A 71,777-nucleotide genomic window follows, 5' to 3' on the forward strand; every position below is an offset into this window, starting at 1 on the left:
AGATGTAGTACCAGAGCACATCCCTCTCCTGTACAGGTGTAGCGTCAGAGCACATCACTCTCCTGTACAGGTGTAGCGTCAGAGCACATCCCTCTCCTGTACAGATGTAGCGTCAGAGCACATCACTCTCCTGTACAGGTGTAGCGCCATAGCACATCCCTCTCCTGTACAGGTGTAGCGCCAGAGCACATCCCTCCCCTGTACAGGTGTAGCGCCATAGCACATCCCTCTCCTGTACAGGTGCAGCACCAGAGCACATCCCTATCCTGTACAGGTGTAGCACCAGAGCACATCCCTCTCCTGTACAGGTGTAGCACTATAGCACATCCCTCTCCTGTACAGGTGCAGCACCAGAGCACATCCCTATCCTGTACAGGTGTAGCACCAGAGCACATCCCTCTCCTGTACAGGTGTAGCACCATGGCACATTCCTCTCATGCACAGGTGTAGCGCCATAGCACACCCCTCTCCTGTACAGGTGTAGCACCAGAGCACATCCCTCTCCTGTACAGGTGTAGCACTATAGCACATCCCTCTCCTGTACAGGTGCAGCACCAGAGCACATCCCTATCCTGTACAGGTGTAGTACCAGAGCACATCCCTCTCCTGTACAGGTGTAGCATCAGAGCATATCCCTCTCCTGTACAGGTGTAGCGCCAGAGCACATCCCTCTCCTGTACAGGTGTAGCGCCATATAACATCCCTCTCCTGTACAGGTGCAGAGCCAGAGCCCATCCCTCTCCTGTACAGGTGTAGAGCCAGAGCCCATCCCTCTCCTGTACAGGTGTAAAACCAGAACCCATCCCTCTCCAGTACAGGTGTAGCGCCAGAGCCCATCCCTCTCCTGTACAGGTGCAGCGCCAGAGCACATCCCTCTCCTGTACAGGTGTAGCATCAGAGCACATCCCTCTCCTGTACAGGTGTAGCATCAGAGCACATCCCTCTCCTGTACAGGTGTAGCGCCATATAACATCCCTCTCCGGTACAGGTGTAGAGCCAGAGCCCATCCCTCTCCTGTACAGGTGTAGAGCCAGAGCCCATCCCTCTCCTGTACAGGTGTAGAACCAGAGCCCATCCCTCTCCAGTACAGGTGTAGCGCCAGAACCCATCCCTCTCCTGTACAGGTGCAGCGCCAGAGCACATCCCTCTCCTGTACAGGTGTAGAGCCAGAGAACATCCCTCTCCTGTACAGGTGTAGAGCCAGAGAACATCCCTCTCCTGTACAGGTGTAGATCCAGAGCACATCCCTCTCCTGCAGAGGTGTAGCGCCATAGCACATCCCTCTCCTGCAGAGGTGTAGCGCCATAGCACACCCCACTCATGTACAGGTGTAGCGTCAGAGCACACCCCTCTCCTGTACAGGTGTAGCGTCAGAGCACACCCCTCTCCTGTACAGGTGTAGCACCATGGCACATTCCTCTCATGCACAGGTGTAGCGCCATAGCACATCCCTCTCCTGTACAGGTGTAGCACCAGAGCACATCCCTCTCCAGTACAGGTGTAGCACTATAGCACATCCCTCTCCTGTACAGGTGCAGCGCCAGAGCACATCCCTCTCCTGTACAGGTGTAGCACCATGGCACATTCCTCTCATGCACAGGTGTAGAGCCATAGCACATCCCTCTCCTGTACATGTGTAGCACCAGAGCACATCCCTCTCTGTACAGGTGTAGCACCAGAGCACATCCCTCTCCTGTACAGGTGTAGCAGCATGGCACATTCCTTTCCTGTACAGATGTAGTACCAGAGCACATCCCTCTCCTGTACAGGTGTAGCATCAGAGCACATCCCTCTCCTGTACAGGTGTAGCGCCAGAGCACATCCCTCTCCTGTACAGGTGTAGCGCCATATAACATCCCTCTCCTGTACAGGTGCAGAGCCAGAGCCCATCCCTCTCCTGTACAGGTGCAGAGCCAGAGCCCATCCCTCTCCTGTACAGGTGCAGAGCCAGAGCCCATCCCTCTCCTGTACAGGTGTAGAGCCAGAGCCCATCCCTCTCCTGTACAGGTGTAAAACCAGAGCCCATCCCTCTCCAGTACAGGTGTAGCGCCAGAGCCCATCCCTCTCCTGTACAGGTGCAGCGCCAGAGCACATCCCTCTCCTGTACAGGTGTAGAGCCAGAGAACATCCCTCTCCTGTACAGGTGTAGAGCCAGAGAACATCCCTCTCCTGTACAGGTGTAGATCCTGAGCACATCCCTCTCCTGCAGAGGTGTAGCGCCATAGCACATCCCTCTCCTGCAGAGGTATAGCGCCATAGCACACCCCACTCATGTACAGGTGTAGCGTCAGAGCACACCCCTCTCCTGTACAGGTGTAGCGTCAGAGCACACCCCTCTCCTGTATAGGTGTAGCGTCAGAGCACACCCCTCTCATGTACAGGTGTAGAGCCATAGCACATCCCTCTCCTGTACAGGTGTAGCGCCATAGCACATCCCTCTCCTGTACAGGTGCAGCGCCAGAGCACATCCCTCTCCTGTACAGGTGTAGCACCATGGCACATTCCTCTCATGCACAGGTGTAGCGCCATAGCACATCCCTCTCCTGTACATGTGTAGCACCAGAGCACATCCCTCTCCTGTACAGGTGTAGCATCAGAGCACATCCCTCTCCTGTACAGGTGTAGAGCCATGGCACATCCCTCTCCTCTACAGGTGTAGCACCATAGCACATCCCTCTCCTCTACAAGTGTAGAGCCAGAGCCCATCCCTCTCCTGTACAGGTGCAGCGCCAGAGCACATCCCTCTCATGTACAGGTGCAGCGCCAGAGCACATCCCTTTCCTGTACAGGTGTAGAGCCATAGCACATTCCTCTCCTGTACAGGTGTAGCGCCATAGCACATCCCTCTCCTGTACAGGTGTAGCGCCATAGCACATCCCTCTCCTGTACAGGTGTAGCGCCATGGCACAGCCCTCTCTTGTACAGGTGTAGCGTCAGAGCACATCACTCTCCTGTACAGGTGTAGCGCCAGAGCACATCCCTCTCCTGTACAGGTGTAGAACTATAGAACATCCCTCTCCTGTACAGGTGCAGCGCCAGGGCACATTCCTCTCCTGTACAAGTGTAGCACCATGGCACATTCCTCTCATGCACAGGTGTAGCGCCATAGCACATCCCTCTCCTGTACAGGTGTAGCACCAGAGCACATCCCTCTCCTGTACAGGTGTGGCACCAGAGCACATCCCTCTCCTGTACAGGTGTGGCACCATGGCACATTCCTTTCCTGTACAGGTGTAGCGCCATGGCACAGCCCTCTCTTGTACAGGTGTAGCGTCAGAGCACATCACTCTCCTGTACAGGTGTAGCGCCAGAGCACATCCCTCTCCTGTACAGGTGTAGAACTATAGAACATCCCTCTCCTGTACAGGTGCAGCGCCAGGGCACATTCCTCTCCTGTACAAGTGTAGCACCATGGCACATTCCTCTCATGCACAGGTGTAGCGCCATAGCACATCCCTCTCCTGTACAGGTGTAGCACCAGAGCACATCCCTCTCCTGTACAGGTGTGGCACCAGAGCACATCCCTCTCCTGTACAGGTGTGGCACCATGGCACATTCCTTTCCTGTACAGATGTAGTACCAGAGCACATCCCTCTCCTGTACAGGTGTAGCGTCAGAGCACATCACTCTCCTGTACAGGTGTAGCGTCAGAGCACATCCCTCTCCTGTACAGGTGTAGCGTCAGAGCACATCACTCTCCTGTACAGGTGTAGCGCCATAGCACATCCCTCTCCTGTACAGGTGTAGCGCCAGAGCACATCCCTCTCCTGTACAGGTGTAGCGCCATAGCACATCCCTCTCCTGTACAGGTGCAGCACCAGAGCACATCCCTATCCTGTACAGGTGTAGCACCAGAGCACATCCCTCTCCTGTACAGGTGTAGCACTATAGCACATCCCTCTCCTGTACAGGTGCAGCACCAGAGCACATCCCTATCCTGTACAGGTGTAGCACCAGAGCACATCCCTCTCCTGTACAGGTGTAGCACCATGGCACATTCCTCTCATGCACAGGTGTAGCGCCATAGCACACCCCTCTCCTGTACAGGTGTAGCACCAGAGCACATCCCTCTCCTGTACAGGTGTAGCACTATAGCACATCCCTCTCCTGTACAGGTGCAGCACCAGAGCACATCCCTATCCTGTACAGGTGTAGTACCAGAGCACATCCCTCTCCTGTACAGGTGTAGCATCAGAGCATATCCCTCTCCTGTACAGGTGTAGCGCCAGAGCACATCCCTCTCCTGTACAGGTGTAGCGCCATATAACATCCCTCTCCTGTACAGGTGCAGAGCCAGAGCCCATCCCTCTCCTGTACAGGTGTAGAGCCAGAGCCCATCCCTCTCCTGTACAGGTGTAAAACCAGAACCCATCCCTCTCCAGTACAGGTGTAGCGCCAGAGCCCATCCCTCTCCTGTACAGGTGCAGCGCCAGAGCACATCCCTCTCCTGTACAGGTGTAGCATCAGAGCACATCCCTCTCCTGTACAGGTGTAGCGCCATATAACATCCCTCTCCGGTACAGGTGTAGAGCCAGAGCCCATCCCTCTCCTGTACAGGTGTAGAGCCAGAGCCCATCCCTCTCCTGTACAGGTGTAGAACCAGAGCCCATCCCTCTCCAGTACAGGTGTAGCGCCAGAGCCCATCCCTCTCCTGTACAGGTGCAGCGCCAGAGCACATCCCTCTCCTGTACAGGTGTAGAGCCAGAGAACATCCCTCTCCTGTACAGGTGTAGAGCCAGAGAACATCCCTCTCCTGTACAGGTGTAGATCCAGAGCACATCCCTCTCCTGCAGAGGTGTAGCGCCATAGCACATCCCTCTCCTGCAGAGGTGTAGCGCCATAGCACACCCCACTCATGTACAGGTGTAGCGTCAGAGCACACCCCTCTCCTGTACAGGTGTAGCGTCAGAGCACACCCCTCTCCTGTACAGGTGTAGAGCCATAGCACATCCCTCTCCTGTACAGGTGTAGCGCCATAGCACATCCCTCTCCTGTACAGGTGTAGCACCAGAGCACATCCCTCTCCAGTACAGGTGTAGCACTATAGCACATCCCTCTCCTGTACAGGTGCAGCGCCAGAGCACATCCCTCTCCTGTACAGGTGTAGCACCATGGCACATTCCTCTCATGCACAGGTGTAGCGCCATAGCACATCCCTCTCCTGTACATGTGTAGCACCAGAGCACATCCCTCTCTGTACAGGTGTAGCACCAGAGCACATCCCTCTCCTGTACAGGTGTAGCAGCATGGCACATTCCTTTCCTGTACAGATGTAGTACCAGAGCACATCCCTCTCCTGTACAGGTGTAGCATCAGAGCACATCCCTCTCCTGTACAGGTGTAGCGCCAGAGCACATCCCTCTCCTGTACAGGTGTAGCGCCATATAACATCCCTCTCCTGTACAGGTGCAGAGCCAGAGCCCATCCCTCTCCTGTACAGGTGTAGAGCCAGAGCCCATCCCTCTCCTGTACAGGTGTACAACCAGAGCCCATCCCTCTCCAGTACAGGTGTAGCGCCAGAGCCCATCCCTCTCCTGTACAGGTGCAGCGCCAGAGCACATCCCTCTCCTGTACAGGTGTAGCATCAGAGCACATCCCTCTCCTGTACAGGTGTAGCATCAGAGCACATCCCTCTCCTGTACAGGTGTAGCGCCATATAACATCCCTCTCCTGTACAGGTGTAGAGCCAGAGCCCATCCCTCTCCTGTACAGGTGTAGAGCCAGAGCCCATCCCTCTCCTGTACAGGTGTAGAACCAGAGCCCATCCCTCTCCAGTACAGGTGTAGCGCCAGAGCCCATCCCTCTCCTGTACAGGTGCAGCGCCAGAGCACATCCCTCTCCTGTACAGGTGTAGAGCCAGAGAACATCCCTCTCCTGTACAGGTGTAGAGCCAGAGAACATCCCTCTCCTGTACAGGTGTAGATCCAGAGCACATCCCTCTCCTGCAGAGGTGTAGCGCCATAGCACATCCCTCTCCTGCAGAGGTGTAGTGCCATAGCACACCCCACTCATGTACAGGTGTAGCGTCAGAGCACACCCCTCTCCTGTACAGGTGTAGCGTCAGAGCACACCCCTCTCCTGTACAGGTGTAGAGCCATAGCACATCCCTCTCCTGTACAGGTGTAGCGCCATAGCACATCCCTCTCCTGTACAGGTGCAGCGCCAGAGCACATCCCTCTCCTGTACAGGTGTAGCACCATGGCACATTCCTCTCATGCACAGGTGTAGCGCCATAGCACATCCCTCTCCTGTACATATGTAGCACCAGAGCACATCCCTCTCTGTACAGGTGTAGCACCAGAGCACATCCCTCTCCTGTACAGGTGTAGCAGCATGGCACATTCCTTTCCTGTACAGATGTAGTACCAGAGCACATCCCTCTCCTGTACAGGTGTAGCATCAGAGCACATCCCTCTCCTGTACAGGTGTAGAGCCATGGCACATCCCTCTCCTCTACAGGTGTAGCACCATAGCACATCCCTCTCCTCTACAGGTGTAGAGCCAGAGCCCATCCCTCTCCTGTACAGGTGCAGCGCCAGAGCACATCCCTCTCATGTACAGGTGCAGCGCCAGAGCACATCCCTCTCCTGTACAGGTGTAGAGCCATAGCACATTCCTCTCCTGTACAGGTGCAGCGCCATAGCACATCCCTCTCCTGTACAGGTGTAGCGCCATAGCACATCCCTCTCCTGTACAGGTGTAGCGCCATAGCACATCCCTCTCCTGTACAGGTGTAGCGCCATGGCACAGCCCTCTCTTGTACAGTTGTGGCGTCAGAGCACATCACTCTCCTGTACAGGTGTAGCGCCAGAGCACATCCCTCTCCTGTACAGGTATAGAACTATAGAACATCCCTCTCCTGTACAGGTGCAGCGCCAGGGCACATTCCTCTCCTGTACAAGTGTAGCACCATGGCACATTCCTCTCATGCACAGGTGTAGCGCCATAGCACATCCCTCTCCTGTACAGGTGTAGCACCAGAGCACATCCCTCTCCTGTACAGGTGTGGCACCAGAGCACATCCCTCTCCTGTACAGGTGTGGCACCATGGCACATTCCTTTCCTGTACAGATGTAGTACCAGAGCACATCCCTCTCCTGTACAGGTGTAGCGTCAGAGCACATCACTCTCCTGTACAGGTGTAGCGTCAGAGCACATCCCTCTCCTGTACAAGTGTAGCATCAGAGCACATCACTCTCCTGTACAGGTGTAGCGCCATAGCACATCCCTCTCCTGTACAGGTGTAGCGCCAGAGCACATCCCTCTCCTGTACAGGTGTAGCGCCATAGCACATCCCTCTCCTGTACAGGTGCAGCACCAGAGCACATCCCTATCCTGTACAGGTGTAGCACCAGAGCACATCCCTCCCCTGTACAGGTGTAGCACTATAGCACATCCCTCTCCTGTACAGGTGCAGCACCAGAGCACATCCCTATCCTGTACAGGTGTAGCACCAGAGCACATCCCTCTCCTGTACAGGTGTAGCACCATGGCACATTCCTCTCATGCACAGGTGTAGCGCCATAGCACACCCCTCTCCTGTACAGGTGTAGCACCAGAGCACATCCCTCTCCTGTACAGGTGTAGCACTATAGCACATCCCTCTCCTGTACAGGTGCAGCACCAGAGCACATCCCTATCCTGTACAGGTGTAGCACCAGAGCACATCCCTCTCCTGTACAGGTGTAGCACCATGGCACATTCCTCTCATGCACAGGTGTAGCGCCATAGCACATCCCTCTCCTGTGCAGGTGTAGAGCCAGAGCCCATCCCTCTCCTGTACATGTGTAGAGCCAGAGCCCATCCCTCTCCTGTACAGGTGTAGAACCAGAGCCCATCCCTCTCCTGTACAGGTGTAGAACCAGAGCCCATCCCACTCCAGTACAGGTGTAGCACCAGAGGACATCCCTCTCCTGAACAGGTGCAGCGCCATAGTACATCCCTCTCCTGCACAGGTGTAGAGCCATAGCACATCCCTCTCCTGTACAGGTGTAGCATCAGAGCACATCCCTCTCCTGTACAGGTGTAGTGCCATATAACATCCCTCTCCTGTACAGGTGTAGTGCCAGAGCCCATCCCTCTCCTGTACAGGTGTAGAGCCAGAGCCCATCCCTCTCCTGTACAGGTGTAGAACCAGAGCCCCTCCCTCTCCAGTACAGGTGCAGCGCCAGAGCCCATCCCTCTCCTGTACAGGTGCAGCGCAGGGCACATCCCTCTCCTGTACAGGTGTAGAGCCAGAGAACATCCCTCTCCTGTACAGGTGTAGAGCCATAGCACATCCCTCTCCTGTACAGGTGTAGCGCCATAGCACATCCCTCTCCTGCAGAGGTGTAGCGCCATAGCACACCCCACTCATGTACAGGTGTAGCGTCAGAGCACACCCCTCTCCTGTACAGGTGTAGCGCCATAGCACATCCCTCTCCTGTACAGGTGTAGCGCCATAGCACACCCCACTCCTGTACAGGTGTAGCGCCATAGCACACCCCACTCCTGTGCAGGTGTAGCGCCATGGCGTATCCCTCTCCTGTACAGGTGTAGCACCAGAGCAGATCCCTCTCCTGTACAGGTGTAGCACCAGAGCAGATCCTTCTCCTGTACAGGTGTAGATCCAGAGCACATCGCTCTCCTGTACAGGTGTAGCGCCATAGCACATCCCTCTCCTGTACAGGTGTAGCACCATAGCGCATCCCTCTCCTGTACAGGTGTAGCGCCATCCAGTGCACTCTCCTCTCACTTCATTACTAAAAATCAGGACATCCTAGCCTCACTCTCTGCTGCATCACTCCCTTCTCCCTCATCTGCTCTTAGGCCTCCATTGTTCCACCTCTCCCTTTCCCTCCTCTCCTCTTTTTCTCCCATATCGCCTGATGAGGTCTCTAGACAAGTCTCATCCAAACAGGTGCTCATCTGCTCCTCTAGAATATTCAAGGACAACGTTGTCTCCGTTGCTGCAGCCTTGGATGATTTCTGCAATCACTCCCTTGCCACTGGATCCTTCCCCTCACTTCCCAAGCACTCCCTTGTGCACCCTTTCCTCAAAAAGCCTTCTGCCGATCCTTCCTGTCTGGCAAACTACCACCCTTACTCCATTACCCCCTTCCTGGGCAATCACTTGGAGAAGTTGGACATCTCCCAGCTCATCCACAACACTGAATCTGTTGATTGTCTCCATGACCACCAGCCTGGGTTCATAGCTGCCAGAGGCATGGAAACCGCTCTCCTGGATACCTGTGAAGATTTGCTTTTCAATCTTTAGTCCAACTATCCTTCCGTTCTCATCCTTCTTGACCTCTCCTCTACCTTTGATACGGTTAATAAAGCCACCCTTATAAATCGGCTCTGTGATACCCTTGGCATCACGGGCCTGGCTCTGGACTGGTTGACCTCCATCCTCTCTGACCAACCCTCCCAGGTTCAACTGGGCCCTTTTCTCTCCTCCATTGCACCCTCCACCTGTGGTGTCCATCTGTGCTCTATCCTCTCACCATAGCTTTTCAACATCTACCTTGCCCCTCTAGCCCATTTGATCTCTGCCTTCTCTGCTAACTTCAGTGTTATGCGGGCAACCCACAGCTCTCCTTCAAGCTTCCCTCCACTGCCTCCTCTTACTCTCTCATTCCTGACTGCCTGTCTGCTATCCAGGCATGGTGCACTGCTAATGATCCCTGCTTTAATGCCAATAAGACTGAGATCCTTCTCATTGGGACCCCAGCTCCCTCCTTGCCTCCTACACTCTGGCCGCCCTCTTGGAAAAACAATTCTGTTGTATCAAGTGGCTTACAAATGTTCAATAAAATAAAATAAATGGGCCCACTCCCCTCATCCTCCTGTGAGGCAAAAAACCTTGGTGTCATCTTCCATTCCTCTCTCTCCTTCTCTCCTCAAATCACGGACCTTGCCAAGAAGGCCCAATTTCAGCTTCACCTCCTCAGAGGCATTCTCCCTTTCCCCACCTTCCCCCAGAAACCCAATGTCTCCAGAGCTCTGGTCCTTTCCAGGCTGCATTACTGCAACAGCCTTGTCCTTAATCTGCCGAACTCCTCCCTTTGCACCCTTCAACTGATCCAGAATAGGACTGCAAAACTTATCCTTGACCTCAAGCCCAGGAACTGCATCAATCCAGCTCTTAAATTGCTCCACTGGCTCCCGGTTGCTGGAAGATCAAGTTCAAGACCCTCTGCATCATCAACAAGGCTTTCTGGGGCCTGGGACCCTGCTACATCTAACTCTTTCTCCCTAAATACCTCCCTGCTAGAGCCCTTCGGCCTTCTACCTCCAAGTCTCTGCAGATCAGATGCTTTTCCAAGCAGAGAGTGGGGGTAGATCTCTGTCCTCCGCAGGCACCTTCCTGTGGAATGGCCTCCATGCCCCTCTCAGACTTGAGCCGGCTCTCCTTAAGTTACGGAAGCTTCTCAAGACCCTCCTTTTCTCTGTCTCCTTCCCTCTCCCCAACTAATGTCCCCCTCTGCCTCTTGATTGGCTGCCTGGTTCCTTCAGATTGTTACAGGGCACCAGGCCCTCCTCGACCAGTCTACCCCTGCATTTGGTCTCCCCCGATTCCCCCCACCCTGCACTTGCCGTTCTGGGCTCCCTCCCCTTGCACTAACCTGGCTCGGCCTGCACCCGTTGAACCCTTTCAGACCTGTCCCTCGCACTTAGCACGTGGACCTCATTCCCCTGCACGCTCTGCTTTCCCCGGGCACTTGTCCACCTGGCCTTCCCTTGGCACACGCATAACCCTGGGCCCTCCACCCTGACCAGCACTTCTCCCCTCCCCCGCACTTCTTGTTACTGAACTTGCACGGCCTGAATGTGTCAAGGCCTAGTTGTAATGGTTTATTGAGAGGCCACCCTCAACACAGGGCGTTCCTTCCCTCCCCAAGCTAAGTGTCACACAATAAACCATTAATGTCAGTTCTTTTATTCAGCCCTATCCCAGCCTCATATCATGCCCCTTGGATCCATCCCCCTGAGGAACCAATGAGCCAAGAACCAGCCCGGTGTACAGGAAATATATTTGTTTTTATTTGAATTACAGGCAATAGAAATCACACTAAACTACACACGCCACCTTCTTTGTGGCTCACAATTAACTTCTTGTTACACAAATAAATCATAGAAATTAATTGGGGGAAAAACACAAATCACAGTACTTTAAATTCAAGACCTAATTAGTGCTGGTCAGTGAACAACATCAATTACAAATGTAGTGCTGTGCAATTCCGATTTTCCTACACGCTTAAAAGGCTAGCAGTAAATAAACACACAGTGATTTAGCAGTGGGTTTTTCAGGCTCCCCCCTAATTCGGTCCGTGTTGGGGAAATCAGACAAACATTGGGATGACTTAAAAATGTGGGATTTCAGACTCCCCTCCACTTAAAGGCCTGTGTTGGGGAAGCTGGACCCATAGGATTGCCCAATTAAATTACAGTCTATAGTTTTCAGCGCACACCGGGAATGAGCTTTGTTAATTTTGTTAATTTGTTAATTTTGAATTTTAACGAAAATTACCCTGTCGTGGATCGCCAAGGGGAATTAATTGCATTTTTATTTTTTTTAGTTAAATAGGCTATGGATCTACAGTTTTGCCTCCCCCACTTGCTATAAAGGGGAAAGGATTTAAGTCCAGCAGATACCCCCCACCTTTTGATTGCAAAGAATTAAAGTTCAGGAAAACCAGCTGCATGTCAGGACACTCTTTGAGGACAGGGCAGGGGTCTGGTCACTCCACTCTCAAGGATGGTCACCCACTCTTCACCACAGGGCCTAGTCAGGTTTTATTTAGGCATCCCCAGCAATAGACCGCTCCACCCAGATGTAATTTCAGCAATCTCCTTTGGTGATTCCTTGTGGCTCTCAGATGGAATGTTTCAGCAGCCCTCTCCCTTCCTCATAGTTGGTTCACTTTATATAGCAGTGATCATCAAGTTTACAATCTTGGGAGTTCCCTGCAGGAGTTCTCACAAATTGGATTGGACAGTTACCCTTCTCTCTCCTCCCAAATCCAGCCTCTCTCTAAGGATTGGTTTAGGGGTCTGTAGCAGACATATGGCAATTCCCATTTGCAATACGCTTTGGTTTCATGTCAAATTTTGGCAAAAATCTAGTTATCTGTCAAAACTTTGTGATTTACTAGTAACTGGCATTATATACATATACATTCATTCTTCTTCAGCTCATCATGGAAAATGTAATAAAGCGGCCGGGTCCACACCATGTTGCACGCCGTTTGGCAATTTTCCACGGTTCATACAATAAGCATAATCATTCTGAACATGTAATTTCCTCTCTAAATACCTCATTTTACCCTGCACCAGTTCTTCATTACAATTCCCTAAGTCACAGGTGGAGGAATTTTTTATCAACCATCGCCTTGAAATTATCTAAAAAATTAAACCTACATTTCATCAGTGCAACTTGTGGTTTCTGGGAAAATACAACAATTGCGACATTCCATTTAAACAAAGGTAATCTTCATATGTGCAAATATGAGCTTCCCTTCCTCCAGGCCATTTGCCACTCTTGGCCAGCCTATGACCAGAGTTTTATTTTTAATTAGTCTCTTTGTTGTTTGAAGTGTAGGCTGCAGCTCGTAAATACCCAGGATGCTCTGCACAGAATGCGCTTTCAGAGACTCAGTCTGGGGGAAGTTTGTTTTCCACACCCTTAGCGGCCAAACTTTATTGCAGTTGTCTACAGCTGGGATGTAAGCCAGGCATTCAGTGGGGGAGGTCTTTGAGAAATTTGTCCCACAGTAAGGAAAGGGGTCTTCCTTGACCCTACAGGACATTTTTCATAGAAACAAAGTGGGCTTTTCTTTTGAAATGTTTGCCAGTATTTTGCTTGTGAAGCATAATATACATTACTTTTTGTCAAAATGCACCATGTCTTTTTCCAGAGATCTTTGTTAGCAGGGGTACATTTTTCTCATGTCTTGCTTTAAACTGCAAACACACATGCAGCGCCGTTTTGGTGTCAGTGTTTAAAAATCCTGTTTTACATGCGAAAGGGACCTTTGAATTTCTTCTACCTTTGTGAATTAATTAAAATGCTGCTTTTCCTTTTTGACAGGTAGGCCCTTCCATGGGATACTTGCCGAAACCCCACAGTATGCCTTACTAGGCCAATTTTCGGTGTGAACGTTTTGTTATAAATGCAGGCATGTCATTTCTTTAGTGGGCCCTCCAGTTACATTAGTTTGGGTCCTTTGATTACACCCCACATTGTAGGACCGTTTTCTTTTCTTCATCTCTGTTCACACCCGCCCCTCTTTGCCTTGTTGCACCTGGAAAAACCTTTTGCTGTATAGGCACATTATAAATGCCCAACAAAATAAATAATTAATAAATGGCACATCCCTCTCAGCATCACACACGCATAAAAATAAGAGGGGGCGGGTGGTTGCATTTCCATGAATTAATCCACCTAATAAGATTGTTGGGCATTAAATGAGAGTGTGCGTGCCTCCTCAGACCCCCCTGTTTGAAGTAAATGGCTCCAAGATTGGCCAGAAAGGTGTCTACGGATGGCAGAATTTTGGCCCATAAATTTCCCTATTACAGTGAGACAGTACATTCCGTTAGCAGAGTGACTGAGGGGGGAATAGCTCAGAATGGTGTATTAGTGCACAGCTAAGGTTCCCCTGCAGGGGTCATGTGTGGGTTGCTTTGTCTTGTCTGTGTGTAGCAGGAGGTCACACCCCAAATGGGCACAGGATAAAGTTTGGGCTTAAACACAGGACATGGAGAAGACCGTATCAGGCGTACCCAGAAGTCAATGAGTCAGTTAATCTTCATCTCAGTGCTGTAAAGAGAGTAAACCTTTCTTGCTGTTAACTGGGGCAATTATTAATGAGTCTCTCCTCGCCTGTTGATAATCTGTAAAGCATAAGCACTGCACATCGTTGTAACCTGCTATTTCTTTTCCCCTGAAAAGTGGAACTCCTGAGCCTCCAGACTGGGTCTTCCTTCTACATCCCAGCCATGGGTGTATCCCTTGCAGAGGTCTATTTGAATCCAACCTCCCGTCCCAGTTGCACAGGACAAAGCATCATAAACGTAATGCATGGAGTGGCCCGACTCTTCACATCCCAGTTCCAGGGCCGAGTTGATGAGCGCCTGTCCAATGGAAGCATTGTGATCCGCAGCCTACGTCCAACGGACGCAGGGTTTTACGTGGTGTGTAATGAGTCTTCCAACAAACCTGTACGAATCATCCTGCTAACTGTGACCGGTGAGTGACCCTTTCCTAATATTCTCCTATTAGGATGCGGACTGTCCGTCTTGCAGCTTTGTAGGGCTGCTTGTTACAGGTGTCCTCACTACCCAGTGGACCCTCTTTGAAGGACTTTCCTGTACTGTTCGTCTTGTGCACTTTCGCATTTTACCACTTACTGCCGTTCAGATTACCATACACTGTACAATGGCCATGCCACGTGATGTTTGAGTGTCCTTTGGCCATCTTGTAGTGCGACTTTCTTCCTGCCCTGGAGTTTCTGGATTTTTCAAATATGGTAAGCCCTTTCCCAGGGAAAGCTCCAGCTCTTGCACGATCTGAATGACACAAGGCCTAGTAAGATCGTTATTTTGCCCTCCCTTGTTCCCCCCTCCTGCCTAGAAACACTTGTGTACTACAGGCGCGTTATAAATGCCACATCATATCATAACTGGAGAGTCACTCACCGCATGAATGGGATTGAGACGCGATGCTCATGTCTCCAGGGTCCGTCCACCAAGCAGTTAGTGCTGCATGGAGCACTGATCCTCCGCACATGGGCAGTTCTATTAAGATGGTTGCGCCACTGTCGCATCGACCCGTCATGCGTCCGTGACCAGGAAGATCCGGCGTTTTCCAGAGACGCAAGTTCCATGTGGTGCACCAACGTGGGTAGAACCTCCAGGCACAGCTAAGTGCCCTGTAGGGGCCGATGTGAAAGACACATGGTGGCAAATCTTAATCCAGCAGTACCTCGCTCACTGCAGACCTGCAATGCAGGCGCTCCTCCCATGCGGAATACACACTTTGAAACCTACTCTATTGCAGCAGGCAGCCATAGCGGGATACCAGCGGACCTGCATTTGAAAATGGAGCTGGGCTTCATTGGTGCTTTATGGTTTCTGATGTGTGTAACCCCGCCCCTGAGAGAGAGTGAGATTGGCCCGGGGAACCAGCTGAGGCCGCGAGCCAATGGGAAACCAGCTGAGGCGCGAGCCAATGGAAGTGGGAGGCGGAGGAGGATAAAAGGGGGAGGGAGGAAGGGCCACTGTGGGTGTTGGGGTGTGAGTGAGAGAGGAGAAGGCGGACGAGAGACTGGAGCGCGGAAGAGGATTGCTTCAGGGGGCTGAAAGATCGAACAGCATCACAATGGCTGTGTCTTCCTCACAATATGCCGTGCCAGCGTAGCATGCAGCTGCACAATACCAATTACCTTGCAACTAGTTTCAAAGAGTTCCTTACTGTGAGCAGGATTGTGGAGAGTGGCCGGGATGGGGCGAGGCTCGTGGCCAGAGAGGGGTGACTGAGAGCAGCGAGAGCGCCCCCACTCCTGTGTTGCCATGCTCTTGAAGTAGATCCTGTGTTCTGCATGTACAGCCCTCAAGGCTTGCTTGGGCACTTGGTTTATGTTAATAATTCATGTATGACTACATTGCATTTCATGTGAAGTTGTGCTTTTTTGTATTCTCAGAATTGCAGAACATCAGCCTTGCACCCGGCTCTGCGCTCCCCATCGCTACCCTGGGCCTAGAGATGGCTACTGTGCATTGGAGCCGCGCCAACACCCCAGACTGCAGAGGGACCCCCATCATAACAGTACTAGATGGAGAGCCCCGGGCTAATCTGTCTTCACTCCAGGGCCGCGTGGAGAAGACCCTCCTGAATGGGAGCGTTGTCATCTGTCTCATCCAGGGGGCTGATGGGGGATTTTACACCGTCTGCGACGACGCCAAGAAGTCCAGAATAACCCTCCACCTGACTGTGACCAGTGAGTGCCCTCTTCTACACACTGTTCTCAGGGGCCACATAACCAACGAGTAGGGCAAGACCGTGTGACTGGATGAGGAGTGGGCAAGCTTTGCTCTGAGCAGGTCCAGGTCAGGCAAGCGGCACGGGGGCACAGCAGGCGAGCTGCACTGGCATAGTGGGCACAGCAGGCGAGCTGCACTGGCATAGTAGGTACAGCAGGGGAGCTGCACTGGCATAGTGGGCACAGCAGGCGAGCAGCACTGGCATAGGGGACGCAGCAGGCGAGCTGCACTGGCATAGGGGGCGCAGCAGGCGAGCTGCACTAGCATAGTGGGCACAGCACTCTGAAAGTAATAAGCAGCACAGAGCTCCCCAGGGACTTGGATATAATGAAGATCCGAGGTCAGGCAGCAGCAGAGGAAGACTTTGGTATTGCTAAGCAGTGAGCACATGTCAGCTGTGGTGGGACCTCCTAATTAACTCCTTCCTTCTTCATTTCCTCCTTTCCAGACACTCCCAGTGCTGTAACCCGGGACCCCACGTCTGCTGGCCTGACTGCTGCGGGTGAGTAAAGTTCACAAGTTGGTGTCTCGTCTCTGGGCCGTCCGATAACAAGAGCTTGTGAAGGGGCCTTGTGATGGCCAGGTTGCCCTGGTACTTGACTGCCTCTTACAGGAACCAGGTTCATTCATAGGCCATGAAAGCCCCTTCTTTCTATGCACCCCTCCCCGCTACCACCCTGCTTCTCTCTAACTGCGGATCCACCTGCCTGGTAACGGGGGATTGTACGAGGTTTTGTCGTTTGGGCTATTACCTAACTTGGCAGTATGTTAGTACTGTGGGAATTTGGCGGTCTCTTAGTGTTGGGGTAAGTTAGTGGTGAGCATATTCATGGCACTGCCCTATATGATGAGACAAACTTTCCCCCTTTTATAATCGCGCCCGGTCTAGGGTTGACTGTAAGTATGCATTCCTGGACCTTATGCATTTAGCAGAAACAGAATATTGCCATAGATTGTGTATAGATTGGGCCGATGACTTATCTACGACATCAGCCTATGCCATTGAAGGGTCCTGTTCTGCCCTAGCATGCATGGCTGAACACACTCACACAAACACACCAGCTTTCTGACTTACTTTTACCATTCGCTTATTTCATTTCTTATTCTACCATTGGCAGTAAATATTTTTACCACCATGGTGTAAGCATTAGGGTGCTTCCTAATTACCTTCCCCACCTAAATAATAAACACCAGGGATATAAAAATAAATGATTTCACCAACTTTGCTTTCATCACTGTATTTATTATTTGAAACCATGTCACTTATAAAAAAGAAACAAAAATATTACATTTCATAATAGTACATCCATTGACTCTTACCAAAGCATTGACCTCGCTGTGGTTATCTAAGAGACAAAAGATAAACATGCATTGCACAAACTTTTCATTTTCCGTTAGTTCACAGAACACGAAAAAAACCCAAGCAATGATTCAGTTGGAGCTAATGATCTATTTCTGTCTGTCTGGCCACAAAGATAATTCTCTCTCACTCAGTGCTCTCCTCAGTTTTACCACCACTTACATGGGATTCTGAAATTTCTGTGCTTTATCTGTATGGCCCCTCTCCTACTCCTGCCTGTCTGCAATGAAGAGTTACAAGCTCTGCACTGTCACTTGGCGCCCCCGAACCTGGCCTTGGATTAGACTGCCAGGTCAGCACCAGCCTCTGCACTCTCTCTCTTTCGTCGGCCAGCAGCAAGAAGCAGAAAAAGAACCCACACCCTTCAGTTCACCCCTATTTATCTCCCCTGCCTGTCAATCAAAACTAAATTTGCCCTCTTTCTGACGTATTTTAGCATTTTCTAGACTTCTGATCCCACTGTCCAATCACCTACGAGAGTTTGTATGTATCTCTCTTCCTTCCTGCGCAGACAAAGAACCCTCAGAATGAGAGAAATAAAACCAGCTCATTCATCCAGTGCACATACTTTCCATGGAACGAAAAGAGAAAGAAAGAAATAATAAAGCAGAATTTCCATCCATGCTCAATGACATTGCATTGCAATGTTAATCGGGAGTACTAATTAGTTACTGGTGTATCATTTAGTAAAGGTAGTTAGTTAATTAATCTGGGTTATTTTCTTCAATGCAATATTACACAGATGGCAATTCATATCTATATTCCCTTTGTCCATGTATTCAGTGCATTTTGAATCTGCTGTTTTTTTAGAATCATTTTATTTTACCAGTGAAGGCCTAGTTCATTGCCATAATGACTCAATGTGGCATTCGACCTGCACTACATAATTCGCTGTCTCCATTTGACTCTCATTTACACTAACCCCACTGAAAGTGCTGTCCCGTAATCATTGTTTGTTTGTTTTATTTATAATGCGCACCAGACCCAGGGGTAACTAGGCGCTTATTTGGAAGGTAATGGTTACAAGGCAGACAGGTGTGTACATTTTATACATGGTCATGCAGATGAATGCAGTTTGTATTGACAGGATGATATTACATGACAGAGTATATACATTTATACATAGAAGCATTTTGTGTGAACTGGATATAAGTACATACATAGGTAATTTAGGTTAGTCAGTATACATGGATGATATGTCATAACAATGGTCCAGACAGTGGAAGCAACAAAGAGTAACGTTTAGGTTTTGTTGAGTATCCATGCAATCGCGTGGCTTCTAAATTTGTCCAAATCTTGGATAGTTTGAATGTTGAGAGCGTTCCAAAGCTGAGCGGCTAATACTGGGAAACTGGCTCCACCAGCTCTTTTTAAGTTAAATCTGGGTACCACCAGACAAGGTGTGTTGGAAGATCTCGTAATTCTATTGGACACTTTCCAGGTGAATTTGTCTGTGAGATGGGGCGGGGTTTGATGATTAAGCGCTTTGTGAGTGAGGCAAATGGTTTTGAGGTCGTTTTTTTTTTCTTGTATAGAGAGCCACTTGTGTTGCTTTCTAATTACTGAGATGTGCTGTCTTTTGGCGATATTTAATGCCGCTCTAAGCGCATTATTTTGCAAGATCCGTAGTTTGTTTGTAATTTATTTATTGGCGCCTAGGTATGGGCTGTTACAATAATCCAATTTGGATTGCACGAGGGCTCTTGCCAGTGTAAGGCAGCTTGTGGGTGATAGTAAGGGTCTACAAGCCCTAATCAGCTTGCCGGTCTAGGTGGTGGCTAAGGAGGTCATGTTTACTTGTTTGATTAACCTGCTGTTCCCACCTGCACCTATTTTACTGGCTGCTTTTTGAAATCACTGCCATAGGCTCTTACAGGATGCAGCTGCCGCTCAGAAGTAGTGGCACTTGCGATCCTACTCACTATGCCCGCACCTACATAACCCAGTATCACGGCAAGGGCTCTTTTAGCTAGTAGGCCCCTTCAGACTGCCATGGAAAAGAAATGGTGGAATTGGGGCGGGGGGTACATACAGACCTTTCGCTGAAGTATTTGTAGGTGCCGGTTACATGACCGGGGCAGTAATGAGAATAGGAGCAGGAGTATGGCAGAGTTTGGGATCATGCATTTATAAGATTCTCTGCTAGTCCCAACTCTAAGCTAATGCCTCAGCATGTGGAATTGGGTAGAGCTAATGGCATCCTATTTGCCCATCTGTTGAGCAAGAACTCACGGCTTCTCTCTGAATAATCCACCTACCTTTATGTATTCAAGCAGAAGTTGTTTTCAAGCAAGTCCTTTTGGCAGCTCCAGCCCCAGGACTGCTGCCTCAGCCCACTGCTCCCCGCAGCCCCCACCCCTGTCAAAGGCAGTGCCTTCAGTCGGGAAGAAGTCCCCGGCTGAACTGAAGAGTATTTTGATGAGAACCAACCAATCCGCTTGGGGTTCGAGGCCCTGGCTTCTGGGGCTGGTGTTGAGGGTGCTTTTCCTGGAACCTGGCTTTGAGGACCCTGCTGTGGGAAGACTCCAGCGGCCTGGATGCTTCCATTGAATTTAGATTTGGAGCAGGGACAGGTCTTCTGCGAGTGATGGTTGCCCCATTTTGATGAACGGCAGCCAAGGTCGGGAATGTTAGTGGTAGAACCGCACATACCGCCGCGTTCTAGCAGAGGACTGGTCCAGGCCTCCAGTTCTGGCTGCTGTTCTGCCGCTTTCGCTGCATTTAGTGAGTTCGAGAGGTTGGATGTGTTTTTTTTTTTTGCATGGCGTTTCCTCTCCCTCTCAAGCATAGATGTTATATTCTATTGCGATTTGTGGCCTGTGGCCAGGAAGCATTTGGCCTGCTGGCCACAAGAAAAAAAGTGGTTTTCCTTGAGGTGGGTGCTGACAGCAAGGAGGGGGCTAGACCAGAGGGGAAAGCGGCTGTCATTTATAGGAGCTCTTGGGTGCAAACGTGTTGCTTTGCTCCGACGTTCAAGCAGCGGGATTGCACATGCACTTCAGTGGCCAGTATTTTCCACTCTAAGGCCCTGATTCGTGGCATTCTTTGCGTGTAAAACAGGGATTTGCTTGCTACTCTGCCCGCAAATCCCTGTTTGACGAATGGGCAGAATGGCACGCAAATCCCTGTTTTAATCGCAAATAATTCCATGAATCGGGGCTCAAGACATCCAATTCCTTGGAGAAGGTCAAGGCATCCGGAGCTGTGACTAGGACTTTGTGGCTGGTGCGCCACCTGCCTCCCTCGTCTTCTATGTCCCCCCCTTCCCCCATCCCCCAGGCTTGCTTGTTAGTCCTTTGTGGCTGGTGTGCCACCTGCCACCCTCGTCTTCTATGTCCCCCCGGGCTTGCTTGTTAGTCCCCATACCTTTTTGAAACAGTGGGTTTAAGGGCACAGCCACCAACTAAGAGGACTGCGCTTTGGTCTGACACAAACTTCTTGGGGTCAATAAATGCGCCGACAATACCTTATGTTTTAAGTTTGAGCAAACCCATGGAAACCGGGTTCTTCCCAAAAAACAAGGGGCCTCATTACAAGTGTGGTGGTATTTTGGTGGTAAATCTGCTGACATACCACCAAACACATTTACCGTTAGCGCCGCTTGGTCTGGCGGAATGAACACCAGATTACAAGTGGTGGTAGACAGTGTTAGTCTCCACTTATTGGCCTCCATGCGGATTTCGGCAGAATTACCACCAACAGTAATTCCGTTGATTTGAACGTTTTTTGGCAGTAAAGTGGAGGAATTACTGGAGGTTTTTCCTGTGCGTTACCTCCAAAACCTGTAGTTTGGCGGTAGCTCTATTACCACATTACCATCATTTTTGGCCACACCGCTGAACCCGAAATGAAGCCCAAGATGAGATGATAAAGAGGTGTGGTCCTAGGTGAGCTTCACCAGTACCCTGAAGTCCAAAAGGTCCTCCTGGTCCTTACAGTCCATGCGGGGTGATGCCACCATTGTCTGTACTCTGAGCATAGCAAGCTTTTGGGTTTCAGAATCCTTTTTCTATTGGCTAACATGCTGTCTGCTTCTGGGGTTTCGGAACCCCAAAACTACCTGGGCCACAATGTCCTTCATGTAGGCAGGTCAACGGTGCCAGTCTTCAGGAAGGGAGACCGGAAAGAGAGCGGAAATCCTGCAGACCCATACTCTCTGGCCAAACTACTTTGATTTCTCCCCTTGTCTCGTCTCTACTCCTGAAATGATCCTTCCTGGCCTCGTTCCTCCTTCCATCTTCTGCTCTGGATTAGGGCAGACCTGGCCCGCTGAAACGTACCTGATGTGGCAGGCTAGTCTTCTCTCACTGGCTAGGCTTTCTCTGGGTTTTCTCCTTCATCCCCACTACTTCCCTATTCCCCCCTCCTTCAGATGTTCCGAGGCACTCCTGCTCATTGGGTCTCCTTGATAGCTGTTACCAACCTCGTCTCCTAGTGACTCTTCCTCCCTCCTTCAGATGTTCCGAGGTACTCCTGCTCATTGCGTCTCCTTGGTGTCCGGTCAAAGGAACGAATACAAAGGGTCGAATGGTCAAAGGATCGACACAAAAGGATCGAAAACCAAAGGATCGAATTTTTTTTTAATTATATATATTTTTTGGGGTTTTCCACTCCTCAGTCCCCTTTTCTGCATCGACAGGAACGGGCAATTTCACCAGCGCTCCTGGGTTTGGCTTCGGTCTTGTAATTCCATGTGCTCTTCCCTGGATACCAGAATTCGCTTCCAGGGGACTTGAAGGAATTCGTCAGACATAAGTCAAGGCCCAAGGTAAGGCCGCTTTTTTCCATCGCACCCTGCAAGGGTGACTCCTTTCCAAGGAAACGCCCAAGCGGGAGGAACCTTTCAGGTTCTCGAACCAGCACAGGTACCGAGGCTACTCCAGCAACCGGCCGCCAGGCCGATGGGTCATCTGATCCTTCCGGAGACAGTGTTGAGGGACCGCAAGTTTCTATGACCGGGTGTACACCCGAGGGGCTACGCCCTAGTACCGGCCAGATGTCCGAGGGGGTGCCTGCACGCAGCACTACCAGCGATACTGCTAAGGGCAACACGCCTACCAGGCCCCGTCCTGAGGTGCAGGGTAGGTCTCATGTTCCACCGCCAAGAGTCCTACAGGAGGCCAGGCCCAGTGAGCCAAGCACCACGACTTCGGCATGTGGCATGCAGCTCGACAAGATGGCCACCGCACCAGACAAAATGGCTGCTCGTCGGATACCGCTCCCCGGAGCAGAGCAGGTGGGAGAACGAGTTACAAGGTGGGACTGGTGTCAACCAGGTAAATGGCTGACAGGTCTATCCCGCAACCAACTAGACAGAGTTTGCACCGACCACAGCAACTGCCCGCAACCCTGTCAACATCACTTACCACCCCACTGGCCGTTGAGGACAGGTTCTTTGAAAAGTTCCTCACTCTGATGAGATCTCCTCAGATGGGGGCCATCCTTTGGGATGTGATCAGGGACATGCTCCTGCCAGCCCGTCCTCCGGCGCCTATAGTCATTCGTCCGGTGGCTCCAGCACCACAGACTCCGGTGCAGCCCCCGCTGCCCTTGCCGGCTCCTTCGATTCCAGCTCCCCTGCCTCCCACAGTCTAGGCAGTTCGACACCCGCCTCCAGAGCAGCCACCAGCTCTGGTTTCCACACCACAGCCCTCAGCGCCCAGCACTCCGCCACCCGCTCTGGACCAGCCAGACACCCTGGTGGACATGGACGAGGAGCAGCACCCCGACACGCCATCATCAGCCAAGGCTTTCCATGAGCGGCTTTCAGGTCTGGCAGAATATATGGGGCTCCCTCAATCCGAAGTCGAACAACCGGACGCAGGGGTCCTGGCTGAGGTCCTCACTTTACGCCCGTGGCTAAAACGGGGATCCCGATGCAGAAGGATGTTGTCGCCTTGGCCAAGAAGGGGTGCTCAAGCCACACTCTGCCCAGCCTGTCAATTGGTGCCTCGACGCCAAGTATAGGCAGATGGACGGGGATCCACTCTTCCTGCCGGCACACCCTCAACCACACTCTTTGGTGATCGTCGCGGCGTCACTCTACTCAAAGCCTCAGTCGTCCTCGGCCACCTCCTCCTCGGTGCTGCTAGGCAAGGAGGAGAAGATCTTGGAAGCTTACGGAAAGAAGCTTTATTCCAACGCCTCTCTGCACCTTCGTCAATCCAAGGCGGATGCCATGCTGGCAGCCGTTAACCAGAGGCTTTTGCAGGAAATAGCCAACATCCTTCCAGAATGTCTGGTGCAGAGCCAGGCACGCTTCAAGGTGGGGCTGGCAGAGGCCAAACTGGTGGCACAGGACATCATGGAGTCCACTGTGGCCCACATCCATACCTCTGGCCGGGCCATATGCATCGCCACGGGCATGAGAAGGACTGCCTGGTCCAGGAATGCATATTGGACCTTACATTTGAGGGTAGTGACCTCTTTCACTCCTCCACCGATGAGGAACTAGATAAAAAGAACAGTTCCCAAACTGCAAAGTCTTTATCTATCCTAACAAAGGCCACACCCAAGGCATACACCCAGTCGCACCAATGCTCTGATAAGAGGCAGGCGTTCAGCGGGTTCCAGGGCTTCCAAGAACGGAGGTCTAGACAGCCTGACCTTTCTCCGAGTCAGCACCGGGGCAAACAACTAAAAGGGGAGCAAGGGCTTCTTTCAGTCCCTCTCCTCTGCAAGAGCCTCAGAGGGAAAGAAGAAAAGACACGCCCGTTTGGGTCCACGTGTCTCCAGTGGGTGGGCAGGCTTGATCTTCATGCACAGTTCTGGCATCAGAAATTCGCAGACCCTTGGCTCCTCTCCGTAGCATCCACAGTATCCACAGTGTACCTCCTACCGATTCCTCCCTCTCCGCCCTCCTCCCCTCCACTCCCACAGATTGGGACAGTAACTCTGTTGGCAGAAATTCGGTCGCTCCTCGAGAGCCAGGCAGTGAGGCTTGGGTGTCTATTCCAGGATTTTTGCCATACAAAAGAAGAACCAGGCTGGTCTGAGAGTTGTGTTGGACCTCGCCACCCTCAATCTCTCCCTCCCTCTTCAAAAATTCAAGATGGTTACGCCAGCACTCATAGCGGAGACACTGTGCAGGGGAGGCTGGATGTGCTCCCTGGATCTGAAGGACGCTTGTCTACACTTCCCGATTTGGAAGCCTCATCGAGCCTTTCTGCGGTTCAGGATCATGGGCTGCCATTTCCAATACAAGGTTCTACCCTTCAGCCTCAACTCAGCCCCCAGGGTATTTACCAGATTAATGAATGCAGTGGCAGCCCTCCTCAGGGCTCAGGGCCACCACATCTACTCATACCTGGACGACTGGCTCATCAGAGCGAGATCCCCAGAGGCGGTGCTGCACACCTCCTCCACTCTCATGACCACGCTCCATGAGCTTGGATTTTCTATCAACCTCAAGAAGTCTCAGCTGCAGCCTACTCAGAGCCTGACCTTTCTGGGCCTCATCGGAGACATGAGCTCTGAGAGGGTCTTTCCCTCGGAGTACAAGATTATGGCCATCAAGAAGGCTGCAGGTCACATTCTCAGCCGAGAGGTGACCTCGGCCTGGCGGTACCCGCATTTACTGGGGATCATTGCGGCAGTCCTACTGGCCGTCCCCCACACGAGACTCAAGATGAGGAGATTACAGCTGCACTTCGTAGCCTCATGGATTCAGGAGTGGGGCTCCCAAGCAGAGCTTGTTAGCATTCCTCCTTCTTTCCACCCGGACCTCACATGGTGGTCCAGGGATTGCAACCTGCGGGCTGGAAGGCCCTTTCGGCAGGCACCCCATCAGGTCACCATCACCACGGATTCCTCCCTAGAGGGCTGGGGGGCCACGGTGGACAATCAGTGTCCATGGAGTCTGGTCCATACAGGAGCAGGAGTTTCACATCAACTGGCTGGAGCTGAAAGCGATCTGGCTAGCTCTCAAAGCTTTTTTTCTGCTCCTTGGGGGCAAGGCTGTCCTCATCCAGACGGACAACTCCACCAGCATGTACTATGTCAACAAGCAGGGTGGCACTAGGTCCCCCTTGCGGTGAACATGTGGGAATGGGCCCTGGAGAACGACATCCACCTGACCGCCACCCACCTCTCGGGGGAGTCCAATCTGGAAGCGGACAGGCTCAGTAGACTGGGAGCAGACAATTGCGAATGGCAATTGAACAATCGGGGCCTGCTGGGGATCTTCAGCAGCTGGGGGCATCCTCAGGTGGACCTCTTTGCCACCAGCGTGAAAAGGAAGTGCCTGCAGTTTACGTCCTGGCAGGGCCAGGGCCCCAGCTCCCTGGGCGACGCCTTCCAGATACAGTGGAACGGCATGACCGCATATGCCCCCCACCCCTCCACTCCTCTGGTCCACAGTGTGATCTGCAAGATAAAGAAATCTTCTCACCTCAGCATCATTCTGATAGCTCCGTGGTGGGCGGCGAGACCTTGATTCTCAGTGCTCATTAGTCTCTCAGACAGGCCTCCCATTCCTTTGCCGCTGGGCCCAGCTCACCTTCTCTCGCAGCAGCGGGGCAAGGTCATACACCCGGCACCACAGAAATTAGCCCTAGCAGCGTGGTTCCTGAGCAGGTCACTCTGAAGCATCTGGGCCTGTCTCAGGCTAACCTCAAAATAATTCAGGGCGCTAGGAGCGATGCTACTAGGAGCCAATACAAAAGTAAATGCACTAGGTTCTGTCAGTGGGCCGACTCTAGGGAGATCGACCCCCTTACTTGCACGTTAGACAACGTGCTCCCTTCTCGGTGCACCTTGCCCACTCCGGGGTGCAAGTCGACACATGCTGCACCTACCTGACAGCCATCAGTGCCTAAAGGAACTTGGAGGAGGAGGTTCTCTCCTCTGCTAACCCGGTAGTTAAATGACATCTAGTGGGCCTCACCAGGCTCTTCCGGCCCATCAAGAAACCGCACCCTGTGTGGGACCTCAATGTAGTGATGGGCGCCCTAGCTCACAAACCTTTTGAACCAATGGCGTCTGCGGACATCAAACTGGTCACCATTAAAACAGCTCTGCTGGTGGGTCTCACCTCGGCTCGCAGAGTCACCAAGATCCAAGCACTGGTAGCTTCAGCACCCTATACTACTTTTCACAAAGACAAGGTGGTCCTGCAAACCCACCCCGCGTTCCTACCTAAAGTAGTCTCATCCTTGCACCTGAATGAAGAGATAGTGTTACCCACCTTTTTTGCCGATCCTAAGGATGATGCTCAAAGGGTGTTGCACTGTCTGGATGTCAGACAGGCTCTGAAATTCTATCTGGACAGGACCAAGAGCTTTTGCAAATTGGATGTGCTTTTTGTCACCTTCGGGGGGTCAAGGCCTGGGTATCAGGCATCCAAGGCCTCCATAGCAAGGTGGATAGTTTCGGCCATCAAGGAGGCCTATGAGGGGCAGCACAAACCAGCTAACATGCATCCCACGCTGTCAGAGCCAAGGCCACGGCTATCGTATTCCAGAGACAGGTTTCGTGGCAAGTCCTCAGCATGGCGGCCACCTGGGCCACTGCCAACCCTGCGGCTTTCTGCAAACACTACTGTTTGGACACCGGTTCTAAGTCAGGTGCAGCTTTCGAACAGGTGGTTCTAAGGAACTTGTTTTCTTAAAGAGGGTCACCTCTCCACCCTGGGGCTACACTCGGTTGTAATCGCCCATGCAGTATCGAAGAAAGGGGACGGGATGTAAGAGTAATTATACGTTACTCACCGTAGTGACTAACGTACTCTTAGTCCATAGTCCCCTTTCCTCCATACGTCCACCCCCCCTCCTAATAAAACTGGTGTCATTAGGCAATGTTAATATTGTTGACGTGTCAATGGGACTGAGGAGTGGCGCCGGTGGGCGGAGTCAGGGGAGCGCATGCTCCCAGGGCCTGCGCGCCTCTAAATTTAAAGGGGAAGAAGGTTTTTCTGGTTAAAAATGTTAAGTCTCCCGTCCCTAGCGAGGGACACCCATGCAGTAGGGAGGAAAGGGGACTTTGGACAAAAGTATTTTAGTCACTATGGTGAGTAACTTATAATTTCCGGGGTACTCTTGCTGATTCAGTCTCCTTGCCACCCGTTACCAACCTTGTCTATTGGTCTTTTCCTCCCTCCTTCAGCTGTTCCGGGGTACTGCTGCTCATTGCGTTGCCTTGATATCTGTTACCAACCTCTTCTCCTGGTGTCTCTTCCTCCCTCCTTCAGATGTTCTGGGGTATTCCTGCTCATTCATTCTCCTTGATACCTGTTATCAACTTCGTCTCCTGGTTTCTCTTCTTCCTGCCACTCTTTCTTGATGTCTGTTTTTTAATATCTCACCTAACTTCCTTTAGACCTTTTCTCGCACACCACCTTCTTATTGACTCTGGATGTTACCACCTCTTCCTTCCCTTGTTATTACTACCATTGCTTCAATCTTCCTCCCACCTCATGGGGTTTCCACCTGCACCTCAATACAGCCTCCACTTCCTGAGCCCAACATCATCTTCACCTTTCCTCTAGATGTTCCCACCTGCACTTAAGTCTCCATCCCACCTCCTGGGGTTGTTGACTCCATCTCAATCCATCTTTGCCACCTGATGTTACCACCTCAGTACCACCCCCACATCCTGGTTTTACATCCTCTGTCCTTTTCACCAGTGCCTTCTTTACCTCTAATCCTCTGGCTCTCCAAACTTCTCCATTTCTCCATGCGTGCTGTTCCAACCTTCTCTCTTCACCAATCACCTCCAAACTCCAGCCTCCTCCAGCAACCCACACTCACTTTCGGGGTTCCCTGCGTTGTACACTACTCTTTGCCCCTCTGGGTTTGGCTCTTGGTGGGTTCTCCCCCTGGGGTCTGTAATTGTGGCATGGTTGGGTTGGATTCTTTCTGTGGGTTACCCTGTGCTTACTTTGGGCATAGGGAGCCACACCAAGCCTTTTCTTTGACAAGGGAACATTCTGCAGGAGACAATGAATTAGTAACGGGGGGTCACACATAGTTAAATCGTGGTTGGAAATCCACCAACTTGCAATGTTGTATCAAGCCCAGTTCTCCGGAGCTCACAAAGCATCTTGCTGAGGCGTTGAATTAACTTCTCTGATACCGCGGGTGCGGCTGTAACAGACTCACTTTCTCTCAGCAGGATCCGTTGTGCTAGAGTAAAGTGGAGTCCTCTGATTGCTTAGGGCACCCCGATGGACCCTCTTCAGATGCACAAATTGCATGACCCAATGGACTCAGGCACATATAACAATGACCATAAATTGAACTCACACATAACACTCTGCTAAATAGCTCCGATTTTTTGGAGGTAGTCCCACAGCGCTCTGAGGGGCGCAACTTGATCTAAGCCAATGGGGAGACAGTGCCCCCACTATGCTGGAGCAAAGCTCGCTCAATGGGTAGCATAGCAGAGCAGTCGGGCTGCACTCTTAGGAGACGGGTGGGCTCGCTCAATGGGTAGTGTAGCAGGGCAGTCAGGCTTTACTCTTAGGAGTCGGGTGGGCTTGCTCAATGGGTAACGTAGCAGAGGAGTCAGGCTTCACTCTTAGGTGACGGGTGGGCTCGCTCAATTAGTAGCAGAGCAGAGGAGTCAGCTTCACTTTTAGGAGACAGGTAGATTCGATCAATGGGTAGCGTAACAGGGCAGTCAGGCTTCACGCTTAGGAGATGGGTGGGCTCGCTCAATGGGTAACGTAGCAGAGGAGTCAGGCTTCACTCTTAGGTGACGGGTGGGCTTGCTCAATTAGTAGCAGAGCAGAGGAGTCAGGCTTCACTTTTAGGAGACCGGTAGATTCGATCAATGGGTAGCGTAACAGGGCAGTCAGGCTTCACGCTTAGGAGACGGGTGGGCTTGCTCAATGGGCAGCAGAGCAGTCAGGCTGCAGTCTTAGGAGGTGGGTGGGCCAGCTCAATGGGTAGCGTAGCAGAGCCGTCAGGCTGCACTGTTAGGAGACGGGTGGGCTTGCTCAATGGGTAGCGTAGCAGAGCAGAGGAATCAGGCTTCACTCGTAGGAGTTTGGTAGGTTCGATCAATGGGTAGTGTAGCAGGGCAATCAGGCTTCACTCTTAGGAGAAGGTTGGGATCGCTCAATGGGTAGCGTAGCAGAGCCGTCGGGCTGCATTCTTAGGAGATGGGTGGGCTTGCTCAATGGGTAGCATAGCAGAGCAGTCAGGCTTCACTCTTAGGAGACGGTTGGGCTCACTCAATTAGTAGCATAGCAGAGCAGAGTAGTCAGGCTTCACTCTTAGGAGACGGGTGTGCACGCTCAATGGGTAACGTCGCAGAGCAGAGGAGTCAGGCTTCACTTTTAGGAGACGGGTGGGCTCGCTCAATTAGTAGCAGAGCAGAGGAGTCAGGCTTCACTTTTAGGAGACGGGTAGGTTCGATCAATTGGTAACGTAGCAGAGGAGTCAGGCTTCACTCTTAGGAGACGGGTGGGCTCGCTCAATGGTTAGTGTAGCAGGGCAGTCAGGCTTCACTCTTAGGAGATGGGTGGGCTCGCTCAATTAGTAGCAGAGCAGAGGAGTCAGGCTTCACTCTTTGGAGACGGGTGGGCTCGCTCAGTGGGTAGTGTAGCAGGGCAGTCAGGCTTCACTCTTAGGAGATTGGTGGGCTTGCTCAATGGGTAACGTAGCAGAGGAGTCAGGCTTCACTCTTAGGTGACGGGTGGGCTCGCTCAATGGGTAAAGTAGAAGAGCAGTCAGGCTTCACTCTTAGGAGACGGGTGGGCTCCCTTAATGGGTAGCGTAGCAGAGCCATCAGGCTGCACTGTTAGGAGACGGGTGGGCTCGCTCACTGGGTAGTGTAGCAAGGCAGTCAGGCTTCACTCTTAGGAGACGGGTGGGCTTGCTCAATGGGTAACATAGCAGAGGAGTCAGGCTTCACTCTTAGATGGGTGGGCTCGCTCAATGGGTAGCAGAGCAGTCAGGCTGTACTCTTAGGAGGTGGGTGGGTTCGATCTCTGTGTAGCGTAGCAGGGCAGTCAGGCTTCACTCTTAGGAGACAGGTGGGCTCGCTCATTTAGTAGCATAGCAGAGCAGAGGAGTCAGGCTTCACTCTTAGGAGACGGGTGGGCTCGCTCAATGGGTAGTGTAGCAGGGCAGTCAGGCTTCACTCTTAGGAGACGGGTGGGCTCCCTCAATGGGTAAAGCAGCAGAGGAGTCAGGCTTCACTCTTATTAGATGGGTGGGCTTGCCTAATGGGTAACGTAGCAGAGCAGTCAGGCTTCACTTTTAGGGGGTGGGTGGGCTCGCTGAATGGGTAATGTAGCAGAGCAGAGCAGTCAGGCTTCACGCTTAGGAGATGGGTGGGCTCGCTCAATTAGTAGCATAGCAGAGCAGAGCAGTCAGGCTGCACTCTTAGGAGACGGGTGGGCTGCTAACAGAGTACAGTAAAATACACAATGGTCCTCATTCGGAGTTCAGCGACTGGTAAGAGTGACACTAACTCTGCTACCACTACATTGTTTGGCAGTGATGGACTTGCCAGTTTTACTGCAGCGCTGAATTCCAAGTTTAACATTGAAGTCGAGGACTGACTTGCAGCAAAACACTTGAAGTAATTCCTACGCTTCAAGTACAAAGATCTGCAATATTAGCCCTCTACAAAGTTCTCCAAAATCCCCAGAGAGTCTTATGGCCTGCAAAAAAGTAGGAAAAACACCACATTCCTACCATTCGTAATCTTACGGTGGGACGTAGTGGAGGTTCCGGTAAACGGATTTGGTAGTAATTCCACTGGAATTAACACCAAACACGAGAGGCTCAATGCACTGTACGAAATAGAGACTTTTATTTAGTTTTGCATTATGATAAAAATACAGAGTCAAATAAGTGCTTCAGAACATATACTGCAATGCATTCGAATGTGAGAAAACTGCGAAGGGATACAAAGTGGATTCTACTCATTTCAAGACTAAAATGCAGGAGCCTCGCCTAAGGGGTGGTGAGTGGTAGGCCTATATAGGTCCTATAAATAAGGGAAGAATGCGGCCAGATCATATAAGGAAACCGGCCCAAGAGAGCAACAGCAGAGCACTCTGCTGCTAAGAACGTTCTGCCGAAAAGTAGTACAAGCAGAAACGTATAAAGCAAAACATCATCATAGGTGATGCAATACATACAGTAAAAACCTGTGCGGCTGATTGGCTGGACCCTATACACGTACCACCTTTATCCATATGGGAAGGCAGTTTATTCATCCCAGCCCAGTCCATCCATCTTCCATCACGTGGGTGCTGCGGGGCTCATCTCCTTCTCACGTCAAAAGTTAGACAACAAATGAATTATACTCATATACAGCTTGTTTTACCAATCATACTGTGCACTTGGCAGGCCTCAAGACGGACACACAGGAGGTTCTGTGGCCCTCTAACCTTCCCACACACATTTCACTCACTCCCTCCACGCCACCCGGCTCCTAGGTCTCCACCCTCACTCCCAGCACCTCACAATACAAATCACACGACTGTCGCTTCAACGATGTGCCCTGTCCATCCTCTTTGAACATTTCAGGACTTGTTACTTTGGGGTTGGTGGTCAGAGAGCACCTGATGCCATGAAATTTGAGGATCTTAGGGTTTAGTCAGTTATATGGGCCATAACTCGTGGTCACCTGGGAATAGGCCGGGTCATGCTTTGGCCAGTGTGAGATAACATGCACACCAGGCGCCGGCCTCTGATCACGGCCTTGTAGGACACATTCCTCTTGGGTGAATAAACACATCTTTGCAACACTTTCAAGAACAATGAATAGACAGTGTGGTGGGTGTGGGTGTGAACTGTCCTCAAGGGAGCTCGGGCATGACTGGAGATTTCTGTGGCCTCGTGGATTCGGGCCTAGTGCGTGTAATGCTGCATTTACCACGCCAGCCTTCCCTTCTACCTATGATCACTAGTATCTATGCAGAACAGCGATGCCGCTCGCGCCTTGGGCCACACCATATGGTTACACTATAATAGGTCATATTAACATGGGGTCCTGCTGGACGGGAAGGCATCCCTCTCACTGTCCCCCCTGGTTCATCACAGTGACTCGAATGCATCTCGCCTTACTTTAAAGTGCCTAGCTGGGGGCGGAGCTGCCCCCTTCCCAACACAAGTCTCTGCCTTTTGGCTGCAGCTGCTGGTTTTCCAGGGGTTCCCGTACCCTGCATGTGAGGTGCTCTAAGAAGGTTCCCAACCAAAGCCTCAGTGTTGGGTTTGTGGGTTTCCTGCACCCTTTTCTGTGCCTCCAAGCCAGTCTGTTCATTGCCAGCTCCTCTTTCCGGATGTCAACACAGCACCTGAACGTCACGTTCACCAGCCTTGCTTTCGGTGTCAGGATCTACCTGAACACCATCCCAAGTCTCCTGCTGGTGCCGAATATCCTCCTTGACACCATCCCCTATATCTCCTTCCCTGTCTTCTGAGTCTCTTTCCAGAACAGGTTCATCCTTGCACGGCCTTACCCATCCCCTGGGACTCTGTCCATTCCCAATGAACTCTTGCCTGCTCCCACCCCTCCTCCTGGCTCTATCTGGGGCAGATCTCTGGGGCATGGTTGGGATTGCTTTCTGATTCCTGGTATATCTGCCTTGACTTTGGGTTTAGGTGCCTGGGCCAATCCTTTTTCTGGCCCCTCTGCCATCTTGGTTGCCTCTTTGCTCACCCTGCTGCAGTCTAGTGCTGCCTGTGCAGGACTCAGGTCACCTGTTTCTCCGGCTTGTGAATGGCATGCTGGGAAATCTCTTAGTAGGCCTCTAGGTTCCCTATACATGTGTGTTGCAGCGGAGTCACAGCATTGTACCTCAGCGAAGGAATGATCTGCCGAGAGACCATGGATGTGTAGCTATCACCTGCAGTTAAATCTGTTGTGTAAAGCTGTGAATTTGCAACATTGTATCACACTCTGGTATTTTGGGGTCTGCCTTGGGACTTTGGGTCTGCCAATAGAAATCTTCAGGCTCTCAATTGAGGAGGGGGCCAGTAGCCAATGTGACTCCCTGTAGCACCTGGGTCCATAATCCTCCAGCTTGGGAAGTTGCCCGGCCCCCTTGGTCATCCCACATGGAACCCTGAGGAACAGGCAGCTGACTCACTTGGAGGGTGGGGTGTGGTAGGGGGGGGACTGTAACTCTGTTACTTTCTAGGCACAGTCTGAAGTGCAGTGGTTTATTTTATTAAAACTTACAATATATCACTGGTACCTCTACAAGATCCGGACGACTGAAAGGAGCAACAAACAGGGTGCCCGAGAGGACGTCCCACGATGCGGAAGGGTCTGCGTTAAGAGGCCGGTAGCAAGGAAGCACCCAACCAAGGCTCCAGGACAGCTCGGGGGGGAGTGGGCAAGAAAGGGTTGCACAGCAGGGGCAGTGGCAGGAGGCGATCTGTCTGATGTGTTCCTTTCACCACTCTCCTGCCTGCAACTCCACCCACGTCCTCTCGTCCTGGTCCCTACCATGTCTCCCTCTCCCGCCCCCACTTTGATATTACTCCCTCCTCCACACTCCTACTACAACTCCTCCTCACCTTCTCCCCAGTCAGACACCTTTCACTCTCCCATCCATTTTCCACTCACTCCCTACACTGGCACTCACTTACCTTTCACGCGCACACGCACCACTCAGTACCACTTGTTCTCACCAACCAATATGTCTGCTTTTCCACAGATCGCCTCCTCTCTTCAATGCACCGTCCTTCCTCCTGCTGGTCTCTTGGTCTGCCTCCTTCCCCTCCTCTGACCTCACCCGAGCAACTTCTGTTCTTGCGGTCCCTCTCATCTTCCCCTTCCTTCTCACATTCGATTACTGGCTCTGGCCAATCCGGCCCTGACTTCGCCGCCTGGAAGGCGTTTCAAACCAAGGATGTAGAGTAGCGTGTTAAGCCACTTTTCCTGCGCTGGGCTGCTGTGGTGTCTGATTTTGTGTTAGGGGGCCACGGTGGGGCTTCCCCCAAGATAAGTGGAGGGATTGCAGCTCTGTTCCAGGTGGTCTAGGTCAGCTGGTGCTGGGGAGGGGTGCGCAGAAGATCTCTGGTTCTGCTTTTGCTCACATTCTCGCTTCTTCTTGGTTCTGTGGCTCTGATAGCTGTAGGCTGGTCGTGTGGGGGGCTGATGGGCTGCAGGGGGTCTCTCTGGACTTGTGGCTCAAGAAAAGAGAGAAAACTTGACAAGCACTTGTTTCAAGAGGTGCGGGGTGATGCAAGTCTGTACTGCATGTATAGGCAGGAACCTTGGAGGGTCAGGACATGGGGCCCTCTCAACTGTTACTGTCCCCCTCTGGGGTAGAATTGGCTCTGGCCTCCACCCTGCTAGGCCACCCACCCCACCCCAGCCTGAGAGGGGCTCCCATCCCCTCGTGCGCGGTCAGGTGACTGACCTTGTCACACCCCATACATCATAACATCAGTTTGCAATAGTGAACATATTCTGGCTACCTTTATGGTCTTTGTGAACTATCACTTCCCAGATCACTCACAAGTACATTCCTGTTGGTCCCCTAGAGGGTAGAGAACTCTGTCCTTATGACTTAAATGAATAATGACCATGAAAAAGCACAGGCGGCTGGAAGAACGTGCAGGCTGAAGGCCCTTGTGAAGACTGCCAGCCGATATTCAAGCCCAAAAAGAGAGGCGATATGAGGAATCTGGGCTGTCTCGAGAAGGTGACCCATCTTCTGGCATCCTTGTTCAGAGGCATGATGCAGAAGGTGGATCGCCCTTCTTTCAACATATGCTAACAATATAGTCTAGGACTCAGATCGCAGCCTGTAGAGCAGGGGTGAACTCAAACTCTTGTAAAAGATTTTTAATTTTCATTAGTAATTACACTTGAACATTGCTGCCCTGCACTCATGAACGTTATGCTTACATCGGCATTCAGGTAGCACACGTTTTAGTATTTTTTTCACTTGCCATTGAGTGGCCATCTTGGCTTAGCAGGAGCCTTTTTGGCATATGACAGATGCAACAAAACGCAGGCACTAAAGGCAACCACATCTGCACAGTACCCCGAGAGAAAGAGCTGGGTGATTGCCCCCCAACGAAATCGACCCTCATGGGTGTTGGTCTTCTGGTGTCTCTTCTAGTAAATGGCCAAAACTAAAACCTCTGCTGCTCCACCCGCCCTCCACCGAGTGGCCTAGATGGAGATCAACACAACACATCAACCATGACCACGAGACAACTCAACGCAGCCCCAGTTAATGCCAGCTCTTCTACTACGAATCCAAGACTAGGGGAGGGAGGGGCGGGCATTTTGACCTACAGTTCATCACTGAGTCGTGCACCCCTGAAGATCACTCACCACTTTCCAATTAGCGGGTGCCACCTAGTCTAAAATCCTGAGTAACTCTCATACATGCGGGAACGGTGGAAGCCTAGCTCTTAGAGATTTGCTCTGCCGTCTAGACCAGGCAACTGTGAAACCGGTTCTATGCCTGCTGGTTATGTCGAGCGCTAGTAGAGAACACGTCCCATTAGTCTGCAATCCACTGTCAATAGCCAGCATAGTTTCTAGCAAGTTCGAGGACCGTGTCTCTCAACTTACTGTAGACTTCATCACACTCTCCTTTTTAGGCAACTTTGATCTATAGTGTGATGTCCCCATTGCTCCCTGCTGATAACCCATATAGCAGCATGTACTTGAATGCCAAAGAGGACACTTAGCAGAGCCCGACGATGACTATAACTAGATCACTTGATGAATGCCTCAATGCGCTACATCTGGAGTAGAGTGTGCATGATAACCTATATAGCAGCATGCACACCTGAGGCTCTAATGCCAGAGAGGACACTCAGCAGAGCCCGACGATGAGTATAACTAGATCACCTGATAAAGGCCTGAATGCTCTACACCTGGAGTAGAGTGTGCGTGATAATCTATACAGCAGCATGCACACCTGAGGCTCTAATGCCAGAGGACACTCAGCAGAGCCCGACGATGAGTATAACTAGATCACCTGAGGAAGGCCTCAATGCTCTACACCTGGAGTAGAGTGTGCATGATAACCTATATAGCAGCATGCACACCTGAGGCTCTGATGCCAGAGGACCCTTAGCAGAGCCTGACGATGAGTATAACTAGATCACCTGATGATGGCCTGAATGCTCTACACCTGGAGTAGAGTGTGCATGATAACCTATATAGCAGCATGCACACCTGAGGCTCTAATGCCAGAGAGGACACTAAGCAGAGCCCGACGATGAGTATAACTAGATCACTTGATGAACGCCTGAATGCTCTACACCTGAGGGTCTAATGCTAGAGGACACTTAGCAGAGCATGACGATGAGTATAACTAGATCACTTGATGAACGACTCAATGCTCTACACCTGGAGTAGAGTGTGCATGATAACCTATACAGCAGCATGCACTCCTCAGGGCTCGAATGCCAAAGAGGACACTAAGCAGAGCCTGACGATGAGTATAACTAGATCACTTGATGAAGGCCTCAATGCTCTACACCTGGAGTAGAGTGTGCATGTTAATCTATATAGTAGCATGCACACCTGAGGCTCTAATGCCAGAGAGGACACTCAGCAGAGCCTGACGATGAGTATAACTAGATCACCTGATGAAGGGCTGAATGCTCTACACCTGGAGTAGAGTGTGCATGATAACCTATACAGCAGCATGCACACCTGAGGCTCTAATGCCAAAGAGGACACTCAGCAGAGCCTGACGATGAGTATAACTAGATCACTTGATGAATGCCTCAATGCTCTACACCTGGAGTAGAGTGTGCATGATAACCTATATAGCAGCATGCACACCTGAGGCTCTAATGCCAGAGGACCCTTAGCAGAGCCTGACGATGAGTATAACTAGATCACCTGATGAAGGCTTCCCTCAATGCTCTACACCTGGAGTAGAGTGTGCATGATAACCTATATAGCAGCAGGCACACCTGAGGCTCTGATGCCAGAGGACACTTAGCAGAGCCTGACGATGAGTATAACTAGATCACCTGATGAAGGCTTCCCTCAATGCTCTACACCTGGAGTAGAGTGTGCATGATAACCTATATAGCAGCATGCACACCTGAGGCTCTGATGCCAGAGGACACTCAGCAGAGCGGGCGATGAGTATAACTAGATCACCTGATGATGGCCTGAATGCTCTACACCTGGAGTAGAGTGTGCATGATAATCTATATAGCAGCATGCACACCTGAGGCTCTGATGCCAGAGAGGACACTTAGCAGAGCCTGACGATGAGTATAACTAGATCACCTGATGAAGGCCTCAATGCTCTACACCTGGAGTAGAGTGTGCATGATAACCTATATAGTAGCATGCACACCCGAGGGCTGTAATGCCTGAGAGGACACTTGGCAGAGCCTGGCAATGAGTATAACTAGATCACTTGATGAAGGCCTCAATGCTCTACACCTGGAGTAGAGTGTGCATGATAACCTATACAGCAGCATGCACACCTGAGGCTTTGATGCCAGAGAGGACACTTAGCAGAGCCTGACGATGAGTATAACTAGATCACCTGATGAAGGCTTCCCTCAATGCTCTACACCTGTAGTAGAGTGTGCATGATAACCTATATAGCAGCATGCACACCTGAGGCTCTGATGCCAGAGGACCCTTAGCAGAGCCTGACGATGAGTGTAACTAGATCACTTGATGAGTGTAACTAGATCACCTGATGAAGGCCTCAATGCTCTACACTTGGAGTAGAGTGTGCATGATAATCTATACAGCAGCATGCACACCTGAGGCTCTAATGCCAGAGAGGACACTCAGCAGAGCCCGACGATGAGTATAACTAGATCACCTGATGAAGGCCTCAATGCTCTACACCTGGAGTAGAGTGTGCATGATAACCTATGTAGCAGCATGCACACCTGAGGCTCTAATACCAGAGAGGACACTTAGCAGAGCCTGACGATGAGTATAACTAGATCACCTGATGAAGGCTTCCCTCAATGCTCTACACCTGGAGTAGAGTGTGCATGATAACCTATATAGCAGCATGCACACCTGAGGCTCTGATGCCAGAGGACACTTAGCAGAGCCTGACGATGAGTGTAACTAGATCACTTGATGAGTGTAACTAGATCACTTGATGAAGGACTTAATGCTCTACACCTGGAGTAGAGTGTGCATGATCACCTAAATAGCAGCATGCACACCTGAGGCTCTGATGCCAGAGGACACTTAGCAGAGCCTGACGATGAGTGTAACTAGATCACTTGATGAGTGTAACTAGATCACTTGATGAAGGACTTAATGCTCTACACCTGGAGTAGAGTGTGCATGATAACCTATATAGCAGCATGCACACCTGAGGCTCTAATGCCAGAGGACCCTTAGCAGAACCTGACGATGAGTATAACTAGATCACCTGATGAAGGCCTCAATGCTCTACACCTGGAGTAGAGTGTGCATGATCACCTAAATAGCAGCATGCACACCTGAGGCTCTGATGCCAGAGGACACTTAGCAGAGCCTGACGATGAGTGTAACTAGATCACTTGATGAGTGTAACTAGATCACTTGATAATAATAATAATAATAATAATAATTTGGCATTTATATAGCGCTACGAACCCTCAGGCATCTGAGCGCTGCTTATTATTACCCACAGTGTGTGGTGCTCATTTATCGACCTCGGAAGGATGAAACGCTGAGTTTGGCGCTGCCGGGATTCGAACCTGCGTTCGCAGGCTCTGCACTGATGTCAAAGCGAGCGCTCTACTCGCTGTGCCACTTGACCGGCTTTGATGAAGGACTTAATGCTCTACACCTGGAATAGAGTGTGCATGATAATCTATACAGCAGCATGCACTCCTGGAGCTCTAATGCCAGAGAGGACACTTAGAAGAGCCTGACGATGAGTATAACTAGATCACTTGATGAAGGCCTCAATGCTCTAAACCTGGAGTAGAGTGTGCATGATTACCTAAACAGCAGCATGCACACCTGAGGCTCTAATGCCAGAGAGGACACTAAGCAGAGCCTGACGATGAGTATAACTAGATCACTTGATGAAAGCCTCAGTGCTCTACACCTGGAGTAGAGTGTGCATGATAACCTATATAGCAGCATGCACACCTGAGGCTCTAATGCCAGAGGACACTTAGCAGAGCCTGACGATGAGTATAACTAGATCACCTGATGAAGGCCTCAATGCTCTACACCTGGAGTAGAGTGTGCATGATAACCTATGTAGCAGCATGCACACCTGAGGCTCTAATGCCAGAGGACCCTTAGCAGAGCCTGACGATGAGTATAACTAGATCACCTGATGAAGGCCTCAATGCTCTACACCTGGAGTAGAGTGTGCATGATAACCTATGTAGCAGCATGCACACCTGAGGCTCTAATGCCAGAGGACCCTTAGCAGAGCCTGACGATGAGTATAACTAGATCACCTGATGAAGGCCTCAATGCTCTACACCTGGAGTAGAGTGTGCATGATCACCTAAATAGCAGCATGCACACCTGAGGCTCTGATGCCAGAGGACACTTAGCAGAGCCTGACGATGAGTGTAACTAGATCACTTGATGAGTGTAACTAGATCACTTGATGAAGGACTTAATGCTCTACACCTGGAGTAGAGTGTGCATGATAACCTATATAGCAGCATGCACACCTGAGGCTCTAATGCCAGAGAGGACACTTAGCAGAGCCTGACGATGAGTATAACTAGATCACCTGATGAAGGCCTCAATTCTCTACACCTGGAGTAGAGTGTGCATGATAACCTATATAGGAGCATGCACACCTGAGGCTCTGATGCCAGAGAGGACACTTAGCAGAGCCCGACGATGAGTATAACTAGATCACTTCATGAAGGCCTCAATGCTCTACACCTGGAGTAGAGTGTGCATGATAACCTAAATAGCAGCATGCACACCTGAGGCTCTAATGACAGAGAGGACACTTAGCAGAGCCTGACGATGAGTATAACTAGATCACTTGATGAAGGCCTCAATTCTCTACACCTGGAGTAGAGTGTGCATGATAACCTATATAGGAGCATGCACACCTGAGGCTCTAATGCCAGAGAGGACACTAAGCAGAGCCTGACGATGAGTATAACTAGATCACTTGATGAAGGCCTCAATGCTCTACACCTGGAGTAGAGTGTGCATGATAATCTATACAGCAGCATGCACACCTGAGGCTCTAATGCCAGAGAGGACACTTAGCAGAGCCCGACGATGAGTATAACTAGATCACTTCATGAAGGCCTCAATGCTCTACACCTGGAGTAGAGTGTGCATGTTAATCTATATAGTAGCATGCACACCTGAGGCTCTAATGCCAGAGAGGTCACTGAGCAGAGCCTGACGATGAGTATAACTAGATCACTTGATGAAGGCCTCAATGCTCTACACCTGGACTAGAGTGTGTTAGATTACCTATACAGTAGCATGCATACTTGAGAGCTCTACTCCTGGAGAGGAAAGGTTGGTAAGACATTATTACATCGCTAGGCTTTTTTTCGTAGGAGGTGGGTGGGTAAGGGCATATGAGGGGTAGAGGGGTGTGGGGTATAGGGACTACAGCCGATCAGACTTCACACCTACCAACACTGACCCTATAGTCCTAGTAGACCTTTAAAACGGTACTCTGCTCAATGCCATCAATGCTGTTACACCACTCAAAATGCGCAATGCCAAACCCCATGCGCATCTAAACTCATGGTTTACCCCTGAACTAAAAACCCTACGTAAGAACGAGAGAAATGCAGAATCCTCGTGGAAAAACTCCCCCCTCAGCCATTAACAAATACAACTTCATAATAGCATCCAACAACTATAAAAAAGCTATTTTACAAACAAACAAACACCTATAATGATCGAATTAGCAAAGCTAAATCTAGTACAAAAGAGCTCTTCATCATTCTAAGAGAACTAGAATCCCCCTCTCCTCCACCTGACAGTTGCATTAAAGACACCACATGGTGTACCAATATCCAGAAGGCCCTACTCGACAAAATCTCGATGCTACAATCCAAAATAAATTCCCAAAAACTCAGTCTTCTCTCAGACTCCGCTCAACCACCTCCACCAAGCAAAGAGCCAAATTCCTATGAAATTTCCAACTTCTCATCCCTCTCCAGTAAAGAGGTTGAGGACATAATGTATAAATAAACTGAAACCTTCAAGATGCCAGGGAGACACTTGCCCGGCACCTATCATCCAGGATGCTGCAAAGCACCTTGCACCCTTTATCACAACTCTTATTAACGCCTCATTCGAATCAAGCACAGTCCCAACCAATCTAAAAGACGCATGGGTTCTACCCCTCCTAAAAGAAACACACTAGACCCAAACATCCCTACTAACTACAGGCTTAATACAACAGTGCCATTTTTACTTTAAAAAAATCTTGTGTAGAGCATCCTACAACTCCTGGGCCTTAGACAATCGGGTTTCTGACCATCACAAGGTCCGAAAACTGCCCTAATTGACCTAAAGACTCATATGGACATTTTAAAGGACAATGGTAAACTCACCCTCCTACTACTATTGGACCTCTCTGCTGCATTTGATTTGGTTGACCACAAGGTCATTTACAACCACCTCTCATCAGCAGCCCACCTCTCTGATAAAGCTAACGCCTGGATTCAATCCTTTCTAAAGAACAGATCCATGAGGGTCTTTGCACCCTGGGCCACCGCCGATCCAGCTCCTGTCACTTGCAGTGTCCCTCAGGTTCTTGTGTTTCACCCACACTATATAACGTGTTTACAAAACTAATGTTTGACGACCCGGACCACTTGGGTGTCATCTACAGGAAATATGCCGATGACACCCAAATACTCAACCCGATCACCGGGGACTACATCATAGATGCCAAAGCCCTCAATGACATCTACATCATCATACAGACCTGGATGGCTAAATATGGACTATGCCTCAATGACGACAAGACAGATTTACTCCTATTGGGCTCCTAACCTAGACTTGACAAACTTGACGGACGATACTCCTCTTTCAACATTGACTGTAATAACATTTCGGTATCTAAGGACATCAAAACGCTAGCTATTTACCTAGACTCTTCACTCACCCTGACCAGACAAATCAATGCAATAGCCTCTTCCACTGCCTATACATGCAAGTTAATCAATGCATCCAGACCATTTCTCTCTGCATCTAATTGCACAACCATAGCCAGAGCCTTAGTTCTCTCCAAAATTGACTATTGCAATGCACTCTACCTAGGCACGAGTCAACGCAACTTAAACAAGCTGCAAGTAATCCAATACAACGCCCTCAGATCAGCACTAAACCTCCCAAGGTCTCAACATATCTCGAACATAAGACGCAACACCCAATGGCTCGCTGTTAACCAAAGGATAGAGTACAAAACTCTATCACTTACACATCAGTGCCTTGCCACCCGGGCACCTAGCTATCTGGTTGACAACTTCCCCCGAAACACTACAGCACGTCCCACGAGATCTGCCCAAGCCAATTGCTTAAACATCCCGCTAAACTGTGGAACGCCCCACCTCCCACCTTAAGAACAGAACCCTCCTTCCACCTATTCAGAAAAATTCCAAAACTTGGCTCCTCTCGCAAGAACCACAGAATCATTCGACCGTACTCATTTAATTCTACATCTGTCTGCTCTGTCTGTCGGTAATAATCGATCTGCAACTCAATTTCAAATGTACCTGTAAATACTGCGTCTTGAATACCTGTAAGTAATGAGCCCATGTAACTGTAATTCATGCACCTGTATAAAAGGTACCTGTAAGAATTGCTCCCAGATGCCCCAGGGCTAGGTGCGCTATATAAATAAACAAACAAACAAAATAGGGAAGGGGAGTTTGGGGGAAACCCCTCAAATATATAAAAAAATTCGGCAAAAGCCTGGCGATCTAAGAACATAGAACTTGGGGCCTGTAACACGTGCTCTGCAACTTTGGTCTTTCTTATTAGATGTAGATGAAGCCAGACACCTGGCTCCCTGATTGACCTTAACTTTATACACTCCTACTCATTGATCCGTGTATCCTGTGTTGCAAGGAAACTGGGATGTGGGAGGGGCTTCTTGAGCATCTGTGACATGACAGTAACGAGCTTCAAAATCTGGTACCGCTGCTAAATTCAGTGTCTGGGGTCTTTCCCTGATCTCTGATGTTCAAAGAAAACATGTGTATGTGAAAGGGGACTGTGCTGGAGAGTGTTACAGGTGAGTAACTTTTCCAGCACACGCGTGCATCTCTATTTTGGGGGCTATATTGGTGTAATCATATCTGAAAGTTGCAGAGGGGTGCACATTGTAGTGTTGTGTTCTGCCCTAACCTGTGTGGACTCTGGATGTCCTGTCACCCAGACTTTTTGGGAATTGCTTTCCATAGAGCTGGCTTGAGTGGCTGTTGGGGTCCCTGCCTGGATTGAGTGACTGTTGGGGTTCCTGGCTGGCTTGTGTGATGTTGGGGTCTCTGTGTGGCTTGAGTGGCTGCTGGGGTCCCTGGCTGGCTTGAGTGGCCGTTGTGGGTCTCTGGCTGGCTTGAGTGGCTGTTGGGGTCCTTGGCTGGCTTGAGTGGCTGTTGGGGACCATGGCTGGCTTGAGTGGCTGTTGGGGACCCTGGCTGGCTTGAGTGGCTGCTGGGGTCCCTGGCTGGCTTGAGTGGCTGTTGTGGGTCTCTGGCTGGCTTGAGTGGCTGTTGGGGTCCCTGGCTGGCTTGAGTGGCTGTTGGGGTCCCTGGCTGGCTTGAGTGGCTGGCTGGCTTGAGTGGCTGTTGGAGTCCTTCGCTAGCTTGAGTGGCGGTTGGGGTCCCTGGCTGGTTTGAGTGGCGGTTGGGGTCCCTGGCTGGCTGGAGTGGCTGCTGGAGTCTCTGGCTGGCTTGAGTGGCTTTTGTGGGTCCCTGGCTGGCTTGAGTGGCTGTTGGGGTCCCTGGCTGGCTTGAGTGGCTGTTGGGGTCCCTGGTTGGCTTGAGTGGCTGTTGAGGTCCCTAGCTGGCTTGAGTAGCTGTTGGGGTCCCTGGCTGGCTTGAGTGGCTGCTGGAGTCCCTGGCTGGCTTGAGTGGCTGTTGGAGTCCCTGGCTGGCTTGAGTGACTGTTGGGGGTACCTGGCTGGCTTGAGTGGCTGTTGCGGGTCCCTGACTGGCTTGAGTGGCTGTTGGGGGTCCCTGGCTGGCTTGAGTGGCTGTTGGGGTCCCTGGCTGGCTTGAGTGGCTGGCTGGCTTGAGTGGCTGTTGGGGGTCTCTGGCTGGCTTGAGTGGCTGTTGAGGTCCCTGGCTGGCTTGAGTGGCTGTTGGGGTCCCTGGCTGGCTTGAGTGGCTGTTGGGGTCCCTGGCTAGTTTGAATGTCTGTTGGGGTCCCTGGGTGGCTTGAGTGGCTGTTGGGGTCTCTGGCTGGCTTGCGTGACGGTTGAGGTCCCTGGCTGGCTTGAGTGGCTATCGGGGTCTCTGGCTGGCTTGATTGGCTGTTGGGGTCCCTGGCTGGCTTGAGTGGCTGTTGGGGTCCCTGGCTGGCTTGAGTGGCTGTTGAGGTGCCTTGCTGTGTTGCTTGAGTGGCTGTTGGGGTCCCTTGATGGCTTGAGTGGCTGTTGGGGTCCCTGGCTGGCTTGAGTGGCTGTTGGGGTCCCTGGCTGGCTTGAGTGGCTGTTGAGGTGCCTTGCTGTGTTGAGTGGCTGTTGGGGTCCCTGGCTGGCTTGAGTGGCTGTTGGGGTCCCTGGCTGGCTTGAGTGTCTTTTGGGGTCCCTGGCTGGCTTGAGTGGCTGTTGGGGTCCCTGGCTGGCTTGAGTGGCTGTTGAGGTGCCTTGCTGTGTTGAGTGGCTGTTGGGGTCCCTGGCTGGCTTGAGTGGCTGTTGGGGTCCCTGGCTGGCTTGAGTGGCTGATGGGTTCCCTGGCTGGCTTGAGTGGCTGTTGGGGTCCCTGGCTGGCTTCAGTGGCTGATGGGTTCCCTGGCTGGCTTGAGTGGCTGTTGGGGTGCCTGGCTGGCTTGAGTGGCTGTTGGGGTCCCTGGCTGGCTTGAGTGGCTGTTGGGGGTCCCTGGCTGGCTTCAGTGGCTGTTGGGGTCCCTGGCTGGCTTGAGTGGCTGTTGGGGTCCCTGGGTGGCTTGAGTGGCTGTTGGGGTACTGGCTGGGTTGAGTGGCTGTTGAGGTGCCTTGCTGTGTTGAGTGGCTGTTGGGGTCCCTGGCTGGCTTGAGTGGCTGATGGGTTCCCTGGCTGGCTTGACTGGCTGTTGGGGTGCCTGGCTGGCTTGAGTGGCTGTTGGGGTGTCTGGCTGGCTTGAGTGGCTGTTGGTGGCCTCTGGGTCTGTGCGCTTGTACTGATGGGCGAGCTCTCTTCCTATGTTCCATGTGTGACACCATCTTGCCTGCCAGGGCATTGCCACATGAATGTTGCTCTTCAGCAGAGCTTGCGCCAAAGGAGTCATCCTCTTCCTGTTGTCATTTCAGATGAAAAGCAAACTCGCCACCGCGGTGGTCTGGTGGCGGCGGTGGTGTTGGTGGTGGGGATAGCAGCAGCAGCAGTGTTCATTTTGGTTAAAAAGAAGCGTCTGCAGCACCAGTGCTTTGAAGTACAGCCCTGCAGGGGGTCAAGTGAGGAGGAGGCTGGACAATCCCCAGAGCCGCTACACCCGCACCTGCAGCCAAACGGCGACACCGCTGTGGTCCAAGTCTCCTGTAATCCACCCACATGTGTATTCACAGGAGAGGAACCTGATCACCAAGAAACTGCTCAGATCTTATTGGAGAGAAATGATCCAGAAGGGAGAAATGTGAGGATTGCGTCTAGTGGGACCCACTGACCCAAATCACAGGGAATCCTAGTTTCTTCTGTGGGTTTAATGACACACCCCATTAGCCACTCTACTCTCGGGCAGTGGGGACTCGGGGTCCAATATGCTTTTGATTCATAGTCACTGGGATCCAGCTTTGGTGTTGGATGAGGTTACATGGAAGGAACTCGAGATGATTCTGTTCCCATCGGCACCTGTCACTTTTGCAGGAGCATTGTCTTGAGGAAAATGGAGATGACCGTTTGCAGGACTCGTGGGCCTCCCTTATTAATAATCTATTTATTACCCACACAAAGATTGAGATGTTTCACTGGTTGGAGACGCAGCGTTCTACGCACAGTGATCACGCGGTGCTATCACTTAGATTGGGGCTGCGAGCAAGTCTCTCCCTGCGTGATTTATATCATGGACCTGTTGTTCGGGCGGTTAAAGTCTGCTGACTGGGGATCAAAGCAAGCTTTCCGGATTGACTATTGTTTGATTTCTAACGTTATTTGTTTGGGCAAATATAGACAATAATTTGCTTATTGGAACTGGGGTTGCGAGCGAGTCTCGTTGCTGCAGAGCACACACAGCTGAATGCGTGTAATACTCACTGCTAGTCCAGTCACAGCCGGCATTTACTCCCATTCTTGTGGTTGTTGATTCGGCATTTGAGATTTTACATATTGTAGGCGCACGAGATTGTGTGCTCATAAATCTTGGAAATCTGTAAGCAATTGAAGGCATTAACGCTTTTAAATGATTGTTGGAGGGTAAGGTGGCGATCACTGGTCTGGTGACTTTGCTTCCCACAGAAATTCATACTGGCTAATTTTACACGTTCACTTTTTTAAGCCGCCTGCTAAGGCTGTTTTAGCATTTAGTAATTTTTAATTATTTTTTTACTGCAGCGTTCCAGAGGAGTTGCCCAGGACTATTTTGGATCTTTTATAAAGTTTTTTAATGGGTGTCACGCTCAGAAGCATGAGTGGTACAACAGAGGGGACCCCTCAGTTGGGGTGCAGGGGACCTCCCCAGGTAGTAATTACCCTTCCGTTATCCCTCAAACTACTCCACTGGGTGATGGAGGCTCACAATTACCCATGGTAGAGGACATTGTTTTGGGATCCCCTCTAAGGCGGAGAAGGAGGACCTGGAGGAGGCTAGTCAGGGCCCAGCAAAACAAGTGGACTCGATGGCTGAGGTTGTGGGGGGATATAAACTGTGTTCTCTCTAATATTGAATCAAATGTGAATTTTTTGGTGACAGAGGCAGGGATGGTGGAGAGAGACTTATTCTCAGATAACTCAATACTGGCCCCATTGCTTTCACATGAGTTAGCCAGAAAGGCGTATGGGCCAATGGGCTTTAAATCTAAAGAATGACGCGGATTTGTCAGAGACCCTCTTACGACACCACCTTTGTGGCAATCAAAGTATGGGTGGTGGATTTGTGGGTCATGGCATCTCAGGGTTAGATTGGGACCACCAAGGAGGTAGGGGATTGAAATTAAATGGGTCCACTTGGGGTACTGGGCCTGGTGCTGAGACACTAAGGGTTGAAGGTACTAAAGAGGTCCCCCAACAGGTCCAACTGCCCCCAGTCAACGAGCTGTCATTCCCAATTCTGTCCAGAATTATGGATTCTATGGATAGAGTTTATGACAAGTTGAATTTCAAAATTCGGGACCTTAGGAAATCAGTAAAGGAAGTCCTGAACAAGGTACACTTACTAGAGGGATACATAATGGCAGTATCAGTCTTTAATACTCTGCATTTAAAAGGGAATGGTGCGACAGGGCTTGGTACTCCTGAGGAAGGGGGGGTGGTGTCAAGGAATAAGGACGCCCCGGTGAATAAATAGGGGTTGGGGGTGGGGGCTGGGGTAATTCCAGAAGTTAATTAATCAGAAATAAACCATCCATCTGTGTCATGCCTTGGACTGGTAGAAGTCCAGGGGAAAAAACCCTTGAGTAGTAGCCCAAAGGCAAAGATCCCTGGCAACGATAATAGTGTGGGACATAAACAAAAAAAGCCTAAAAACAGGAAGCTGCCTTCGACCCAGCAAAATAAGGGGTCTAGGAAATGTCTGCGTAATTTAAGGATGGAAGTGGATAGACATATGCAGATTGACAGGGACGTCCTGGAGCAGAAGAAAAGAGATTTTTTCAAGTCGAGGAAGGGACTACCAAATAAAGAAAGGGTGGTGAAGGCTGAAGCTGGTAAGGCCTCACCACCCCTAAATAATATGCAGGAGGAGGATAGCCCCTCCTTTGATTTGAGTAACATCTCAGTATACCCGGTGGAGGAGGAGGGTTCAGATAGTAAGGAAGTTCTGGCCTCTGAGGATTCGACCATCATCGATCTTGGTGATGGGAAGGGTATGGGAAAGTGTTGTCTACTGGGGGAGGGCATGGTGATTCCTCTGAGTGGTCCGGCAGACGGGCATGGAGGAAAGTCTAACAAAGAGGGCATAAAGGTTTACCCACCGAAGGTGGAGAAGCTCTATGCGATCTTCTCTAAGCCAGTGGTGGTTAAAGAATTAGTAGGGGAATCGTCTTTGCCTAGAGTTCACTTGTCCATGCCACTTCCACCATCAAGGATAGTGGAGGAAGTAGGTCTGGGTGAACCAAAAAGTAAGTTTGTGGAAGTGCCCAAGGGGTCTGTGAATAGGGAGGAGGCGCACAGAAGATCTCCCAAAAATTGGTCACGTCAACAATCGCAGGCCAATCCCCCTACAAAAATTGGCCGTGCAAGATGACCTTCTGTGTATTTTTTTTAATTGACTTTTTGAAAAGCTCTAATAGGCACCCCCTGAATAGACACTACATCGTGGCCCTGATGCATGAAATTCCTAACTTAAGATTGTTGTCTTCAGGTGATATCAAAACGGTTGAATTTGTTTGATAACTGCTTGGACACGGTAAAGCTTCACTTGATGTCACTTCTAACTAAAGAGATCATTATGGCTGAGAAAGATCGCCTTTTGGCTCTAGGATTTGAAGTAACTGTAACAGGGCCCTCGATATTGTCAAGTTTGGCACCAATTTACCAAACTAAGAGGGGCAACATTCAAGAGGAAAGAGATAGCTATAATAAAGAGATTCACAGCTCGAGAGGTTACACCCAAGACCCCATGAGAAGGAGAGGTGACGACGTTTGGGAGGGGACAAATTATTTACAACGCACATGATGGTCTAACTGGTCACTTATCACGTGGAACTCAAGAGGTTATAAGAACATAACGAAGAATCATGACCTCTTTGCCACATAAGATATAATCTGCCTTCAGGAAACCTTCTTGCAGGATATTCCGATAATAGATGGTTTTGGTGCTGTATTCATTGAAGCCTGGCGAGGAGTGAAGGGAAGGCCGTATGGGGGATTAATAACTGCCATTAAACGGTCTTTGGGGGTCACCATGCAGACAATTGAAACAGATAGGCCAGATATCCTGGTAGTGTTGCTAGAATGGCAAGACAATGGGGGGGAGCTTCGAAGTAAGTGTTTCCTGGTGAATGTCTATTTTAGTCAAATAAGGGAACAGTTGGAGGAGGCTCTGACAGCCGTGTCCTTTACATTACTGGGCGAGTTTCCCGCTGATGGGGCATTGGTGATAGTTGTCGGAGATTTTAATGCAGAATGTTTAGAGGATAAGTGGTATCTGGATCAAAATAGGAATTCTGTGGGTAAGGAGGCTCTGGAGGGGGAAAAAGAATTACGCAAGAATTTGAGGCTTGGAATCTAACGATTGTGAATGGCAATATACAAATGGATATTCCTCCAGCCTTTACTTGGCAGAATGGGCTATGGAAGACGACATTAGATTACGTCTTCGTCTCACAAGATCTAGCTTTGAAAGGGGACACTTTGGAAGTTATACCCCTGACTTGGAGTGATCACTCTCTGCTTCTATATAAATTGGTGGGTCCAGTCTGGAATAAAGACCCTGAGCCTTTGGTGGTGGCAATAAACTTGGGAGGGAATGAAGTAAAATGGCTTCCAAGAATAGCAAAGGCATTTCTCCGTGAGATAGTGAATTTACCTTCAGATAAGCTGGTATTTGTATGCTCGTCAGAGGGATTTTCTGCGTCAGTAAGGGAGCTATTGGGTAGGTTAACCACAGATAGAGGTTTAATCCAGGGGTCAAAACAAACAAAAGGCACTCACTCTTTTGATGTGGAGATACAGACACATAAAAAACAATTGCACCAAGAAATAAGGCACCTTAGGAAAGCTTTACCTACTGGTTATAAGGATGAGGTAATAATAATAATAATTTGGCATTTATATAGCGCTACGAGCCCTCAGGTATGTGAGTGCTGCTTATTATTACCCACCGTGTGTGGTGCTCATTTATCGACCTTGGAAGGATGAAAGGCTGAGTTTGGCCCTGCCGGGATTTGAACCTGCGTTGGCAAGTTCAAGTTCTGCACGGATGTCAAAGCGAGCGCTCTACTCGCTGTGCCACTTGACCGGCTACTGAGGTACGGAGACTGAGACACACATACAGAAATTGGGTGAAAGGTAGGCAATTTGTGTTGGATATAAAAGATGCTGAGAGAATGTTAGCATGTATGTCAGGTAATAGGACAGAAACATTCTGGGATTTAATAAGATCTTCAGGAACCCAGGACTTTCTACAAGCTCAGGTTGTCAGTGATATAGCTTGGGTTAAACATTTCTCTGAACTATATAGGGTAGAGGGGCTTCAAAGATCAGTTAGTTGGTCCCAGGTGGAATGGAGTGGGGCCATGGTATGGGACTTGGAGGATGTCACTAATTTGATAAAGAAAAGTAAGCACTCGAATGCGCGGGGCCTGATGGCCTTTCAAACCTGACCTACAAAGACAATCTGACAGTCTGGTCAAGAGTGCTTTCAGATTTATTTACTAACATTCTTGCAAACAAAATATTTCCCTATACCTGGTCTGCAGCTACTATAATTTTGATTTTTAAAGGTGGTCATAGGTCTTCACCCCTATATTATAGACCAATCTCCTTGCTGGACGCCCCGAATAAGATTTTTGCGAAAATGCTCCTGAAAGCCTTGCAAAGATAGTCACTGGAATCTAAGTCTCTAGATGCCTTTCAATTGGCCTTCCGGCAGGGTTTGAGCACTGCCACAAATTGTTTTGTTTTAGATTTAATAGCACACCAAGCCAAGACCCAATCTCGGCCTGTATTTTTAGCCTTTCTGGATATCAGTAAGGCATTTGATTTGGTGAATAGGTCTCTTTTGTGGAAAAAGTTAAATGATCAGCGGTGCCCGGCTGCTCTGCTGTGTATCCTGGAGGCCTTACACACAGACACAAAGATTAGGGTTAGGCTTGATGCTTTGGGAAGTTATTCGCCCTGGATACAGACAAATAGGGGCCTAAAACAGGGCTGTGTACTGGTCCCATTTCTTTTTTGCTTCTACTTGTTGGGGTTGGGAGGTCATTTAGGTTTAGTCAATATCTTCCCCCCAAGATTGGGCTCCCTGGTAATTCAGTATCTACTGTATGCGGACAATATCGTTTTGTGCGATTTAACAGCTATTGGTCTGCAGAGAGCATTAACAGCTGTGGAAGATTTTCTGGGGAGTCTGGACTTATCACTAAATACAACAAAATCAAAGGTCCTTGTTTTAAAGGGGGGAAAAAGAAATTGTAAAACAGTACCCTGGCATCTGAAAAATGGTAAGCTAGAAGTAGTAAATAAGTTTGTTTATCTTGGTGTTGTAATGTACGATAAGGTTACAGGCATAGAGTATCAAGGAGACCTTAAGGCCAAATTCTCAGGGGCACTGGTGAAGCTGCGTGTCATCGATGGCAAATTCGAAAGATACTCGCTTTTGCCAGTTTTTAAACTGTACAAGCAGCAACTTCTGCCTAAGTTAACTTATGGTGCCCAAACAAAGACTTGGCCCTTAGACTGGGCAAAATTGGAGGGAGCATTGTGGAGAGGTCTTCTGCAACTACCACAATCAGTACCACTTGTAGGGATTTTGTATGAGCTGGGACAGCTCCCCATTCAGACAATGATAGATGGGGGAAGTTACAGCTCTTCATGAACATTCTGAACCCCCCGGTGGCCTCGGTTTTGGAGCAGTTAAACCTGGTAAGGCTGCAGGGGGGCTGCATGGTCCTCACAGAGGGGGTCATGAGTTGTGAATCAATGCTCCAAGGTGCAGACAGATCTGTAGAAGAATTGGGCCTCACACCAAAAGTAGCTAAGCTAAGATGGTGAAGGTATGTTTGGACAAATTTGAGAGGAATGATTATGGATTATAAATGTTTTGGTGATCATTTTGTGTGGTCTTGTAAAAGCTTCAATGTACCAGCATCTTATTTGAAAAAAACATCAGTTGAGAAGCCTTAGGTCTCAAGTATTAAGACTTAGGTTGAACTTCGTACCAACTAATGAAATATTGGGTCGGCGTCATAACATTCCACGAGACCAGAGGTTGTGTCGTCATTGTAAACTCCAGACAGAGACTCTAAGGCATCTATGTGTTGAGTGTCCAAATTTGGAAATCCTGCGACTCCAATGTTTACATGGAATTGGGTATTTCTCGGAAGACGAGTTGTGGAGGAGGATCATGAATTGTAATGAACTAAGCCTGAGTATTCATGTTTTAGAGTTTTTAAAGAACGCTGCAGTATTTTTATAATAGGTTGGAATGTTTTCTTAATCCTTGTATTGTGAATTTGTATTATATTTGTATTATATTTGTACTTCTAGAGGTTAACTGTGTTAAAAGTACTTTTGTACTGTGGAACAAAATAAAATAAATAAAAAAATAAAAACAATAGGGGCAATACTCAAAATTCCAGTTGTAAAAACCTAAGGACTAATAGTAAGGGAAACGGAGTATCCCAAGGTGGGATATCACAAGCTCAATTTAATAACAGGGCTTTTGAGGTTTGCAATCCTTGGTCTCTAAAGGAATAACGGGTCTGTTGTGACGCATCCGGTCTTTACGGCCACTCTTATCCAATGGAAAGAGGAAACAGATGCTGTTGGTTGAGACGCAAGCTCAGCCATTTGACATCCAGATTAGAGATCATAAAAGGAACTATGATGTGACCTAAGGAGGCTTCACAAGGATTCCTCATTGACCCACTTGGATATGATTGTAACTACTAAATGGCTAAAACAATCTTTTAAAATTGGTGCAAGTCCTATAAGATTAAAATGTTCTCAGAGTAGAACCAACAGATCATTTGTCAACTAATTCCATAGGATGTAAGGGAACTCTGGAGACTCCTTAGCGGGTGTCAGGAACTGGAGATTGTGGAAGCACTGGAGGCTATGATCAGCGCGCGCTCCAGTCCTCACCCAAGATGGCCGCCGTACCTTTAAGAGGCTGGCTCCTCCCACAAGCCGGTGCGTTGTATCTGTTTGTCAACGCTCGGTTCGTGTGTTGGAGTTTCCTCTTGGATCCTTCTGTGCCTTCAGCGAATCTACTTACCGCCTTGTTTCCTGCTCTAGTCACCCTCCTCCTGCCTGCCGTGCCTCATTTGTTTGTTTGCTCTATTTTTTCTCCCGCCTTATAATTCTTCATCTTTCCACTCCTGGTGTCTCGGCACCGCCTGTTTTTGTGCTTTTGCTTTTAGTTAGTCCCATTTGCTCCTCTTCCTTTCGCCACTCAGCTTATCCTTTTTTTTTACTTTTATTTTGAACTGTGGGTGCCGGTATCCTTACTTCTATCAGCGTTGCCTAGCCCTTCACAGGTCTGGGTCCCTGTTGCTCTGACCTCACCCTGGGTAGCTTTGCCTTTACTCAAACTGACGAAATCCGTATACTTTTCTATTTTTCTTTTCGGTCTGCCTTGCCTAAACTGTTTAGGATATTCTTTTTGTCATAATTTCTTCTTATCACGTGGTGTTGCCTTTTTCACCTTCTATCCTTTACTCTTATCTGCATTGAATTAGGAGAACTTCGGGAGTTCTATGCAGTTTATACTCCCAGCAGTCTGAACTATTGAGGAATCAGTCTACTATTCTACAAGTATTCCTCTTTTGGTGTGGAGAAGCTCCGCCTTCCTTTTTGATTGAGAGGAACCAACTACCCCCCACCTGAACCCATCCGGAAACAGGGTTTTTTCTGCATTTGTGCTTTTTCCCTGGAAATTAGGACTGGCCCTCTGGGGATCCCCGAGGTCAGAGTTACATCTCTGCTAAGGTGGCCTCCGGAGGGGCCAGACCCTACCTACACGATAAGCAGTTCCGAACTCCAAAGGACAAGACTCCCTCAAAGAGAAAGGATCAGAAGAAGCCCGAGGCCAACCCTAAAGAATCCTTCCCAGAAGATCCAGGTGAGGAGTTGGGGGAAGAAGCCTCGGTTCATGACAGCATACAACGCCCAATAACCATCATGGCCTCACTAGAGCAGTATCAGGAATTGGTGGCTGCTTTACAGAACCTTACTTTAGAGGTGCAGGCTTTACGGACAGAGAATGTAGCCCTCAGGCAGCAGGTAGTGTTACATCGGGATGATCGTGGAGACCTGCCTACGATGCCCCTTTCCTTTGGTAAATATGATGGTCACCCGGGAGGTCTGAAAGAATTTCTGGATGCCTGCAGAGTGTATTTCGCCTTCCGACCTCACGCCTATGAGACTGCCAGATCTAAGGTGGGGTTCATCATAGCCAATCTAATTGGAAACGCCCTTGCATGGGCCACACCCTTGGTTACCAGAGATGATCCCGTTTTGAGCGACTATGATCGTTTTACAGAGGTTTTTGGTGAAAGATTTGATAGACCAGAAGTATTCTATTCTTCTCTGGAAGCAATACTTAATGTCCAACAGGGAAACACGGACATACAGACCTATCTCTCCCGTTTCCAGAGGCTGGCAGCCAAGGCAGATTGGCCTGATTCTGCTCAGCAAACAATCTTCAGACGGGGTCTTCGTGAAGAAATCAAGGACGAGCTAGCCAGAGTGGCTCGTCCGGCATCCTTTCAGGAATTGGTGACTTTGTCACTTCAGATCGAGTTCCGTCTTCAAGAGAGAAGATCCGAAAGAAGAAGAACCAGAGGCTTCCCACAACAGTCCAGTCAACCATCCCCTGCTCCTCCACCTCGAACTACCCCTAGGACGGATGAACCTATGCAGATTGGGGCGGCTCGCGGTCCCTTGACGCAAGAAGAAAGAAGAAGAAGGAGAGAGACAGGTTTATGTATGTACTGCGGCTCCTCAAAGCATTTTTTGAGAGACTGTCCTGAAGTCCCACCTAGACGACAGGGAAACTTCCACCCCCGATCCACAGCAAGGGAGGTTTCGGGGGAAGTAACAAGCACCCTTGCTACTACACAAGAGCAGTAAGCACCCCGGAGGATAACAGTCTAATGGTGTTTCGGGTCAACCTGTGGTTGACCGAGGATTCCCCCACTGAGGTGTTCGCTATGCTAGACTGCGGAGCTGCTGGAAATTTCATTGACTCTAAGTGGGCAGCTGAGCATCTAATCTCCACCATACCCAAGGCCACCCCGATTCCAGTAGAAGGAGTCGATGGTAGACCCCTGTCCTCCGGACCTATAACGCTGGAGACCATTCCATTAAGGATGAGACTCGGCCAACATGAAGAGTTTTTGGTGTTTACCAGATCCGTGCTGCTCATTTTCCGTTAGTTGTAGGAATTCCTTGACTAAGGAGACACAACCCTCACATTGATTGGACTACCAACAGGGTCTCTTTCAATTCAACCTTCTGTGAGTCCCACTGTATCAACAGGTCTGCTTCTCCTAACACCCTAGAACACAGCCAGTGTGGGGTTCAGGGACATGTCACTGTGGCCTCAGTTCCCGTACATTATCAAGACTTCTCAGAGGTGTTTATGGACACCATACCCAGACAACTACCACCACATAGACCTGAGGATTGCTGCATTGACTTAATTCCGGAGGCTGTGGTTCCCTTTGGTAGAATGTACCCCTTGTCGTTACCAAAGAGGAAGGCTTTAAGAGAGTACCTCGACGCAAATTTGCAGAACGGATTAATCCAAGAGTCCAAGTCCGCCTGTGGGGCCTCCTTATTCTTCATTCCCAAGAAGGATTCGACAGAGCTCCGCCCTTGTATAGATTACAGGGGTCTAAACAAGATTACCATCCGGGACAGATATCCCATGCCCCTAATTCGGGATATATTGGAGGCAGTACAGGGGGCGGTGTACTTTACTAAGCTTGATCTAAGAGGTGCTTATCACCTCTTAAGAATCAGGCAGGGTGACGAGTGGAAGACGGCGTTCCGCACCCCCTTCGGACTCTTTGAATACTGTGTGATGCCCTTCGGTCTCGTAAACGCACCAGCCATCTTCCAGAGGTACATGGACAAGATATTCGCCGACATGTTGTTTTTGTCGGTAGTAGTGTACCTGGACGACATCCTAATCTTTTCCAAGTCTTTATCAGAGCACCGATCATTGGTCAGATTAGTTCTACAGCGTCTGCAGTTCCATCAGTTACTGGTAAAGCCAGAGAAGTGTTCATTTGAATCCACAACAGTGTCCTACTTGGGTTTCATACTATCCAAGGATGGTATTGAGATGGATGCTAATAAAGTAAAGGCCATTAGAGATTGGAAGGAACCTACCAATGTCAAGGAACTACAAAGGTTTCTAGGACTGGCTAACTTTTACAGGAGGTTTATTCCCAACTTCTCCAAGAAGGTACTCCCTTTGACCTCCTTATTGAAAAAGGGTGTGAGGTTCATGTTCGGAGTCGAACCTCAAAGAGCTTTCAGTTTTTTAAAGGAATGTTTTTCTACAGCACCCATCCTGGTCCAACCGGATCAGGCCAAGCCTTTCATTCTTGAAACAGATGCTTCTGGAGGGGCGGTAGGGGCAGTCTTACTCCAAACGACGGAAGACGGCGATGAGCATCCGGTTGCTTACTACTCCAAGACACTTACTAGTAGTGAGTGCAACTACTCTGTAATCGAAAAGGAGCTGTTGGCCATAAAGTTGGCCTGCCAAGAATGGAGACATCTCCTACAAGGAGCCACACATCAATTCACCATTAGAACTGACCACCGTAACCTTTGGGTTTTGCAACAGTTAGAATGTTCTAACGCCAGACACGCCAGATGGGCGTATTTTTTCTTACAATACGACTTTATGATTACTTACATACCTGGCACAGAGAACAGGAAGGCCGACGCTTTGTCCAGAAGCCTAGGAGAGTCATCTAGTTCCTATAAGGAACATGAACTGGTTTTTCCGCATCTCACTGTCCTAGCTTCTACAGTTTCGTTCCTTCAAGACCTAATCCCACAGTATAAGAGGTGTTCCGAAGTTCCGTTATCTGTTAACCAGGATAAGGACGGATAGTTCTATCATGAAGGAGCTCTCTACATTCCTACGAAGGAGTTGCAAAGGCTAATACTTTCTTGGTGTCATGACACCCCTCTATCCGGTCATTCCGGTATTAGGAAGACCTTTGATCTTATCCAGAGAGGATTCTGGTGGCCTACCTTAAGAAGAGATGTAGGCCAGTATGTGTCTGCTTGTTCGGTATGTGCTTCCAACAAGAACCGAACAGGAAGGCCGTTGGGGTTGTTACAACAACACTCCCTACCAGACCGTCCTTGGGAACATATATCTACCGATTTTATCGTAGATCTCCCTCCATCATATGGCATGACTACAATCATGGTGACCATTGACTCCTTTAGCAAACTAGCGCATTTCTCTGCCTTCAAGCAAGTCCCTTCTGCCTCTGAGATGGCCGCAACTTTTCTCCAGGACATTGTTCGTCTTCATGGTGTACCTAAGACCATTGTGTCTGACAGGGGACCCCAATTCACCTCAAAGTTTTGGTCCTCCCTTTGCCAAGCACTCGGAATTCACAAGGCTCTTTCCTCAGGATATCATCCACAGAGCAACGGCCAAACAGAAAGACTTAATGCCAATTTAGAACAATATCTTAGGTGTTTTTGCAGTCCACAACAAGAAGAGTGGTATCGCTTTCTCCCACAAGCGGAATTCGCTTATAACAATTCCCTTCATACCTCGATCCAGATGAGCCCTTTCTATTGTACTTACGGATACCATCCTCAACACCTACCCTGGCTCAGCCCTCCTTCTACCAAGATTCCGGCTCTAGATTCGATTCTACTAGACCTACAGAAGGTGCACAAGCTCGCTAAGGAAGCTCACTAAGCAAGTCAACTAGCACAGAAGAAGTGGGCTGACAAGGGTCGTCGCGCCCATCCAAGCTGGAAGGTCGGACAATTGGTCTGGTTATCCACCAGGTATCTACCTAGATGGGTTCATAGGGGGAAGTTCTCCTCTCGTTTTCTTGGGCCTTTCCCCATTTTGCAACAGATCAACCCGGTTGCATATAAGCTCCAGCTACCAGACTATCTTAGGAAGGTGCATCCGGTCTTTCATGTATCCCTTCTCAAAGAATACAAGGATGATCCCTTCAAGAGACCTGTGAACTGCTCACGTGCCCGAGTGACCTCGACGCCTGAAGAATATGAAGTATCTAATTTGGTGGATTCCTGTTACCGCAGAGGGCGGTTATACTACTTGGTTCATTGGAAGAATTATCCAGTAGAAGAGAGGACATGGGAACCTGTGAACCATATACATGCCCCACGTCTGGTGCAGAGGTTCCATCGACTTCATCCGGGCAAACCTGGGGGTGCCCCGAGGAAGAAGGGGTATACTGTCAGGAACTGGAGATTGTGGAAGCACTGGAAGCTATGATCAGCGCGCGCTCCAGTCCTCACCCAAGATGGCCGCCGTACCTTTAAGAGGCTGGCTCCTCCCACAAGCCGGTGCGTTGTATCTGTTTGTCAACGCTCGGTTCGTGTGTTGGAGTTTCCTCTTGGATCCTTCTGTGCCTTCAGCGAATCTACTTACCGCCTTGTTTCCTGCTCTAGTCACCCTCCTCCTGCCTGCCGTGCCTCATTTGTTTGTTTGCTCTATTTTTTCTCCCGCCTTATAATTCTTCATCTTTCCACTCCTGGTGTCTCGGCACCGCCTGTTTTTGTGCTTTTGCTTTTAGTTAGTCCCATTTGCTCCTGTTCCTTTCGCCACTCAGCTTATCCTTTTTTTTTACTTTTATTTTGAACTGTGGGTGCCGGTATCCTTACTTCTATCAGCGTTGCCTAGCCCTTCACAGGTCTGGGTCCCTGTTGCTCTGACCTCACCCTGGGTAGCTTTGCCTTTACTCAAACTGACGAAATCCGTATACTTTTCTATTTTTCTTTTCGCTCTGCCTTGCCTAAACTGTTTAGGATATTCTTTTTGTCATAATTACTTCTTATCACGTGGTGTTGCCTTTTTCACCTTCTATCCTTTACTCTTATCTGCATTGAATTAGGAGAACTTCGGGAGTTCTATGCAGTTTATACTCCCAGCAGTCTGAACTATTGAGGAATCAGTCTACTATTCTACAAGTATTCCTCTTTTGGTGTGGAGAAGCTCCGCCTTCCTTTTCGATTGAGAGGAACCAACTACCCCCCACCTGAACCCATCCGGAAACAGGGTTTTTTCTGCATTTGTGCTTTTTCCCTGGAAATTAGGACTGGCCCTCTGGGGATCCCCGAGGTCAGAGTTACATCTCTGCCAAGGTGGCCTCCGGATGGGCCAGACCCTACCTACACGATAAGCAGTTCCGAACTCCAAAGGACAAGACTCCCTCAAGGAGAAAGGATCAGAAGAAGCCCGAGGCCAACCCTAAAGAATCCTTCCCAGAAGATCCAGGTGAGGAGTTGGGGGAAGAATCCTCGGTTCATGACAGCGGGTCAGAGACTCGGCAAAGGCTGGTCCAATAGAACTGTATCCCTGGATCTGAGGGTTATCCCATTATCCCACCGTATTTACTAGAAGGGAGGCAAGTGAAGCCCATGGGGGAGATGTGGCTATCACTAAATCGAAAGAGAAGAATTCAAGAGATTGTGGCAATGATGGAGTTTCAAATATCCTGTTTAAAGCCCATATAGATCTATAGGCGGATATATAGATCTGCCTCTTTACTGTTTACCTCAATCCCGGGCTGTCTTGATTTTGGTCCCAATTTACATAAAGGGGCCTCAGAACTCGCCCACGAACGAGCGGCCAATCTCATTGATTGACATCTCATCAAGGGTACTTGCGAGTTTTGTTTTAAAGGATTTTCACGAGTGAATAGAACGCTCGGCAGGTTACGTGTGTTCCAGACCGGCTTTAGGAAGGGAATTGACTCGGAAGGATAGCTTAGGGGCAACGTGCTCGGCTTGGAAGCAAGACGACACTGAGCAACACAGGTTCGATCCCTGGGTCCGCGCTTAGAAACCTCTGAGTGTTAAGCACGTTATAAATAACCTATCATATCATATCGTAATTGGTACAGCTCTGAATGGGCTAATTCTGACTTTATTCCAATCAAAAGCAAAACCAGATAGGAAGAAATCCCACTTTGTAGCCAGTCTGGACATGTCATCTGCCTTTGATGGAGTGGATCGAGAAAAGTTATGGGGCAACTTGAGTAAATGTGACATTCCCTTTGGCTTATTAAACATGCTCACACTATTTTATTCAAAAAATAAACGGATGGTTAGATTGAATTTGGATTCGGGTGACGTGGGGTGGAGGCGGGATTAAGGCAGGGCTGTGTGCTCACCCGCACCTTGTTTAATATTTCTAGGTCTGATCTTCCATTAAATGTTGGCAATTTCTTTTTTCCCACCAAGGATATGACGCTTGGAGAGAGGATGGTTCTTATGCCAATGGTATAATTGTAACGGACAGAGGCATGGCCAGGATTGCCTAGCAAGTGGGGCCTGAAGGTCATGTATTTGGGCCCAGCGCAGTGACATTACCTTCTGTAAATGCCCAAACAGTGCTGCTGAGTGGGCATGTATAGATGTTGGGTAATGGATGCGACCCCAGAAGATTGAGAGGAATTGAGGCAAATGAGGAGGAAACAATCTATAATGAACCTGTCGAAATCATGTGTTATGCGTTAGAGCCCCCAAAAGAGACCCCAAAAGAGCCCCCAAAAGAAGAGCAGAAATCAGGGGTGGTTTATAGACGGCAAGAAAATAGAATCAGTCGAATATATGATTTACTTGGGAAATTTGTTGGCGATAAAGAAACTTTTGAAAACAAATGCAGGATAAATTGACTGAGAAAATGTACTCATTAATGGCACAAATGAGGTTGAACTATAAGAAGTATTGTCTTTTTTCCTTGTGCCCATTACTCGAGTTCAATAAGGCACATGTGACACCAATTCTACTATATGGTGTGTAATGTTCAGTATTGGAGGGTAAACCTTTCAATTGTAAATGGTTCCTTTATTGTAAATATCTTCTTTTTTCTTGTTCTCTTCTTTTTTGTTTCGTTGTAATGTAAAGTTTTAGGATTTTGTGAAATAAAATAGAATAAAATGAGCCACGCAGTGTGGGGACCAGTGCCGCGTGTGGTCTTCTGTGTGGGGAGCAGTGCCGCGTGTGGTCTTCTGTGTGGGGACCAGTGCCGCGTCTGGTCTTCTGTGATGGTGACCAGTGCCGCGTCTGGTCTTCTGTGATGGGGACCAGTGCCGCGTCTGGTCTTCTGTGTGGGGAGCAGTGCCACGTGTGGTCTTCTGTGATGGTGACCAGTGCCGCGTCTGGTCTTCTGTCTGGGGAGCAGTGCCACGTGTGGTCTTCTGTGTGGGGACCAGTGCCACGTGTGGTCTTCTGTGTGGGGACCAGTGCCGCGTCTGGTCTTCTGTCTGGGGAGCAGTGCCACGTGTGGTCTTCTGTGTGGGGACCAGTGCCACGTGTGGTCTTCTGTGTGGGGACCAGTGCCGCGTCTGGTCTTCTGTGATGGGGACCAGTGCCGCGTCTGGTCTTCTGTGATGGGGACCAGTGTTAGTGTCTGGTCTTCTGTGTGGGGACCAGTGCCGCGTGTGGTCTTCTGTGTGGGGAGCAGTGCCACGTGTGGTCTTCTGTGTGGGGACCAGTGCCGCGTCTGGTCTTCTGTGATGGTGACCAGTGCCGTGTCTGGTCTTCTGTGATGGGGACCAGTGCCGCGTGTGGTCTTCTATGTGGGGACCAGTGCCGCGTCTGGTCTTCTGTGATGGTGACCAGTGCCGCGTCTGGTCTTCTGTGATGGGGACCAGTGTTAGTGTCTGGTCTTCTGTGTGGGGACCAGTGCCGCGTGTGGTCTTCTGTGTGGGGAGCAGTGCCACGTGTGGTCTTCTGTCTGGGGAGCAGTGCCGCGTGTGGTCTTCTGTCTGGGGAGCAGTGCCGCGTGTGGTCTTCTGTCTGGGGAGCAGTGCCGCGTGTGGTCTTCTGTGTGGGGACCAGTGCCGCGTCTGGTCTTCTGTGATGGTGACCAGTGCCGCGTCTGGTCTTCTGTGATGGGGACCAGTGTTAGTGTCTGGTCTTCTGTGTGGGGACCAGTGCCGCGTGTGGTCTTCTGTGTGGGGAGCAGTGCCACGTGTGGTCTTCTGTGTGGGGACCAGTGCCGCGTCTGGTCTTCTGTGATGGTGACCAGTGCCGTGTCTGGTCTTCTGTGATGGGGACCAGTGCCGCGTGTGGTCTTCTATGTGGGGACCAGTGCCGCGTCTGGTCTTCTGTGATGGTGACCAGTGCCGCGTCTGGTCTTCTGTGATGGGGACCAGTGTTAGTGTCTGGTCTTCTGTGTGGGGACCAGTGCCGCGTGTGGTCTTCTGTGTGGGGAGCAGTGCCACGTGTGGTCTTCTGTCTGGGGAGCAGTGCCGCGTGTGGTCTTCTGTCTGGGGAGCAGTGCCGCGTGTGGTCTTCTGTCTGGGGAGCAGTGCCGCGTGTGGTCTTCTGTGTGGGGACCAGTGCCGCGTCTGGTCTTCTGTGATGGTGACCAGTGCCGCGTCTGTTCTTCTGTGATGGGGACCAGTGTTAGTGTCTGGTCTTCTGTGTGGGGACCAGTGCCGCGTGTGGTCTTCTGTGTGGGGAGCAGTGCCACGTGTGGTCTTCTGTGTGGGGACCAGTGCCGCGTCTGGTCTTCTGTGATGGTGACCAGTGCCGCTTCTGGTCTTCTGTGATTGGGACCAGTGTTAGTGTCTGGTCTTCTGTGTGGGGACCAGTGCCGCGTGTGGTCTTCTGTCTGGGGAGCAGTGCCACGTGTGGTCTTCTGTGTGGGGACCAGTGCCGCGTCTGGTCTTCTGTGATGGTGACCAGTGCCGCTTCTGGTCTTCTGTGATTGGGACCAGTGTTAGTGTCTGGTCTTCTGTGTGGGGACCAGTGCCGCGTGTGGTCTTCTGTCTGGGGAGCAGTGCCACGTGTGGTCTTCTGTGTGGGGACCAGTGCCGCGTCTGGTCTTCTGTGATGGTGACCAGTGCCGCGTCTGGTCTTCTGTGATTGGGACCAGTGTTAGTGTCTGGTCTTCTGTGTGGGGACCAGTGCCGCGTGTGGTCTTCTGTCTGGGGAGCAGTGCCACGTGTGGTCTTCTGTGTGGGGACCAGTGCCGCATCTGGTCTTATGTGATGGGGACAAGTGCCGCTTCTGGTCTTCTGTGATGGGGACCAGTGCTGCGTCTGGTCTTCTGTGTGGGGACCAGTGCCGCGTCTGGTCTTATGTGATGGGGACAAGTGCCGCTTCTGGTCTTCTGTGATGGGGACCAGTGCTGCGTCTGGTCTTCTGTGATGGGGACTGGTCGGTATAAATGCAGCCAGGATGTGCCCTCTATGGCCCCAGTGCTCTCCTAATAAATGTGTCTCTTTAACCCTTTAGGCTCTTTAGTTTGGGCTTGTACGTGGCCTTCTTGTTCACCGCAGGCGGTTTCTCCTCTGGTAGAATCTACAGCGAGTCCACGCTGAGCAAGTCACAATGCTGCTGAGTTTGGGGCTGAATGGGGCCGTGAACCCTTGGATTTCACTGAATAATTTGCACCTAGAAACCCTGGTGTACAAGCGCGTTATAAATGACTTATATCATATCATAGTGCAGGCAGAGAGGACCGCATAATAATGGCTAAATGTGACCTTTAGCCCCCATAGTCCCCCTAGTCTTATATTGTAATAGATGTGTTTACAAAAGAGGAGCCTCTTGAATTCATGCTAGCTCAGCCCCCCTATTCTGGCTGCCCCTATTCTAGCTGGGCCTCCCTATTCACAAAGTGATGTTACGCCAGCTCAGAGAAGAGGTGGTTGTGGCCAGTTTTCTTAACAATGTTGTGGGGCGGGTGGGCGTGTTCCATCACCATTAGAAGCTTCCGGATCCCACCACTGGGCAGCCAAGCACCCCCGAGCTGGATTAAAAGAGTAATGCTGCGGTGGGCACAGCTCCTCTAGCCTGGCACATGGGATTGGGGGTTTATGGCATGCACTGATCTCCTGCTTAAGACTCTCTGCTAGAGCTTGGGTTGTAAGAAGGCGGCCCAGAGTCTGATCCTGGTTAAATGAAATGCCTAGCCCTGAGCAGGGTATGAATGCACCCACGGGGCTATGCGTGAGGGTGCAGGGTAGCAGAGGTGCGCTGTGCACAGGAAATACACCCAAGGTGCTATGCATGAGAAAGCAGGGTAGCAGAGGCATGCTGTGCACAGGAAATACACCCAAGGGGCTATGAGTGAGGGTGCAGAGTAGCAGAGGTGCGCTGTGCACAGTTGATGCACCCAAGGGGCTGCAAGTGAGGGTGCAGGGTAGCAGAGGTGTGCTGTGCACAGGAAATGCACCCAAGGGGCTATGCATGAGGGTGTAGGGTAGCAGAGGCGTGCTGTGCACAGGAAATGTACCCAAGGGTCTATACATGAGGGTAGAGAGTAGCAGAGGCATGCTGTGCACAGGAAGTGCACCCAAGGGGCTATGCGTGAGGGTGCAGGGTAGCAGAGGTGCGCTGTGCACAGGAAATACACCCAAGGGGCTATGCATGAGGAAGCAGGGTAGCAGAGGCATGCTGTGCACAGGAAATACACCCAAGGGGCTATGCGTGAGGGTGCTGGGTAGCAGAGGAGTGCTGTGCACAGGAAATGCACCCAAGGGGCTATGCATTAGGGCGCAGGGTAGCAGAGGCATGCTGTGCACAGGAAATGCACCCAAGGGTCTATACATGAGGGTGCAGGGTAGCAGAGGCGTGCTGTGCACAGGAAATGCACCCAAGGGGCTATGTGTGAGGGCGCTGGGTAGCAGAGGAGTGCTGTGCACAGGAAATGCACCCAAGGGGCTATGCATTAGGGCGCAGGGTAGCAGAGGCATGCTGTGCACAGGAAATGCACCCAAGGGTCTATACATGAGGGTGCAGGGTAGCAGAGGCGTGCTGTGCACAGGAAATGCACCCAAGGGGCTATGCGTGAGGGCGCTGGGTAGCAGAGGAGTGCTGTGCACAGGAAATGCACCCAAGGGGCTATGCATTAGGGCGCAGGGTAGCAGAGGCATGCTGTGCACAGTAAATGCACCCAAGGGTCTATACATGAGGGTGCAGGGTAGCAGAGGCGTGCTGTGCACAGGAAATGCACCCAAGGGGCTATGCGTGAGGGCGCTGGGTAGCAGAGGCGTGCTGTGCACAGGAAATGCAGCCAAGGGGCTATGCGTGAGGGAGCAGGGTAGCAGAGGCGTGCTGTGCACAGGAAATGCACCCAAGGGGCTATGCGTGAGGGCACTGGGTAGCAGAGAAGTGGTGTGCACAGGAAATGCACCTAAGGGGCTATGCGTGAGGACGCTGGATAGCAGAGGAGTGGTGCGCACAGGAAATGCACCCAAGGGGCTATGCATGAGGGAGCAGGGTAGCAGAGGCGTGCTGTGCACAGGAAAGGCACCCAAGGGGCTATGCGTGAGGGCGCTGGGTAGCAGAGGAGTGGTGTGCACAGGAAATGCACCTAAGGGGCTATGCGTGAGGGCACTGGGTAGCAGAGGAGTGGTGTGCACAGGAAATGCACCTAAGGGGCTATGCGTGAGGGTGCTGGGTAGCAGAGGAGTGGTGTGCACAGGAAATGCACCTAAGGGGCTATGAGTGAGGGCGCTGGGCAGCAGAGGAGTGGTGTGCACAGGAAATGCACCTAAGGGGCTATGCGTGAGGGCGCTGGGCAGCAGAGGCATGGTGTGGTATGGATCAGAGGAGCAGGGCAGGGTGGGATCTCCAGAGGGGGGAGAAGTAGGGTGCAATGGAGTGAACAGCAATTGGTAGATGTCCTTTGAAGAGTAGGGTATTGAGCTCCTCCCTGAAGTGTAGGATTGAGGGGGACAGTCATATCTGCTGTAATAACCTGTTTGGGAGACAGGGTGCCTAGCAGGAACAGGCCTGCTGCCACTTCCTGTCTCTGCTTTGGCTTCTGGTGCTGCACGGGCCTCTGGAGTGGTGTTTTGGTTTTGACTGCTTTGTAGGTGATGCAGGCTGTCTTGAACTTGATGCCTGCTTGGAGGGGCAGCCAGTGCAGCTCCCTGAGGAAGGGGGCAGATCTTCTTAGTCCTGCGATGATGCTTTCTGCCGTGGGCTAGGCAGCTTTCAGAGGGTGCAAGGTGGCATCTGGGGGTCTGCGAGTAGGGCGATGCCACCGTCCAGGCCCACACTCTTAACTCTCTGCACATCCCTGAAACACTTGTATACAGACGTATAAAGCAAGTGGTTTTGAAAAGCACCAGGAAATAAAATATTCTTGACTTGAACTAAGAATTTCCCCAATTTGTGAGGCTTTAGATCTTTGGGGGTATTGTCCCCGAATACCTCAGTTCAGAGAAGACTCAAAGAGCAGCTACAGTCTGGAGAATTATCTGAAAGTTTAATTGCATATAAATCTCTGCAGAAGCCGAAGGATTGTGGAGCCGTCCCATTCAAAGTCTCAGCAGTGAAACAGGCTCAGGGGGGCGGCTCAGATCCGGTCTTGGTTCCACAGAAGCTGCTCGCCCAGGTCACTTACGTGCCCTCTGTGTATTGATGAAACCCGTGAGCCATATATGCCCTGTGTTAATGCCTGTCGTGCACCCTCCCTGCCAAGAGCACGTGCAAATGTTGAACCTCGCAAAAGCTATGTAACAACATGTACTCTGGGCATTTTATGGGTTTTTGCATAATGTTTATTATATTTACTTTTTATTTCAAAAGAATGTATAAAAGAGGAACCCTTACTGTAAGGAACTCATGGTGGCAACATTAAAGACAACACAAGTGATCACAGTTCAAGGGTGTTTATTAAACTGTATATGCAGGTTGGAAACATGCCTAATCTAAACCTAAATCTACGATGGGAGCAAGCTACAACCATCAAACAATAATAAGACAGTCCGAGTGGCGTCTTGTCAAATAAAAGGGCCTATACTAAAAAAAACGATTGCCATGCCTTACCGCTAAATTACAAAAGAGTGTGGCATAGTGTTCACAAGAAAGAAGTCAGGATGTTATGGCTGTGGTCTCCTTTACCTCAAGTTTTTAGCACAGGACAAGGCGGGACTCCTGAGCACAGCACACCCTCGGTCTTCTTCAGCACAAGTCTATAGTTCCTTCCACCAATATCGGGACCTTCGAGGGTTAAGTCTCTTTTCTACAAAGTCTCTTGCCTTTCAGGGCCTGATGTGTTCAAAATACCAAAACAAAAGTTCCTTTCCGTATGTACCTTGGGTGATGGCTTTCACCCCTGGGTCCCCCTAATCCAGGCTCATACACTTCTCGAATGTTAGCCTCCCTCCTTCAGGTTCACTACAGCTTTTTACTCACAAGATTTCACCTGTTGTATTCACAAGTCTAATTGGGGGTCATTAGGAGCTTGCTGGTCTGGATACAATGGTTCCGGTAAGCTTGCCGGTACCGTTGTATCCGTACCAGCAAACTCTGAGTTGTGCTCGCAGGTGCCTTTCATTCCGCCAGGTCTGACCTGGCGGAATGAAAAGCACCCGCAAGCACAGCTTGCCTGTAGCACCGGCACCGTAATGATCGGTGCCGGTGGTACAGGCATCCCCATTCCCATTGAGTCCTATGGGGCTCAAATGGGAATGGGGATCACCCGATGGCGGCACCCGCCGATGGGCAATTACCGGGTCCGGCTGGGCCGTAATAACCCGATAATTGCCCATTCGTGGGTGCCAGAATTTTTTTAAAGTTTGGAGGTAGCCTGCAAGTATTACAGGCAAGGCTATCTCCAAACTTGTAATGAGGCCCAATGTCTTTTTAAACAATCTTACAATATTTCACTGTGGACATCCCTCCGTCGGTTTAAACTCTTGTTACCACAATGTTCATGGGGTTATCGTATTTCACCCTGTTCTGCAGACATCCCTCAGCCGGGTTCACATTTGCCATTTACACTGTTCACTTTGTTTTATCACAATACAAGATTTACTTTCCTCAGCTTTCCTCTTGATTACGGGTCAAAGACTTTTGACTGTACAAGGGGTTTTATTCGACCCTTGTATAACCACTTTGTGCGTTTAAGTTGGGCTCTCCTAGGGCCTTCTGGTATCAGTAGTTTCAGCAAAAAGGGCGCCAGCCTGTCAACTGGGTAATCTTCCTCCTCTGATTTCCACAGATCCCCCTCCTGCGCACTTGAGCTGAAGTCTTCTGTAGTTGACTTTGACTTCTTCTCCCACAAGATTCCTCCTTTTTTTTAATGTGATATGGCCTGCCACGGTAGAAAGCCACTGTGACCGCCAAGAGATGGAACTGTCAGCTGGCCCCTCCCGGGACGGCCCAGTTAAGGTGGGGAAAAGCCAGAAGGCACAAAAAAACCCTAAGCAGAATAGGAAGGTTCCCAGTATCCGGCTTCTCTCGAATTCCAATCTTCTTAGATGCCAGAGGTTTGGTTCCTCCACAAGCTGCTTGAAATGCTTGTCTGGTGGAATATGCATTCCGGTATGTATGGAACACAAAATGGCAAAGTCCAGCAAGGAAGGAATGGAAGAGATTACCCTAGAGTGTCCACAGAGAGAAAGAGGCTACAGCGGACCACAGGAGAGGGCGAGCCGGGAGGAAAGCAACTGGCCACGGGAGAGTGCAGGAGCAAGGAAGATGACCATCCAAAGAGAACAGGCGCTAAAGGAAGCCAGGAGAACAAGAGAAGGAGCCGAGAGGGGAAGAGAGGCAAGGTAAGGGGGAAGACCAGAGCGCAATGCGATCCGCATGAGTACAGAGCAAAGCAGGGAAGAGCTGCCAGAGGAGCGGCAGAGCGTAGAAAGGAGTCCGGGTCAGACACGACCCGGAAAGAAAGACAAGGGAGAGACAGAAGTGCCCTGTGCACAAAAAAAGGAATACTCGCAGCGTGGAAACCCAAAGAGCAAACCGCAGTAGTGGATTCCCACACGCCGACCACCGGGTGGAAAGGAAAAAAGTACCTCCGGCCGGCTGCCATTTTGCAAGCCACTAGACCGCTACCCAACAGAACAGAAGAAATGTAGCAGCACTGTTAATGGCAACGGACGCGCCAGCGATCCCACAGGTGCCGTCCCACCTGGCACATGACAGTATGCCCCCTCCCAGAACAGATACCCCCAGGTTTTCCGGGGTGATTCCGGTGAAACAGGCGCACCAGCCTTGGCGCATGAGCATAGGATCTAGGCTCCCAAGAGTCCTCAGAGGATGGGAAGCCCTTCCAACTCACCAGATATTTCGACGACCCCTCCTGTAATGAGAGTCACAGATTGAGGAGACGTCATACTCCTCCGGAGAAGGAGTAGAAACACAGAGAAGTCTGTCGACTGGAATGGGGCCAGAGCCCTGTGCTACTGGGCGCAAGAGGGATGTGTGGAACACCAGATGTATACGATCTAGACTCTTAGGCAGTCTAAGCCGATACACCACTGGATTGATCTTGGCGATAGGGACCGAGAAAGCGGGGGATTATTTAGTAGGGTGGACCCAACTGGGTAGGTATCTTGTTGATAGCCAAACCTTGAAACCCACATTCCACTCAGGACACTGCATGCAATGGCGGTCTGCCTGAGCCTTGTATCGACTGTGTGCTTCTAGCAGGATTTTCTTGGCTGTGTCGTGTGCAGAGGCTATCTCAGCCAGGTTGGATTCGATGGCAGGAATGTTAGCGGGATATACCTTGGTCAGAAAGATGCTACAGGGTTCAGAAGAAAGGTGAAGTGGGAGAATGGAAGACCAGGCTCCCGTCCTTCGCCTCTCGCGCTTGGCCTAGAGGGTCACGACCCAAACACCCGCCACGAGACGAGTTTGTCCATTTACCAGACGACCAGATACCCTGGTACAGGAACATACGGATGTGTCCATCTGCCTGCCCAGCAGCCCGCACTGGCCATGCCGACACTTGCGGCACGGATCAACTAGACTAAAATCTACACGTCGTTAGAGATGCCATGACGACCTAGACAACGGGAAGCACATCTGTACAAATGTACACACTGGACATTCCCACACCAACCTACACGAAGAATATACTCAGTGCTATGACGTAGGCGACAGGCATATTCACGGACGTGCATCTTTATTATTTTTACATAGGCTTTCAGAATGCAGAAACGCAAGACGCGTCATGAACTCTTCTACTAGCTTGCTCACGCTTCTCTTAAAACCAGTTACCGCCATGAGAAGTATAATGAAGACAATACTGGTCATGAAATTATATGCTCCTATAACCTAAAGCACCTGTGCACCAAACGGACAACTTATGCACCAGGCCCAAGTAGGCCTCAAACAAGAGCTCCCGTGGACATCAACAAGGCAAGAGTCAGTTGCTGATCCTGCAGAATGAGCTCGGCGAAGCAACCAGCCAAGGTCGCAATGTTGCAAACCCACGTTCCAAGAGCAAATCATCAAAGGCACGATGTTGCAACCTCGTACTCCGCGCACCAACGGTAAAGTCACACCGACAAATTAAACCAGACGCGCAGTAGAAAAACAATATTAATTGTGCAGAATTCTGCCTCTTTCACGGTCCCTCCCCACGTGACCAAGCCAAACCTGACGAGATGCCAAACCCAGGAGAACAGAGGCGTCTGGATCCCTCGCTACGAGACACTGGCAGATACACTTGAAAGGCTCAATGGACATCTGCAACAGTGGGAGCGGTCCCCCGTCCAGCTATGAATAAGTCCTCACATTGTCTGCATGTACCCATAGTGAAACATTGTTGCAACTTACAGGTACACCGAGAGCTGGGAACGACGGTGGTCCCAGGCTGGGAAGCTCACGGGCGCACCAATCAGAACATGGGGCTCTTATCACTGACGCCAGCAAATTTAGCCAATCCTCAGGAGTCTTCATGTAACAATTCTCATGTATCTAATTGTAGGGACACCCCAGATATACCACCTGACTACACCTTGTCCACTAATATCTTTCTCTATATGTGTGCTATACTAACCCTACCACTCGAACACCCAATTAAGAGTGGCGATAGGTTTTTTGTTAACTTTCTGAAGTGACGCAAGTAGCGCGTCATAATACAGTAAAAAGGGCCTGCGAGCCCCACGATTGTGTGTGTGTCAGGACGAACGCGTACGCTCCTTGACCCATCCCTGCCGTTTTGTCTAATAAACAGCAGAGTCACCTTGCTCCTTGTGTGCGTCTCATACTCTATCTCATCTCATCTGGGATATACACGGGAGGAGTTGGGGCCTCCCTGCCTGGAGGTCCGCGGACGGCCCGGCCGACCCCGGCAGAATTTCCCCCCGACAAGTTGGAGGCACTGCTGAGATCTGTTTAGGATCGACTTTTTATTTTTACTTTTTCCAGGCACTCCCGTTGCGAGGAGGCCCGGCGGCGCGGCCCCCTCTGCCGTTGCCCCCTTCTGAGGACTACAGGACCATCGTGGAGCTGCGAGAAGACCGGACAGCGCAATCCGGATATTGGCCCTCGGGAGCCGGTTGAGAAGTATCCCGCCCGCGGTTGGCGAGTGTCCA

General features: G+C 50.3%; 1 protein-coding gene across 1 annotated transcript; it reads left to right on the forward strand.

Annotated features, from left to right (window-relative positions):
* The first annotated feature begins 13,946 nt into the window (after positions 1-13,946).
* On the forward strand, positions 13,947-46,075 carry LOC138520600 (uncharacterized). Its single transcript, XM_069632926.1, has 4 exons — positions 13,947-14,233; positions 15,687-15,983; positions 16,475-16,528; positions 45,723-46,075. Exons 1-4 carry the CDS (start codon positions 13,984-13,986, stop codon positions 46,073-46,075), a joined length of 954 nt encoding a protein of 317 aa, XP_069489027.1. The 5' UTR covers positions 13,947-13,983.
* Positions 46,076-71,777: the final 25,702 nt, after the last annotated feature.

Source organism: Ambystoma mexicanum, chromosome 13 (genome assembly GCF_040938575.1).
Source record: "Ambystoma mexicanum isolate Mex_15411 chromosome 13, UKY_AmexF1_1, whole genome shotgun sequence".
In the NCBI taxonomy this organism is placed as follows: domain Eukaryota; kingdom Metazoa; phylum Chordata; class Amphibia; order Caudata; family Ambystomatidae; genus Ambystoma; species Ambystoma mexicanum.

Bases quoted from the DNA above. Each gene is read 5' to 3' on its own strand.
- LOC138520600 (XM_069632926.1), top strand. From the start codon at position 13,984: ATGGGTGTATCCCTTGCAGAGGTCTATTTGAATCCAACCTCCCGTCCC. The intron at 14,234-15,686 runs GTGAGTGACCCT...TTGTATTCTCAG, and splicing joins CATCCTGCTAACTGTGACCG to AATTGCAGAACATCAGCCTT. The intron at 16,529-45,722 runs GTGAGTAAAGTT...TTGTCATTTCAG, and splicing joins TGCTGGCCTGACTGCTGCGG to ATGAAAAGCAAACTCGCCAC.